Raw genomic sequence first — 67,112 nt, forward strand, 5'->3', positions numbered from 1 at the left:
CTATAAACACACCTGATCCTGCCCCCCCACTCCCCTCCCCCTCCTTTCTTCCACCCACTTCCCTCTCTTCCTCTGCCTCCTATGATGACTTCATTCTCCCTTCTAAGTGAGATTCAAGCACCCTCATTTGATCCTCCTTCTTGTTTAACTTCTTTGGGTCAGAGGGTATATCCTGGGTATCCTGTTCTTTATGGTTAATATCCAGTTATCAGTGAGTACATCTTTTGGATCTAGGTTAACTCATTCAGGATGACATTTTTCTAGTTTCATCCATTCTTTAAGTGCTTCTTGGCCATTTGAGATTCCTTTGTTGAGAATTCTTTTTAGCTCTGTACACAATTTTTTACTTGTATTATTTGGTTTGTTGATGTTTTTAGTTCTATCTTTTGGATATATTTTTTATATTTTTGGCCCTCTGTCAAATGTACAGTTAGTGAAGATGGTTTGGTTTTTTTGTCAAAAATCAAGTGTCCATAGGTGTATGGGTTAATTTCTTGGTCCTTAATTTGATTCCATTGATTAATCTGTTTGTTTCTGTACCAATGTCATGCAGTTTTATCACTATTGCTCTGTAGTACAGCTTGAAGTCAAGGATACTGATTCCCTCTTTTTTGTTAAGGATTGTCTTGGTTATCTTGGGTTTTTTATTTTTTCGTATGAAGTTGAGAATTGCTCTTTTACAGTTTGTAAAATATTCTGTTGGGATGTTGATGGGGATTGCATTGAATCTGTACATTGCTTTTGGTGAGATGGCCATTTTCACAATGTTAATTCTACCAATCCAAGAGCATGGGTGTTCTTTCCATTTTCTGCTATCTTTTTTCATTTTTTTTGTCTTTAGGGACTTCAACTTCTTATCATACAGATCTTTTACTTGCTTGGTTAGAGTGACATCAAGATATTTTATATTATTTGTGGCTATAGTGAAGGATGTTGTTTCCCTAATTGCTTTCTCTGCTCCTTTATCACTTGTATAAAAAAAGGCTGCTGATTTCTTTGAGTTAATTTTGTAGCCAGCAACTTTAGTAAAGGTATTTATCTGCTCTAGAGGTTCCCTGGTAGACTTTTGGGAGTTATTTATGTATACCATCATATTAACAATGACTTATTCTTTTCCAATTTGTATCCACTTGATCTCCTTTGTTGTCTTATTCCTCTGGCTGGACCTTCAAGTATTATAATGAATGGATAGGGAGAGAATGGGCAGCCTTGTTTTGTCCTTGATTTTAGTCGGATTGCTTCAAGTTTCTTTCCACTTAATTTCATACTGACTATTGGCTTTCTGTATATTATTGCTTTTATTATGTTTAGGTATGTGCCTTGCAACCCTGATCTCTCTAAGACTTTTAACACGAATTGATATTATTAGATTTGATCAAAGTCATTTTCAGCATCTAATGAAATGATCATGTGATTTTTTTTCTCCTTTCAGTTTGTTTATGTGGTGAATTATGTTGATGGTTTTTCATATACTGAACCATCCCTGCATCCCTGGGATGAAGCCTACTTGAGCATGGAGACTGATTTTTTTTCGAACTGTTCCTGGGTTTGGCTTGCCACAATTTTATTGAGTTTTATTGTGTCAGTGTTTATAAGCAAAATTGATCTGAAATTCTCTTTCTCTGTTGAGTCTTTGTGCAGTTTAGGCATTAGAATCACTGTGGCTTCACAGAATGAATTTTGCAATATTTCTGTTTCTATTTATGGAATATCTGGAGGAGTATTGGTATTATCTCATCTTTCAAAGTCTGTTAAATTTCTACACTAAAATCATCTGGCTATGGGCTGGTTTTGGTTGAGAGGCTTTTAATGACTGCTTCCATTTCCTTAAGGGTTATGGGTCTGTTTATATAGTTTACCTGATCTTAATTTAACTTTGGTACATGGTATCTCTCTAGAAAATTATCCACTTTATTTACATTTTCCAATTTTGTACAATACAGACTTTTGAAGTATGACCTAATGAATTTTTTAATTTTTTCAGTTTCTGCTGTGATGCCTCCTTTTTTTAGTTCTGATTTCATTAATTTGGATACTGTCTCTGTGTCTTTTAGTTAGTTTAGGTCAGGGTTTGTCTACCTTATTGATTTTTCTCAAAGAATCAACTCTTCATTTTGCTGATTCTTTGTATTTTCTTTGTTTCTAGTTGATGGTTTTCAGCCTGAGTTTGATTATTTCCTGCTGTGTACTCCTCTTGGGTTTGTTTGCTTCTTTTCGTTCAGGTGTGCTGTTACGTTTCTAGTATGAGATCTCTTCAATTTCTTTATAAAGAGACATAGTGGTATGAAGTTTCCCTCTTAGTGTTGCTTTCATCATGTCCAATAAGTTTTAGTATGTTCTGCCTTCATTTTCATTGTATTCTAGAAAGTCTTTAATTTCTTTATTTTTTTCCCCTGACTAATTAATCGTTGAGTAAAGAGTTATTCATTTTCTATGACTATGTGGGCTTTCTGTTGTTTCTGTTGTTGAAGTCCAGCCTTAAACCTTGGTGATCTGATAGAATGCATGGGGTTATTTCAGTGTTCTTGAATCTGTTGAGGCTTGATTGTATGGTCATTAGAGAGTATTCTGTGATATGCTGAGAAGAAGGCACATTCTTTTGTTTTGGGAGGAAGGATTCTGTCTATATTTGTTAAATCGATGTGGTTCATAACAAGATTCTTTCTGTTTAGTTTCTGTTTTGATGACCTGTTCATTGGTGAAAATGGGGTGTTGAAGTCCTCCACTATTATTATGTGTGGTTCACTATGTGGTCTGAGCTTTAATAATAATTCTTTACGAATATGGGTGTTCTTGCATTTGTGTCATGGATGTTCAGAATTAAGATATCATCTTGGTGGATTTTTCCTTTCATGAGTATGAAGTGTCCTTCCCCATTTCTTTTGAAAACTTTTGGTTGAAGGTCTATTAGATATTAGAATAGCTATTCCAGCTTGATTCCTGGGTCTGTTTGCTTGGAAGAACCTTTCTCCAGCTCTTTACACTGAAGTAGTGTCTAACTTGTTGCTCAAGTGTGTCTTGCATGCAACAGAATGATGGATCCTGTTTATGAATCCAGTCTGTTAGCCTGTGTCTTTTTATTGAGGAATTTAGTACATTGATATTGAGATATTAATAACCAATGTTTGTTAGTTCCTATTATTTTGATATTGGTGATGGTATGTAAGTTTGCGTGTGATCTCTTCATTTGGTTTTGCTGTTAGATGATTATTTTCTTGTATTTTATTGGATATAGTTACCCTCCTTGTGTTGGTGTTCTCCTTCTTGTATCCTCTGTAGGGCTGGATTAGTAGAAAGATATTGTTTAAATTTGGTTTTGTCAGAGAATATCTTTTTTCTCCATCTATTGAGATTGAAAGTTTTGATGGTTATAGTAGGCTTGCATCTGTGGTATCTTAGGGTGCGAGACATCCCTCCAGGATTTCATGGCTTTTAGAGTCTTTGTTTAGAAGTCATGTATAATTATGATTGGTCTGCCTTTGTGTGTTACTTGGTCTTTGTCCCTTGCAGCTTTTAATATTCAGTCTTTGCTCTGTACATTAAGTGTTTTAATTATTATGTGGTGGAAGGATTTTCTTTTCTAGTCTAATCTATTTGGTGTTCTGTAAACTTCTCTTTAAGTCAGGCATCTCTTTAGGTTAGGGAAGTTTTCTTCTATGATCTTGTTGAAGATGTTTTCTGGCCCATTGTACTGGGAATCCTCGCCCTCTTCTATTCCTATTATTCTTAGGCTTAGTCTTTTCATAGTGTCCCAAATTTCCTAGATGTTTTGAGTTAGGAATTTTTTACACTTGGCATTTATTGTAACTGATGCATCAATTTCTTCTATGGTATCTTCTATGCATGAGATTCTCTCTTCCATGTCTTGTATTCTTTTGATGATGGTTGCATCTGTAGTTCCTGTATTCTTTCCTAGGTTTCCCATCTCCAGGATTGCCTCAATTTACATTTTGTTTATTGCTTACATTTTCACTTTTAGGTCCTAGACCATTTTATTCATATCCTTTGCCCGTTTGGTTATATTTCTTTGTATATAACAGAATTTATCTGTTTCCTCTTTAAGTGCTTCTACCTGTTTGATTATGTTTTCCTGCATTACTTTAAAGGAATTGTTTATTTTCTTTAAAGGCCTCTATCATCTTCATGAGATGGGGTTTAAAGTCATAGTCTTGCTCTTCACGTGTGTTAGGGTGCTCAGGGCTTGCTGTAATAGAAAGCTGGGTTCTGTTGGTGCCATATTACATTGGTTTCTTTTAATTATGTACTTGTGCTTGCTTTTAGCAATCTGGTTTTCACTTGTGTTGACTGGCCTGGTTATCTGGGTTGGAGCAAGCCTCCTGGGAGGCAGGCAGAGCCATACAGTGGGGTGCAGTGCAGTGCACCTATCCTCACTTCAGGTCTAGGTACAGACCAGAAGGAGGATGGAGCTCCCATAGGGCAGGGAAGAGCCCATGACTAGTGGGCTTGCTAGGGTTCCAGCAGGTGGAGATTGGGGGATGTCCTATGTGTGTGTCTCAGGTTAGAGGTGTGCCTCTTAGGAGGCAGGTGGTATTGTGAGATGGGTCACAGTGCACCAATCCACGACTGCTGAGTCATTGCACAGACAATGCTGGGATCCAAATCAATGAGATACACCTGCTTCTGCCTCCTCAGTGTTGGAATTAAAGTCATGAGTCATGAGTCAATACACCCAGATTACCCATCATTTATGTAATTAGTATTTGTTCATACAATTTCCCTAATGTGTACCTAGTACTGTTGATCTGTTTGCTTCTCTCTCTCTCTCTCTCTCTCTCTCTCTCTCTCTCTCTCTCTCTCTCTCTCTCTGTGTGTGTGTGTGTGTGTGTGTGTGTGTGTGTGTGTGTGTGCGTGTGTGTATTAACTGGCATTTCTTTTGCAACGCTATATCCTACTCAAAGAACAAGGAAATGACAGAGATGAACATCATTTAGTTTTCTTCTAAAATGACCTGGCAATTACATAAGACTTCTGCTTAGGAAATAAGTGGTGGATACATCAGAAGTAAATTGACTATATTGTTATTGAAGTATACATTTATTGTGTTGGCAGTATTATGCTTTCTCTTGTACACTTGGATGGGATATTTTAGAATGCAGTGACGTATGAGGATGTGCGTGTGAACTTCACTCAGGAAGAGTGGGCTTTGCTGGATCCTTTTCAGAAGAGTCTCTACAAAGATGTGATGTTGCAGACCTACAGGAACCTCACTGCTATAGGTATGACAGTGAATTTTCTTTCACTCTTTAAAATAAGGGCACTACTGTTTCTTTGGTATTGATGTTTTTCTGTAATATCAATTGAGAATGAAGAATAAAGTGAATAAGTTAGACATTGTTCTAAGATTCACTGAAGATACTAACTTAAATTTTGCCTAATTTCCAATAATATATCCTACATTTTTCTGGTACTGTATTTTAGGTTACAATTGGGAAGACCATACTACTGAAGAACATTGTCAATGTTCCGGAAGACATGGAAGGTAATTTTCATGTGCAACTTGATATGAATATGCCTCTGAAGAAATTTTAATGCGTTCTGGAAGTTTAAAAGAAAAGCAACAGTGTAAAAAAGTACTGCTTTAAGTATATCAGTGATTATTAAATTCACACAAAACCATGTACCTCAATATCAGGTATCTGATTTTCATTTGCAAGGCATTCTTTTAAGAAAGAAACAGTTTCTTAACAGATGTCACCTTGTGTATCATAGTCCCTTTAGAGCTATGCTGAAGAACTGCCAATCTGTTTAGTCTCATACCACTCATATGGCAAAAGGTTAGTCACACTGAGTAGGTGATAAATATATGTCTAAATCTTATACTATCTGAACGGTCCATGGTAAACCTAGGGTTCCTCATATACTTGTAGTAACATTGCTAAGTTTAGTGATAGGGGCAGTTTATGAGTATCAAGAATGTTGATGTCGAGAAAACTTAATCCCTATACCACATGTGTATGAGGAACATAGTCTGAATGCAATGTGTTTTCCCAATTTGTATTTTATTTGTTATTCCTCTTTTTAAAACAGATATATCTTATGTCACAATGGATTCAAGCTGTATGAGTATAGGGATATTGAAAGAAACAAAGTACCTCTCTTTCCCTCCTAGAAAAATTAGAAGATATATAGTAGCCCCTACATTTAGTAGACTTTCTGAGTATGATTCAAGTTTACAATTGGTTAGTTTTCCAACTTAATTGGGAATTCACCCATAAATTCACACTGCGAAAAATCCCTGTGGGTACTAGGAATCTGGAAATTATTCTATTTGCACTGGTCCACTTTCCAAATGTAGTATGGTTCATATTAAAGGAAAATTTATGAATTCAATTAGTGTGGCAAAACTTTGAGTTATTCCTTTTGCAAATATGTGATAAACTTAATAGAAAAAGGATGCTATAAATGTAAGCTATGTAATAAATGCTTTTTTTTTTTTGGTTCTTTTTTTCGGAGCTGGGGACCGAACCCAGGGCCTTGTGCTTCCTAGGTAAGCGCTCTACCACTGAGCTAAATCCCCAGCCCCGTAATAAATGCTTTTACCATCACAGGTATCTTCAAAGACACAAAACAACCCAAAAGGCGGACCCATGAATGCAAAAAAGTGATAAAACATTAAGATCTGATTCCTCTTTACCATTAAACCAAATTGTAAATTAATTCATACAGATAAAAAGATTCATCAGTGTAATGAATGTGGTAAAGCTTTCACATGTGTCAATTATCTTTGCAGGCATAAAAGAAGTCATACTGGAGAGAAAACCTTTGAATATACTCCATGTCATAAAGACTTTGCATATCAGAGTCACCCTCAAAGGAATGAAAAAATTTCATACTGCAGAGAAACCCTATAAATGTAATCAATGTGGTCAAACCTTTGCACATTGCAGTCATCTCCGAATACATAAAAGAACACAAACTGGAGAGAAACTCTATGAATGCAACCAACGTGGTAAAGCCTATGCACGATACAGTCATCTTCAAATACATAAAAGAACACATACCGAGGTGAAACCCTTTGAATATAGCCAGTGTGGTAAAGCCTTTAAGTCACAATCATCTCCCAATACATAAAAGAACGCATACTGGAGAGAAACCTTATGAATGTGGTCAATGTGATAAAGCCTTTTCATATTACAATAGTCTCCAAGTACATAAGAGAACACATACTGGAGAGAAACATTATGAATATAATCAATGTGTTAAAGCCTTTGTATGTTACAGTCATCTCCAAATACATAAAAGATCACATACTGGAGAGAAACCTTACAAATGTAATCAATGTGATAAAGCCTTCTCATATCACAATAGTCTCCAAATGCATAAAAGGACACATACAGGAGAGAAACCCTAGGGTTGTAATCAATGTGGTAAAGCCTTTGCATGCCATAGTCATCTCCAAATACATAAAAGAACACATACTGGAGAGAAACTTTATGAATGTAACCAATGTGACAAGCCTTCCTACGACATATTAGTTTCCAAGTAAATAAAAGGGCACACACTGGAGAGAATCGCTATGAATGTCACCAATGTGGTACAGCCTTTGGACATCAAAGTCATCTTCAAAGGCATGAAAAAATTCATAATGAAGAGAAACCTCATGAATGTATTTAATATGGTGAAGCCAGTGCACATTTATATAGTCTTCATGATCATAAAAGTGTCCATACTGGAGAGATCCTATGCATATAAGCAATGTGGTAGAACCTCTGTGTTATGAGTCTACTTAGGACCACTACAACTCCAATACCTAGTTAATGCAGATGACAAGAACTTATGTAATCAATCTGATCAATCAGGATTGTGGAATATACTCAGGAGCTCACCTGCAACCCATTTTATAAATCTTTTAATTTCGAAAACCACAAACATATGTTACAAGTTATAGATACTTTTTTCCACCACTCAGCATTTAGGGATAGGGGCTTTCTTTAAGTGATTGCACAATATCAATGGATATAGAATATAGGTTTTACCATCTAACCAATCATATCCATTTGTTCTTTTGCCATTAGGAATAGTCATGTTTTGTGAAAGAAAAGATGAATGACAGAAGCTGTTCAGCTATTGGTAATTCTCCAGCTCCCCTAGAACCTAGGAACTTTAACATAGTTTCATTCCATGATTAAATAGAGTCCAACAACAAAAACGCAGTACTTAAAACACATTTCTTTTGCTTGTTCCCAAAATTTGTATATCATAGTTCTCTACAAATACATGAAAGAACACATCCTGGAGAGAAACCCTATGAATATAAGCAGTGTGATAAAGCCTTTTCTGGCAGTGGCCATGCAGGGACCAGAGTATGCGTGTGTTTCACTGATAGGATTCTCCTGTGGCAAGGCCCATAGAAATCTCTTCCCACTTAACAAACACCTGGGGTGAATTCAGTAGCCTCTGTGCTTATAATCTAGATCATGTGTGCTACAAGCTCTCCTTGCTTTTACTATGCTATTAATACTCAAAAATGTTTGTTTTCACCTTTCAATCATGGGCGAGGCTGGGTTCATGTAGGCTGAAAGCTCTATGAATGATTCTGTGTTTTTCTCAATACTCTTTCAAGGAGTAAAGGCCTCCTCTCTTCTCTTTGTCTCTGTTGATCCTCCAGATGCGACCATTAATCCTGAGTATTTGGGGACACATAATCATGTCCCTAGAAAAATAGCTACAGTCACACTGAGTAAGCCTGTGGCAGTTGTAGAGAGCAGTGGGTCCTGCTTGCATAAGTGTTCTGAGGACGCTATGGCCAGTAAACAGAGACTTAAAATTTGGAAGTTATGGCTGATCAATAGAAACTTAAAAATGGTTCTTACAAAGATGGTATCCAATTGATAGGTGCTTATTAGGAAACATTGCTTGGTACAATGAGCACATCTCTATGTGCAATTAAGAAAGTATTATGACAAAGGGATGCTATTTGATGAATGGACTTATACTCACAACTGTTTAATCTGTCTCACCTTGCTTAACTCAATAACCAGCTGCCAGCTGGGTATGTGCTCATGTCCACAGGATATTTCTGGCTGGATATTTATTTTTGGCTTGCTTTAATTGTGCTTTGTAGTGAAAATGAGTTTAGGGACTAATTGACCTAGCAGGAGATGGGAAGGGGGAAGAAAAACTACTGGGATGGGGTTTTTATGATGCTGATGTTATGATTTCATTTAAGCAGAACAACCAATGATATCACTGCTCATGGGAACAGGCTTGTGAGTGTAAAAAGAAAAGTGGGTCGAGCTATTCAGTGCCACTTGGTTGAAAGTCAACAGGCAGTCAAGAGTCTTCACTTTTGCCAAGACTATACATCTATCCTCAGGTTCCAGAACCCCACCAGAGATGGACTCCAGCACTTCTCACAGCACAATTATCTACAAATACATAAACTAATACATCCAGAGAGACAATAAATAAATGTCAACAATGTAGTAAAGCCTTTGCATGTAGCAGTAGTCTTACAAAATAGGAGAAAAATCAAACTGCAGAGAAATCCCATAAACACAGTCAATGTGGTAACGTTTCCTAGGATCTTCATACAGGCGTAAAACCTTTAGTGTATGATCAGTCTGTTAAAGCCTTTGTATATCAAAGTAGTCTTTGAAGTCCTGAAAGAACTCATACAGAGGGGAATCTATGACTATAAAATATTTGGTAAGATCTTTTAAATCACTGCACACACTATTAAAAGATTAAGAGAAATCTCTTTAATGACAGCATACATTCAGCTCTGGCTAATACTCAAATAAGAGCTGGCTGAGAGTAGATTTTATTTTCCACCTATGCTGTCACCCTTAAGTCTCTTTTAAGTTCAGGCTCCAGGTTAAGTTTTGAACAATTTAAATATGGACTAGGGACCACAAGTGTAGCCACTTAGACAAACATTTACACAGGAAATACTTTATTTCTTAAGTACACCAGTGCCTTGAAAAGATTTCCTTGGTCAAAAGCAATACCGTGTGGAATACCATGCCACTAAATAAGCCATTCTATAAGTCCATGGATGCTGGTTTTGGCAGAAGCATTATGTGCAGGAAAGGCAAATTCATAACCAGAATAAGTATCTACTCCAGTAGGAAGAAAACATTGTCCTTTCCATGGAGGAAGTGGTCCAATGTATTCAACCAGCCACCAGGTTCATGGCTGGTCATCTCGAGGAATGGTGTCATATCTGGGGCTCAGTGTTGGTCTCTGCTGTTGGCAGAAATGGCATTCAGCAGCAGCTGCATCCAGGTCAGTCTTGGTGAGTGGAAGTCCGTGTTGTTGAGTCCAAGCATAACCTCCATCTTGGCCACCATGTCCACTTGGTTCCTGTCCCCATTGACCAATGGTAGGATTGGCGGGTAAAAGAGTCTGACTGTCCACAGAACATGTCATCTTATCTACTTGATTATTGAATTCCTCCTCAGCTGAAATCACCCTTTGGCGAGCATTTACATGGCACACAAATATCTTTGCCCATTTGGAGAGATCCATCCACATACTTCCCCAGATGTCTTTCTCACCAATTTTCCAAATGTGATCTTTCCAAGTCCCTGACCATCCAGCCAAACCATTGGCTACAGCCCATGTGTCAGTGAACAATCATGTACATTTGGCCATTTCTTTTTTGGCACAAACTGTAATACCAGGTGTACTGCCCGAAGTTCTGCCCACTGTGAAGATCTTACTTCACTTGTATCTTTCAGGGTTGTCCCGGAAAGAGGTTGTAATGCTGCAGTTGTCTACTTCGGGGTGGTGCTGAAATATCCCCGAAGGGACACCCTTACTCAAGTCTCGGGAAATCTCGGACCCCACACACAGACCATTTTGGATGTAATATGCAAAGGAGAGGTTTATTACAGAGATCTATTAAGGAGATCTCCAGGCCAACACATATCCCATGAAGGAGACAGAGGTGTCCACCCTGAGATACTGGGAGAAAGGGTATTTAAAGGGAGAAACCACAACCCTAGGGGGCAGGGGTGGTATCATTCGAAAATCAGAAGAAGCTTCCCCTCTCTCAAGATTGCTTAACTTTATGGTCCGCTAGTTCCTAGGAGAAGCTTCCTGCTTCTCAAGGTTGTTCTCTAAGATTTTAATCTAACTTTATGGTCAGCTAGTTTCTGGGAGAAGCTTCCTCTTATGTTTACTAGGTCGAGATCACCTATTTAAGGACCTTATTTTAAATTCTTTTATCTGGATCCTGGGAGAGCAGGCTCAAGAAATGTGACCCTTTACTGACAGGTAGAGTGCAAAGTCTGGAATTTGAGGTATTTAGGGCTTCTTAGGGGTGGGACAGCAGTCCTAAACTTCTGACTTTTTGGCTGTATTTTTTATTCTTTCAGTGCCTGCATAACATGCAGAGGCAGCAGTAAACCAGGTCCTAGTCTTCTTCAGTCAGCCGATCCCATGGAACACCCCCATAAGGCTATAGGCACATGCTTAGCAGCAGATGGTATTGTAACAAGAGTAGAAACCATAGGCATTTGGGCAACTTCTTCATGTAATTTGCTTGTGCCTTAAAGACCTGCTCAGGCCCAATCACATATACACCACTTCTATTTGATAACAGACTGCTGCTGTCCATGTCCTACTTTCTCACTTGGAGAGTCTGATAACACCCAACTCATGATGGGCAGTTCAGGTCACATGGTAACTCGGTGTCCCATTTCCAAATGTTCAGTTCCTACTAGTGCCTAATAGCAGGCCGACTGCTGTTTTTCAAAGGGAAAACAGTTGTCCGCAGATGATGGTATAGCTTTGCTCCAAAATACCAAAGGTATCGTCTGTGATCCATCTACAGAGGCCAGCCAGAGGTTCCAAACGGCAACTCTATCTACCACAAAAACCTCGAGTACCATAGGGTTTGCTGGATCATATGGTCCAAGTAGTAGGGCAGCCTGCACAGCAGCCTGGACCTGTTGAAAAGCATTCTGTTCCAGGCCCCACAAAAGGCCAGTGGCTTTCCTAGTCACTTGGTAAATGTGCCTGAGTAACACACCCAAGTGAGGAATGTGCTGTGTCCAGAATCTAAATAGACCCACTAAATGTGCTTCTCCTCCTATTGATGCCAGACAATGCAATCCTCTGCTACATATGTGGCTGGAGTCAAAGGTCCCTCCATTTGCATTCTTTGATTGGTGGTTTAGTGCCTGAGAACTCTGAGGTCTGGTTTGTCAATATTGTTGTCCTTCCTATGGGGTTACAAACCCCTTCAGCTCCTTCAGTCTTTTCTCTCACTCCTCCATTGGGGTCCCCATGCTCAGTCCAATGGTTAGCTGCAGGCATCCTTATATGTATCAGTAGGGCTTTAGCAGAGCCTCTCAGAGACACCCATACCAGGTTCTTGTCAGCAAGCACTTCTTGGAACAACAATAGTGACTGGGTTTGATGTCTTCATATGGGATGGATCCCCAGGTGGGGCAGTCTCTGTTAGTCCCTGCTCCACTCTTTATTCCTGAGTTTCCTCCTGTGAGTATTTTGTTCCCCTTTTTAAGAAGGACTGAAGCATCCACATTTCGGTCTTCCTTCTTGACCTTCATATGGTCTGTGACTGTGAATGCCAATTTCTAATTATATCTATCGCAATTATACATTCTGGAACTGGAGATATGACCACAGGATGTGTTCAGGCACCTACTGGACCTACTGTGAGTCAGGCATCAGTCAAAACTCCATTAAACCTCTGTCCTCCATAAGCCCCTACCTTACCTGGAGGGCCACAGCATTTCTTGGGATCTCCTGAGATCAGAACCAGTATCTGATAGACCCTGGAATGCCTGATTATTTCCTTTCCCCAGTGTACAGTTACCCTTGTAAAGGGCTGTAGGTCTCTCTGGGGAAGAACTGGAAAGAGGCTAATAGCAAAATTTTTAGGTGTCTTATCAAGATCCTTCCTCTGGGGAACCTGGCCACCCCTTCATTCAAGGGGTCCTGGGTCTGCAAACCTACTCAAGTCTGGAAATTGATTTACTGGCCAAGATTGCCTTTTGCTAGGATCCAATGTAGCCTCTCTTTGATTTGTTTGAGAATTTGTCTGCTTATAGAGATAAAACAGATATGCAGTAAGCTTCTTTTTTTTCTTTTTTCTTTTGGTTCTTTTTTTCGAGCTGGGGACCGAACCCAGGGCCTTGCACTTCCTAGGCAAGCGCTCTACCACTGAGCTAAATCCCCAACCCCTGCAGTAAGCTTCTTATCCTTTTCCTGCCTGGAAACACCATGTCTGATTAGGCACTACCAAAGATCCGAATGAATCATGCCATTGTAAATTTCACCTCTCCTGTGCTGATATTAAAGGCTATGTCATTATAAACGTTGTTTTGTCTACTCTGACTAGTATAATAACTACGTTTGCCTTGTCTCTTGCCATTCAATGCTGCCACCTGGCCCATGGCAGCATTGAATTCAATTCATCTAATTGAGCAACATCTCCAACCCTAAGGTATGGCACACAGAAAAGGGCAAGAACAACACTTTTCAAATGTGTGGTGCCTCTCTCACCAGTTTGCGTCTTATAGGAGTCGTGAAGGACATATCTTGTGGGCCTTCCCATTGTGGAGGATTAGGTTTTACACAACCTATCTACCTAGCATTGCAATTTCCCTGAGCCTTGTGACTTCATCTGGGTTCAGGTAAACTGCAGCTACTTCTCACCTGGTAGGTCTGAGACAAGCCTGGGAGAAAAGCAGGAAACAGAGGACAAACACCGTGGATAACAGTTGTTAGCTGGGACATCTTCCTCAGTGGAAAGGTGGAAAAACAAAACAAAAACCACGCATGCACACACGGCTATATTACTAAAGATTCTATAAATGAACAGAACTGATAGAATGAATCTCTGTATGCATGTTGAAAGCGGATTTACTAGAATGTCTCACTAACAGTGACTGTCTACCAAAGGAAAGTTGAAGAATCCAGTGTGCTTCAGTCTATGTGGCTGGATGTCTGTCTATCTTCAGTATATACCAGAGTTTCAAAGAAGTAGGCTTTTTAATGCCAGAAAAAGAAAAGGAAAGAAGAGAGGTTGGGGATTTAGCTCAGTGGTAGAGCGCTTGCCTAGGAAGCACAAGGCCCTGGGTTCGGTCCCCAGCTCCGAAAAAAAGAAAAAAGAAAAAAAAAAAAAAGAAAAGGAAAGAAGAAAGAAAGAAAGAAGAAAAGGCAAGAAAGAACTTGCTAGCCAGAGGTAAGGTAAGGAGACAAAGAGAATGAGGTAACATCTTTCTCTATATATGTATGCTGTCACTAGAATCTGTGGGCTAGAGTAAAGGTGGATCTTAACAACTCAAAAAATCTAGATTAAAAAAGGGTTTTCACATTTCAAAGCTATGATTAAGAGAAATCCCCACACTGTACCCAATCTCTTTCAGTTTTAGTAAATTCTACATGTAGTCAGTTTGAATACAAGGAATAGCCAATATGTAAGACAAGACAGAAGAACTGAGAAAGACATCCCCCCGCCCCCTCCATTGCAAGCAAGGAGAGAACAGGAGTCATTTCCAAAGGAATGATTTCCTTCAAGAAAATAAGCCCTTGGATTTTACTGAAGGAGTCTGGCTATGTTCACGTATAGGTTTCCCTATCCCTGTGCATGCCACGTTAGCCATCGTTGGACTAACGATGTGAAAATTCTAATAAATCTGCTTTCAACATGCAGAGATTCATCCTATCAGGTCTGTTCATCTAGAGAACCTTTACTAAAACAGTTCTGTGTGTGAATGTGTGCTTATCTTCCCACTGAAGAGGATGTGCTGGCTAACAGTAGTGTTCCTCAAGGTTTGTCTCCCAGGGTTCCAGTACCTACCAGTGAAAACTAGCTGCAGTTTACCTAAGCCCAGCACGAAGGATTCAACGCATGCCAAATTAGAGTGTTTTCAGATTTATTGGGGGCAGTTCTCTAGTGGGCTCACTGATCCCAAGGATAAGAGTTCACTAGTCCCAAAGAGGTCAGAAAAGTCGATATGGGGAGTAAGGATAACGAAGGGTGGGGAGAAAGAAAGGTGAGCAAGGCAAGAAAGGAGAGAAAAATGAAGTAATGGGGGGGGGGCGGTAAGAGGGAAGGTGGAGTGAAGAGAGAGAAGGATGGAAAGGGGAGGGGGAGGGAGAGAGAGGCAGAGAAACAGAAAGACAAAGAGTACAAAATTTCTGGATTATATAGGAGGAGCTTCTGGGGAAGGGAAAACTGGACCCCTGCGCTGGAAAGTTCAAGGTACAAGGTGGGGTATGCCAGACAGGCCCTGTTACAGGTGGGGACTGAGGAGTGCTGGGAGAACCTGGAGGCCCAGACAGCTTTGGTGTGTTAAATATATGAAGGTCAGCTGATTGTCAGGTCTGAATCCCAACAGCCACAAAGAAAACTCTTGTTTTCTCAAATCTCCCTTTAAGTGTTAATATCTTGGGCACCCTTCCACTTGTGGGACAGATTAATAACACCACTGCAAGTTGAGTACCAGGGATTATGCAAGCTGTATACCTTGATTCCAGGAAGCGGAAGGGAAAGAGACTACTGAATGTTGTGAGCTGAGTGCAGGTTGAAGTGAGGACGGGGTGAGCACAGGGTCAACGTGCGGGGAAGGGAGGAGCAAGTGGCTGGGCAGTGGTAGTTGGCGAGGTGGGTCCTTCCTAGGGCTGGGCGGGGAGACAGATGAGAACGCTATTGGAGGACAGGCACAAGTGCTAGTGAAATGCAAATTCCTCTGGATCTGGAAAAGGTCTGGCCCTAGGCTAATTGCTTGGGTCTGGAACTGTGTATCCTCACTGTACCTTCAGCTCACTCTAACTCTTAAGGAAGTGCTCAAGTCACTCAAGACGACTGGCCAATCAGAGTCTTAACTGGACCTGCCAGTCAGAAGAGAAGGCGGGCTTTTCCGGGTGCCTTGGTGTAGTATTCGCGTAGTAGCTAAGCCTTCTTAAATGGTCCTGGCTGCTGTCCTCTGTGTCCTGTGTTTGGATTCTGTGAGGCATGTTCAGGCAAGCTCCGAAGTTGCGACATGGTGAGCACAGGGTCACTGCACACAAAGGGGCAGGAGGGTGGGGGGCGGGCGGGTGGGCGGGCAGAAGGCAGGGGATGAGCAGTGGGAGCTGGTGTGGTGGGTCTTTCCCGGGGCTGAGTGGGAATCCGCAGCTACTGGTGAGGTCTTAGCCACTCACTAGACCCAGAGGCAGTTTCTGAATAACTTCCCTGTAGGGGCTGCAATTGTGCAGAGCATTTCGCTTGTGTATGGAAAGATCCTTGGCGTGATTCCAAACTCAGAAGCCTGGTTTGTACAGTTCTGTTCTTAGCTTTTAACATTAAGGTGTAAGATCCATTTGGAGTTATTTTGTGGGGGTTGTGGAAGGCATCTCATGTGCTGGGTAGCAATCCAATATCAAGCTGTAATGTAAGAGTAGAATTGATGATGTAAACGATTTGCTAAAGTTTAGGAGATAGCAAGGCACACCAAGTAGAATTTAGCTGAGAGAGGACTGCCTGCAAAACACCCCACGTGTAAGTAGTAAGCTAACCAGGCCTGTTAGAGATTAGGATGCTAGGATACAGAAGTTTGTTCACCAGGATTGTCCAGAAATATGGCACCAGGCCCTGATTAGCAACCAGCCACTAGGCCCATCCCCATATCAAAGAGCAGGCCTCTAACAAGCTGATCAGTGGGGCATTACAGGATCACAGTCAACAGTGAGGCCTGGTGTGCCATAAAGGTTTAGTTTTCTTCTTGAGAAAAGCATAGTTCGCCACATGGGCAAGATGACATCCGGTGACAACCATTAGAAAAGGTAAAACAACAAAACACTGTTTTATTGAGTGCTGTCCTGATCAAGCTACGCTTTCCCTCCTTTTCCTGAGGTCCCGGAGTTTGAGCTCCTTCTGAGACTCAGGGACATGTTTGGCAGAACCAGTAACCATCTAGGACCTAGTCCTTGGGAGCTTTCCCTGGGTCCCTGGATATGGAGATCAAACAGCTCCCCTAAAACCAGGAATATGCTTGGGGCCAGGGCATTTGGGAGGGGTTGCTTAAGATTCTGAGAAAACCACTCTCGCCTGTTGTGGTTTTCCCTGAAGTTATCTGTGTTTTGATGCTAATTCCATTGCCCCAAGGACTGCTGCCTAGTCACCTACTCAGAACTCAGGTGACTTCACCGCAACCACCTCCCCATTGAATCTGTAAAGTACAGGGGAGGGGCAGGTATGGGATAGAAGGAGGCCTGTCTTTGGAGGAGAAGGAAGGATGGGTGGGAGAGAAGTTTGAAAGAAGAGGAGGAGACCAGGACAGAGAGGAGGAGAGAGGAAAGCTGGAGAAGCCATGGCAGGTGATGTTAAGATTCTGCTGTGTATTTACAGGTTTTTATCAATGTTCCTAAGGGATGGTTGGTACCGGGCTGTGTATGGTTAAGTCGGCAATTATACCTTACCAATTGGATCTAAGATTTTTGTGTTGTGTGTTCTTTATGTGGGGGTTTGAGTGTAGGAAAGTGTGCGGCTGGGATGTGTTTTTCCCTAGATACCTAGCGGGATAAAAGACCAACAATACCCTCTTTATTTTTATATTTTTACAACAACACTTCCCACCTTATGGGGCTATGGGTGCCAAGGCCAAAATAGGCTTGGTAAGGAATATTTTTGAAATACGCTGAGTTCCTTGTGCAGCACTGTTTGATTAGACTTTTCCTGAGTGTGTCCCCTTATATGATGTTTCTGCTAACTTCATAGTTTAATCTTTCTGCTGACTTCATAGATGTCTCCCGTTTCTTTCCATTTCCCTCACGTAAACCATATACAAGGTGACATTCTTCTTAATGTCTTAGCTTAAGACCCTCGCCCCCCACCCCCACCCCAGCTTTTATACTTTCTAGCTTCTCCTTTTCCTATGTTTTTCTTCATCTGAGACCTTCCACTTAGGACACTGTCACTAACCTACTGTTTTAGGGCACTGGTGTCCTTAAGAAACATCCCGGAAATGTTTGCTGTGTAAATGGCCTATCTAAGTGGCCAGACTTGTAGCCTCCAGTTTATATTTAAATTGTTCAAAACTTAACCTGGAAAAAAAATGGTCTGGGGAGATGGCTCAGCAGTTGAGAGCACTGACTGCTCTTCCAGAGATCCTATTCTCAGCAACCACTTGGTGGCTCACAACCATCTGTAATGGGATGCTCTCTTCTGAAGTGTCTGAAGGGAACCATGGCGGTGTACTAACATATAAATAAAATAAATAAATCTTAAGAAAAAAAAAACTTGGGGGTTGGGGATTTAGCTCAGTGGTAGAGCGCTTGCTTAGCAAGCACAAGGCTCTGGGTTCTGTCCCCAGCTCCGGAAAAAAACAAACAAACAAACAAACAAACAAACAAACAAAAAAAAAACCTGGAACCTGAACCTAAAACAAACTTAAGGGTGACAGCATACATGGACTGTAAAATCTACCTAGGCTAGATCCTCTTTTAGCATTTTAGACCCAGCTAACAGGATCTTTGCTGGTCTTTGCTACTTTGTGGTTTCTTTTTCTCCACTTTTAATCCCCCTCCTCAGCCTCCCTCCCCCCCACCCTCGTTTCACCCCCTAACACCAGATAGGAGAAAAACAAGGATGGAGGAGAAAAAGATCCTTGAATCTAGTTCCTTGTACTCAACCCAGCAGCGTGAGTCGAACAGTCTCTGCTGGGGGTAGTGTAGATGAAAAGCCAAGAGTTAGATTTGGGGGGACTGCTGGTTAATACAGCTGCCACGAGTTTGTTTTTCATAATTTTTATGCCTCACAGTGCCATAGAAAACAAAGCTACAAGTTAACAAACAATTTTCCAAAATATGCACAGAATATAGGGATGAGGTTATGAGAATCATCCTTTGGCAATACTTGGTTAAAATCCTTTTACCTTTCCACTATCAGCAGTCACAGTGAATGGAGTGATTCAGGGAAATTCAGTTCCAGAGTCCAAAAGGAGTTTCTGAGATGCAGAGGTTTCTCAGGTGTGCAGGGTGGGGTGTAGGTGGGCAGGGCAGATTCTACATCATTACTAAAATCCACATGGCATCATGTGGAAGCAGACATTAAGTTATTCTTCAACCTTCGTTTGTGTGTGGGTTCAGGGGGCTGGGTTTGTGTGAGATCACACGGGGGCATTGGGAGCCGCAGAGCCATAACCCTCCTTTCTTACCACCTTCACACAGAGAGCTCTAGAGCGTGGGGTCAGTAGTGGCCGGAGAGTCAGAAATATAGCAGTTTAGGGGTCAGTTTGAGTTATTCTTGTGGGAGTTGGGACGTCTGTGTTTTTTCGATTTGAATACACATGCAATCATAGGTAATATTGGTCAAGTTCACATTTTTCCTGGCTGAGTTTCCTTAGGTCTTTTGATTAAAACTTGACTATAATTTGGGGCTTATGTTCTTGCCTTTTTTTCTCTACATCTCCTTTTTTCACAAATGTGCTAAAACTTTTGATCGTTGTAGCTCTTTGATAAGTACAGATGGAATCTCCATTGTGCCAAAATGTGTACTATTTCTTCGTAATCCTGTTGATGGTTCTGAGGTTTTTTCACATGGCAAATAGCTTTGAAATCAGCTGTCCTGTTATATATTATTAGACGTTTTCTTTAAATTTTGAATTTTGCTGCAAATTGAACATACCCATCATTCCTTTTTTAACATCACTATAATGGTGTTGTTTACAGTTATATAACTTGGTAAAAGATATTCTCCATAATAATTCATTTAGCAAGCTATATAGTATGTGTGCGAAACTGAAACTGATATGAAATAATGTCCAAAGCCATAGAAAGAGGACTTTAGTGTAGACTTTAGTGACACAGAATTCATCCTTAGGGTCACGTAGACAAGGTCTTTATAAGTATGACTTAATTGAGAAAACAAAAGAGTGAAAATAAAGCATGGTCCAGAATTGGACAATAAATCTGGATGTGACACAGGATTGTGTCTTAGCACTAAAGTCTGATAGCAGTACGTTGGAATTTTCCATAGATACCTACTAAAACTAATTAAGACTGTGTTTCTATAGTTGATATAAAATTGTGCATGTTTAACATATGTATTCTGATACATGTGTACATAATACCTACACCCAAGCAATCCCCATCCTATGGAGTGTTGTATAGGAATCGAGGCTCGTGCCCAGACAGACCACACCTGGCCAGTACGGTTCCACGTGAGAGACTTTCATTGGTGCTGGGGATGGGGGATGCACAAAGGAGGGGAGGAGACAAAGGAGGAAAAGAGAAAGAAGGGGCGAAGGTCAGGAAGGGTTGGCTTTTTATTTGGGTAGGAACATAACCTCTTGCAGGTGAGGGTGGGAGATGGACTAGGAGGACACTGGAAATATATGACAACAGATGCACAGGTCCCTTTTCACCTCTGGGTGACGTCACTTCTATCGCTGGGTTTGGAGACAACCTGCAACCATAAAGCCGATTCCTCATACCAACACTTACTTCTCATGAAAATGACAGAATTGCCATGGATCCCAGCAGTCTTCTCAGTATAGTTTCCATGCACTTGAAATTGGTTTTAAAAAGTACCAGAATGCTCATGTTTCTTGCAGTTGTATTCATACTTGCCTAAATATGAAAATAACATCAATGCTCATTTGTTGAGGACCAGCTAGGTGCCTCTAGGCGACCTAGGATGCCTTGGGTTAAAGGAGTGGATAAAGGATTATGCACTTGTAAAGACTCTCACAGTCAGTGCTTTATTGGTCATAAAACAGCATGTAATTATAGCTTAAGCATTATCAACCCATTTCTTTCTCTCGTATAATTTTAACCTTTAATGCACTCATTATCAGATGGATATGGGAGCTTGAACCATGTTGTCAACATTGTAGGTAGCACTTGAAAATGAAGGGTGACCAAGCGAGCTCACTCAGTCAACAGGGTCTCAAGGGAGGGAGTGAGGATTGAAAGGAAAAAGAAAATTAGACAATATATAGCATGATTCTAGCCAGTGCTGAGGCTGAAGCGGGTCTATTTTTCCCAGTCTGCTTTTCTACCATTTTTAGTACAAGCAAATAATAAGGTCAATTCTAGGTCAAGGAACAAACAAGGCACAAAGTCCTGTGATCATTGTTTCTAGGGGGTCATTAGTTTAACAAGAGAAAAGGGCTGGTACTAGTCCAAATGAAAATATTCTTACCTGAACCTATTTCCTAAGTCCTAGTCCATGGTCAAATTCCCGCCAAATTCCTATAGATGGGCAGAAAGCAGAGAATTCAGCTGAAAAAATCTACTTCTAAGGTTTTTTTTTTCCTAATGTTTATTTAGAACATTATGTGGAGAAGAGAAATGAAATATCAAGCTTTCTGTAGCAAGAGTTGTTATAGATGAGAAGCAAATGTGCTATTGTAGTATGCTATAAAAATGCAGAAAGTGGCTTTATTTGGATGGCATGAGAGCCCTCTGCCAATGAGTCATACTGCATGAAGAAGTAAAAACGAGGTTAAGAAACAGATTGAAGGTGTTGGAGATTTAGCTCAGTGGTAGAGTGCTTGCCTAGCAAGCGCAAGGCCCTGGGTTTGGTCCCCAGCTCTGAAAAAATGAAAAGAAAAAAAAAAAAAAGAAAAAAAGAACCACATTGACTGTTTTGGTTGAGTTTAAATACTAACGATAAATTAGAGTTGAACAAACATGTAAAAGTCTTAGATAACTGACTTGGCTCTTTGTTTTCTCTGCCTTCAGTAACTTTGATGGTAACACTTTCATTTTTGCTTTGGAGAAAGCGTTTAAACATTTAATATTTTTATACATTGGTTTATTTAGGCTTAATGCATAATATAGTTCATGTAGCAATTTTGTGCAGCATCTCATTTATTTCTGTTTGAATAGTTATTGAAACATTAGTTTTTCTTAAGAACAATTATGAGTATTCCTTTGGAATGAAATGAAAAGCATTATAATTCCACACTCTAAACTAGTGAAAGCTAACACAAGAAAGTGATTGCTTTTGTTTCCTGTGTGATATATATTTCACATTGCTGAGAACAAAACTTCTGATTTCACAGATATAGACTGGCCCCAAGATGAGCTTGTCATGAACTCCTGTGTTGCAGAGTATTTGATCATATTGTGAACCCAGAGACTGTCCAATTTGCTGGAGGCAGGGTTAGTGGGGGAGCTGTTTCTAACTGGTATGGCTCAGCCCTTAGTACACACCTTTGCTCTCAAACGATGAAGGTAAACATCGATTTTGAAGGAAGCGCTCATGTTCGTAAGTAATGTATAATTGAGTGGGTGAAAAAATGATGAATCAGGGAAAGATCTGACAGAATAGGATATGCCCAACTCTTAAGAGAAGAGGGAAAAGAGGCAATATAAGAGGAAGCAGCACAGAGGGTAAGAGGAGGAGGCAGTTTTACCTGGAGAATTTTACAGAGACAGGCAGGCTAAAGACAGAAAAAGAGAAAATGAGCAAGAGAATAAGAAGAGAGCAGTTTACTAGAGTTCATTTGAGGCCAAGCATAGCAATTCAGTTAGAAGTGAAAGAAGCAATTTGAATTGGTTAGAGTGAAGAGTAAGAGCTAGAAGAGCACAGTTGACCAGGCAGAGTTCAGAAAGAAGAAGAAAGGGTGATTATTTAACAGTTAAGTCTCTGATGGCGAAAACACTCAAGTGCCCAACTCTACTGAGCCCCCTCAGTGTTTGCCCAGTACTGAGCCTTGCTGATGCATGTGGAAGCTTTAGTTCCTAACAAAAGAACATCTTGATCTTTCTGTTTGGCACCTGGGCAGTAACACCCAATTCCTGATTTTTGTTCCTGTTTTTGTCCTGAGGGCATAACCTATTTTTCCACTGTGCTTCCTGGAATTCTCCACCCAGTGAACTTGGGGTGTATATTCTGTGAACCTCAGTAAAGCTTTGGCATTTTCTTAGCCCAAATGACCCTAGTCTGTGTCTTTTGTTAAATCGCCCATGCCTACGCCCCATCATTCTAGACCTAGATAAGATTGTACAGAAGCTATAAGCTTCCATGACTAGGCCTAGATTATCAGAAGGAGGAAGTAAGCCTTCCAGGTATTTTTACATTCCTATGTGATAGTCACTGTGGACAAAGATAGAGCAAGTACTGTATGTATCACAATCTTGCTGTCCCTATCTTTACGAATTTGCTTTTCTTTGTTCACTATAGCTTCCCTTCTTTGCCTTTCATTTAAACAATATTGAATTAAGTTTTTTTTCTTTTCTTTTTTTTTTTTTTTAGATTTATTTATTTATTATATATAAGTACACTGTAGCTGTCTTCAGATACACCAGAAGAGGGCATTGGAACTCTTTACAGATGGTTGTGAGCCACCATGTGGTTGCTGGGAATTGAACTCATAACCTCTGGAAGAGCAGTCGGGTGCTCTTAACCGCTGAGCCATCTCTCCAGCCCGAATTAAGTTTTTATATGAGGGTAGATTCTCATATAATATATCCTGACCACTGTTTCCCCAACCTGCACTCCCAACTACCCCTCATTTCTATCCTTTCCCCAAGGTCCACCCCCCCACCCATTTCCTCTTCAAAAAGGAGCAGACCTAACAGACAAAACAAGATAGAAAAAGACAAGGTGAAAGCCTTCATATTGGACAAGGCAACCTGATAGGAAAAATCTCAAGATCAAGCCAACGAATCAGAGTTACACCTGCTTCCACTGTTAGGAGTCCCTCAAAGACACCAAGCTAACAGCCATAACATATCAGCAGAGGACCTGGCATAGACCCATGCTGTCTCTATGCTTGCCATTTAAGTTTCTGTAAGATTCCTAGAAATCCAGTCAGTTTTAGTCATGGGTTCCCTCTCATATCAAGGGCCTCAAGTTAAACCAAACATTGGTTGGCCACTCAAACACGTTTGTTACCATCATGCCCCAGCACATTTTAGGAAGGACCAATTGTAGGTGTGTATGGGTGTTGGGGGCGGAGGGGGGTTTCCAGGTTTCTCTTTCTTCTTTTTAGCCTGTAGAGTACCTTCTCTCCTCAAAGAGACTAGAACACAGGGGTGAAGGCTCCAAGCTTGTACTCCCTTGACCTCTGCCTTCAGTGAAGTGTGTCGAATTTGTCCTTAATGATCAGTCCCTGCTGTCAGTTATCTGAGAGCAAAGTTTGTCCTTGCATCAGCAAGGATTGTTGAAGGAGCTCATGGGACCTCCTTGGCCAACAGCTCAACCAAATGTAACTTATTACCAACGTTGAAGCCCTGCCTGGTGTCAAAGGATGGTCCCTTCAGACTCCATATCCTCCATTACCAGTAGTTTTCATTAGGGTCACCCTGGTCATCCAGGAAGTTGTCATTGTACTGGATTTCTACACTAACTCCCAAATAACCCCTAATTCCAGCTGTTTCTACCTGCATTGTACTTTCCCCTGCATCCCCCTCAACTGATCCTCCCTAATCCTGTTCCCATCAAACTCTGGTCTACTCACAGAAATTATTCTATTTCCCCTCTAGAAAGAGATCTGTGCTTCCTCCCTAGAGCCCACCTCTTTAACTAGCCTCTCTGGGTTTATTACTATTTACCTAATAGGTAATATCCACTTGTAAGTAAATGCATGCCATGTTTGTCATTCTGGGTGTGATTTCTTTAGTTGCATTTACTTGCCTGTAAATTCATGATGTAATCTTTTTAATCAGATGGGTGATAAATGTACCACATTTTTTGTTTACCCCGTAAGGCTCAAAGTGAGTCTTAACTACCAGGAGATTCCCCAAGTGACCCAGGAGAGTGGAGTTTGATACAAAGGCAAGAGTTTCTTTTCGGGTGTGTCAGGGTCAAGCTTCAATCAGCCCCTCGTAGCAAGTGACTGGAAGGGGACCCCAATGGCTGTGACAAGCAGTTTTTATACTTTGAGAGGTACAGGTTATATTAGCAGGTTTACAGTTCAAACTTATATGGCATGCGTTTGAGCTCTTCATCTGGGACCAGAGGGTCAGGCTACTATCAGTACATTCTGCAGGATTTTCAAGAATGTCCATGCTCCTCCCAAGAACTGTGGGTGGAGAATGGAACTTGTCCTAGCCTTGACCTGAGGCAGTTGATGTAAAGCTGGCAAAAGCCCTTAGGATCCCCATAACCTACCTACTTTCCACCAGACCAAGCCTCCTGACAGCGCTTAGGCTTCAGTAAGAACCAGGGTCCTTCAACCCATTCTTCAGTTGAAGTACTTTTTAGGTTGTTTCTAGGTTCTGGCAAGTATGAATAAATGTGCTATGAACATAGTTGAGCAAATGTCCTTGTGGTAGGGTGGAGCACCTTTTAGATAGATGCCCAAGAGCTTTATAGCTGTGATTTGAGATAGATGGATTCTCAGGGTTCTGAGGCACCAGGACTCTGAGGAAATGCTCATTTCCATAGTGGCAGTATTAGTTTGCACCCTACTAACAATGGAGAGCTTTTACCCATTCTCTACATCCTTACCAGCATGACTTGTCACTTGTTGTCGGCGCCAGCACTGACACGGTACCGAGAATCGGGCGAAAGCCTGCGGGATGAAACACACACACCCACACACACACACACACACACACACACACACACACACACACACACCCCTGTAGCTTTATTCACCACTTATATTGTGTTTGAGTGTGTGTGTGTGTGTGTGTGTGTGGTTTGTTTGTTGGTTTTTGCTACTTAAATGATATTGTTAACACATTTGATTTGGGTTTTTTAAACTTTCTGATATATTATTGCCTATATTTGTCCTAGTTAGCTTCAGTTGTGAACATTTACAATCATCTGACGGGCTCTCACTTGAGGGCATGCCCTCATCAAAATGTCTGGATGCTGTATCAGTGAGAGATTGTGTTGTGATGATTGATGTGGGAAGGCTCTACACTGAGGATCCCTGAGGCAGGATCCCTAAGCAAGTGGGCCTGGGCTGGATAAGAGAGCTGGGGTAAGTCTGAGACAGTGACCAAGCAGGAAACAAGATTTGTTCATGGTTTTTGCCTTTTCTTGAAGTTTGAGTTTCTATCCTAAGCTCCCAACCTGATGGCTGTCATGTTATTGGACCAAACAAGTGAACTGGTTTATTTGCTGAGATGCTTTTGGTTAGAGAATTGAATCAAAGTAGGAGAGTAGCAAGTTAGAAGAAAAAAAAAAAAGGTTATTTTGTTGCTGACAGAAATTAGAGAAACTAGAAATGTTCTCCCTTGGAGGAACCTGGTAAATATCAAGGCTTGAGATGGCAATCAGCATAGAAAGCTGTATTCAGAGCTTAGTCGGCTGTTGGTGTACACCTGGAAGACTGGAGTCATGCAAGTAATGCAGTCAGAAGTTGAGGTCATCGGATTTCAGTGGAAAATAGATTCCGTGACAAATTTAGCTAGAGGTCATTTATGCTGTATTTTGACCCCAAATCTTTCTTATTCCGCCCATGCTCTGAGAAATTGAGTAAGGCAGAATTAAAAAACAATTAGCTATATTTCTCAGGTGAAATATTGAATCTGTTAGATGATTATTACTAGTAACTCATTCTGGACTACAGGAAAAAAACAACAAGTTGAGCAGAAATAAATGCAAAGTCTGTGGTTTGTAGAGAAAAGCAGCCCTGGGAAGTTACACATGGCAGCCAAATGCTGAGACAGAGGCATGAATTTTCAAAGAGATTATCACCATTAAAGAGAAGGGCTTTGCTCAGGATTGGAAGCCTGTCCCCCCCAGCGGGGACCCAGTTATTCAGGGTCCAGAAGAGGCTTTCTACCTGTGGGCCAAATGAGGGTGAAGAGAAGAAGGAGACCAATCAAGATTCTATTGTCAAGGTCTTGTTTATTGGGATGAATGTTACAGCTTTTAAGGCTTTCAGGTAGGGGGAGTGACCTTTGTGAAACATGAAGGAGGGGGAGATGAGGGTATAGGCAGTGATAGCTGGAGGCAAAGAGGTCAGGCGATGAGGTCAGGTGGGTGTTGACTGAGGAGATAACTGATTTTTTCTTAGGCTGAAGCATCCCATGAATGTTATCTTCCTGTGCCGTAAATTCATGGGAGAAGCTGTTAGAGGAGTATGTGTGGCCAGGAGTCACGTAGCCACTTTGAGCTCTACAAATGGCCAGGCCCAAATCCAATATGGCTCACTACAGAAGCCTAAGAAGGTGAATTAACAGAAAAAGTCCCTCCTGATAAGCCTTCAGTTAATGGAAGGGGGAGTTGGCAAAGTCATTCCTAGACCCAGGAAGGAACTTCATATAAAACCTGCTACTACTGGTCCAAGCGTGGCACCCAAGTTCTGGAAATAAGAAATATGGAAAAATAAGGTTATGGCTTCTTCCCCCGTGGTTTCAGGCAGCACTGTTCCAGCCATCTATGTTTGGCAGAGTCAGAGCCCCAGTGAGGGAGGACACTGTGAGAGTGCATGGGAAGAATCTGAGGATGAAGCCTGAGTTCCATTTGAGACCACAAGATCTAGAGATACCCAAGTTATGAGACACCTGTCATGGAGAGCTGCATATAGGGAGTTCAAGGATCTAAACTGAGAGATGTATGAGAAGTTGCAGGGATAGGGCAATCTAAGCCTTTTGAAACGGAGGCTCCTTGTGTCTGAGACAGAGATGCAAGGTTTGGTGTTTGTCCTACTGGGTTTCTTGCTTTGGTCCAATCTTTCCTCACTATGTACACATTCCTCTCTACTGGAATAGGAAGGGGCATTCTGTGCCTTTGTATGTTGGAAAGATATAACTTGCTTTCTGATTTTACAAGATGTGGCAATCAAGAGTGTCAGAAGTGATTTGGGGCATTTGAAGAGTGTATGGGCTGCTGCAGGCTATTAGGGTCATTGGAAGCTCCTGATTAGCTGCCTGTGAGGAATGGTTTTCCTAGAATTGACTTGTTTGGACTTTTCCAGTTCTGGGAAACAGAAACTTAGGCCTAGTTTCCCAACCTGTCAGTTTACAACCTGTCATGGAGGAGTCAGCCTGTCAGCCTTGCTCTGGCCAACTCAGTTCTCTAAATAGAACTGCTTTTGTAGGAGGAACCTTTCTAGATGATTAGTTATTGGGGATGACATTTGGGTGTCTATAGAGTCAACCCATTTGCTGCGTGGTGTGTGTGTGTGTGTGTGTGTGTGTGTGTGTGTGTGTGTGTTGTGTAGTGGTTGTACCTGATTAGTCAGCTTCCTTCTTTTTTTTTTTTTTTAAAGATTTATTCATTTATTATATATAAGTACACTGTAGCTGTCTTCAGATACACCAGAAGAGAGAATCGGATCTCTTTACAGATGGTTGTGAGCCACCATGTGGTTGCTGGGAATTGAGCTCATGACCTCTGGAAGAGCAGTTGGGTGCTCTTAACCGCTGAGCCATCTCTCCAGCCCGTCAGCTTCCTTCTTATGTTGTCTTGCCTTCAGCATTATACACTCTAACCCTAAATCACATAAGATGCACTTGAAGCAATTACTATTCAGTGCTAAGGTATTTTGCAAGCCTGTTTTTTTTTTATAATTTTAATTTTGTTTTGTTTTTTGAGGACAAAGTTTCTCTATGTAGACCTGGCTGTCCTGAAAGTAGGTATGTAGAACGTGCGGCCTCAAATGTAAATGGTCCACCTGCCTCTGGCTCCAGAGTGCCAGGATTCAATGTGGGCCAACATGCCCAGCTTTCTCTTTTTTTGTTTGTTTGTTTGTTTGTTTCTTTGTTCGTTTTTATATTATTGGCTGATGGTTTGGACAGTGGGTTTTGGCACATGTCAAGTATATGCTGCTGTGTTGATCTTTATCCCCATTATGAATTTTGAAATTTGACAGAGAGCATATTCTGTTTCTCAGGTGGCATGTATTCATGACATTCATACTGCCTGGCTATATTGCCTGAGCTTTCTGAGTCATTGGATTGCAGATATATGACATTTTTCCTACCTGTTGCGCTTGTGTTGATTTATTTTAATGAATATGTATATTTTGCCTGTATGAAGGAATATGCACATCATGTATGTCTAATCCCCATAGTAGTCAGAAAATGGCTTCAGAATTCCTGAACTTGGAGTAATCAGTAGTTGTAAAGCTCACTTCTAACTACTGGCAATTGAGGCCAATTATTTTTAAGACCAGCAAAAACTCCTCAGTGATGAGCCAGCTCCTGTCCTATGTTGCTTATTTAGGATCAACATTTACATTGCCAATATTTTTATCTGTTTAAACATTCATTCCCTTTTAGTAAGATCTCATTATTGTTACAGTTTAAACTGGGCCACCTAAAGATTCTGGAAGAATACAGAACTTCAGTGAATGTAATTCTTTGTAGGAACTCTAGTAAAAACCTCTGAGTCCTTTCTATCTTTCTTGTTTGTTTGATTGATTTTTTCATAGGGGAGACAGGGTCTTAATATGTACCTCTGGCTGTCCTGGATAGACCTCAGATATACCTGCCTCTGCCTCCTCAGTGCTTGGATTAAAGACATGAGCCTATATGCTCACTTGATGTTTTTTGCAGTTAGTAATTGTTCATACAATTTCTCTATATGCTCAGTACTGCACGCCTGCCTCTCTCTCTCTCTCTCTCTCTCTCTCTCTCTCTCTCTCTCTCCCTCTCTCTCTCTCTCTCTCTCTCTCTCTCTCTCTCTCTCTCTCTCTCCATTAATTAGCATTTCTCTTGCAAGGCTGTATCCCACTCAAAGAGGAAAGAAATGACAGAAGTGAACCTTATTACTCAGTTTTCTTCTAAGATGATTTGGTAATTAACATTAGAACATCTGGGTCAAGAAATAAGTGGGGGAAGCACCAGAAGCATACATTTACAGTGATATTGGTATCATGGTTTCTGTTGTACTCATGTATGGGATATTTCAGGATGCATTGACCTATGATGATGTACATGTGAACTTCACTCGAGAAGAATGGGCTTTGCTGGATCCTTCACAGAAGAGTCTCTACAAAGATGTGATGCAGGAGACCTACAGGAACCTCACTGCTATAGGTAAGACAGTGAATTTTCTTTCAGTTTTTAAAATAAGGAAACAACTGTTCCTTTTTTACTGTTGCTTTTCTGTGAAGTCAATTGAGAATAAAGAAGAATGAGGTGAAAATATCAGGTTCACTGAAGATAGTAACTTAAATGTTGCCTAATTTCCAATAATATATCATACATTTTCTGGTATTGTATTTTAGGTTACAATTGGGAAGACCATACTATTGAAGAACATTGTCAAAGTTTCAGAAGACATGGAAGGTAATTTTCATGTGCAAGTTGGTATGAATATGCCTCTGAAGAAATGTTAGTATGTCCTCGAACTTTTAAAGAAACGCAACAGTGTAAAAAAAAAATACTTTAAGTGTATTTATTATTAAATTCTCACAAATCCATGTACCTCAGTGTCAGGTGTCTGACTTGTTTTTTGCAAGGCATTCCTCTAAGAAAGAAGACAAAGAAACAATGCCTTAGCCTTACCATCGTAGCCACATTACAGCTACTCTGTATACCTGCCAATCTGTTTAGTCTCATAACACACACACACATACACACACCCACCCAGACACACACACAGAGTAGGTGATAAGTTTATGTTTCTAACAGGCAAATATATCATAGTAAAGCTGATTACTCATATAGTAACATTGTTAAGTTTAAGTGAGAGGGACAGTCTATGAGAGTCAAGAATGTTGTTCAAGAGAAACCTTAATTCTTTTTTTTTTTTTAACCTTAATTCTTATACCATATGACTATGATGAACAAAAAGTCAAACTGTGTGAATGCAATGTGGAAACATTTCATTTGTTATTTTAATAGCTATATCCTGTGTCACAATGGATACAAGCCGTGTGAGCACAAGGATATTGAAAGAAGCAATGTCCCCCCCACCCCCAGAACAATTAAGATATATGTAGTAGTCCACATTTGAGCAGACTTTCTCAGTGTGATACAAGTTTATAATTAGTTGGTTTCCCAACTTCATTGGGAATATATCCATAAACTCACCTAGCAGAAAATCCCTAGGGATACTAGGATTGTGGAAATCCCTTTCTGTTTGTCCTGGTTCACTTTGCTGATGAGGTATGCAAATGTAGTATATTTGACAATAAAGGAAACATATGAATGTACTCAATGTGGTAAAGCTCTGAGCTCTTCCATTTCCCTCCAAATATATGAGAAATCTCATAGAGATAGAAGATGGTACAAATGTGAGCCATGTAATAACACTTTTACCAACCCATAGTGAATGGGAAACCATGAGTGTAAACAAAGTGATACAACCGTAAGATGTGATTCTTCTTTACAATTAGACCAAATTATAGAATTAATTTCCATTTATTATATTCATTAGTTTAATGGTAAAGCTTTCACATGTGCCATCTATCCATCTTTGCAGGCATGAAAGATGTCATGCTGGAGAGAAACTGTCTGAAAATACTCATTGTGGTAAAGCCTTTTCACAAAACAGTCATCTCCAAACACATAAAAGCACACATACTAGAGAGCAACTCTATAAATGTAAGCAATGTGGTAAAGCCTTTACATGCCGTAATGAACTTCAAAGTCATAAAAGGATTCATACTGGAGAGAAATCCTATGAATGCAATCAGTGTGGTAAAGCCTTTAAATCTCATCGTTATCTCCAAGTACATAAAACAATACATACTGGAGAGAAGCCCTATGTGTGTGATCAGTGTGGCAAAGCCTTTGCACATCGTCGTACTCTTAGAAGGCATGAAATAATACATACTGGAAGAAAATCCTACAAATGCAATCAGTGTGGTAAAGCCTTTGCATATCATAGTTATCTCCAAGTACATAAAAGAATACATACTGGAGAGAAGCCCTATGAATGTGATTGGTGTGGTAAAGCCTTTGTACATTATAGTCATCTCCAAGTACATAAGAGAATACATACTGGAGAGAAGCCCTATGAATGTAATCGATGTGGTAAAGCCTTTGTACGTCAGAATGATCTTAAAAGGCATGAAAGAATTCATACTGGAGAGAAACCCTACAAATGTAATGAATGTGAGAAAGCCTTTGCACATCACCATAATTTTCGAATGCATAAAATGATGCATGCTGGAGAAAAACCCTACAAATGCAATCAATGTGGTAAAGCCTTTTCACAAAACAGTCATCTCCAAACACATAAAAGCACACATACTAGAGAGGAACTCTATAAATGTAAGCAATGTGGTAAAGCCTTTACATGCCGTAATGAACTTCAAAGTCATAAAAGGATTCATATTGGAGAGAAATCCTATGAATGCAATCAGTGTGGTAAAGCCTTCAAATCTCATCGTTATCTCCAAGTGCATAAAACAATACATACTGGAGAGAAGCCCTATGTGTGTGATCAATGTGGTAAAGCCTTTGCACATGTTCGTAACCTTAGAATGCATAAAATAATACATAATGGAAGAAAATCCTACAAATGCAGTCAGTGTGGTAAAGCCTTTGCACAACTCAGTCATCTCAAAACGCATGGAATAACACATACTGGAGAGAAACCTTACAAATGTGATCAGTGTGGTAAAGCCTTTGCATCTCATAGTTATCTCCAAGTACATAAAACAATACATACTGGAGAGAAGCCCTATGAATGTGATTGGTGTGGTAAAGCCTTTATATATTGTAGTCATCTCCAAGTACATAAGAGAATACATACTGGAGAGAAGCCCTATGAATGTAATCGATGTGGTAAAGCCTTTGTACGTCAGAATGATCTTAAAAGGCATGAAAGAATTCATACTGGAGAGAAACCCTACAAATGTAATGAATGTGAGAAAGCCTTTGCACGTCACCATAATTTTCAAATGCATAAAATGATGCATGCTGGAGAAAAACCCTACAAATGCAATCAATGTGGTAAAGCCTTTTCACAAAACAGTCATCTCCAAACACATAAAAGCACACATACTAGAGAGGAACTCTATAAATGTAAGCAATGTGGTAAAGCCTTTACATGCCGTAATGAACTTCAAAGTCATAAAAGGATTCATACTTGAGAGAAATCCTATAAATGCAATCAGTGTGGTAAAGCCTTCAAATCTCATCGTTATGTTCAAGTACATAAAACAATACATACTGGAGAGAAGCCCTATGTGTGTCATCAATGTGGCAAAGCCTTTGCACATCATCGTACTCTTAGAAGGCATGAAATAATACATACTAGGAAAAAAACCTACAAATGCAATCAGTGTGGTAAAGCCTTTGCCCGACAGAGTCATCTCGAAACGCATGGAATAACACATACTGGAGAGAAACCTTACGAATGTGATCAATGTGGTAAAGCCTTTGCACATCCTCGTTATCTCCAAGTACATAAAAGAATACATACTGGAGTGAAACCTTACGAATGTAAGCAATGTGGTAAAGCCTTTGTAGGTCAGAATGTCCTTAAAAGGCATGAAAGAATTCATACTGGAGAGAAACCTTACGAATGTAATGAATGTGGTAAAGCCTTTTCACAATCAAGCCAACTCCAACTACATAAAAGAACACATACATACTAAAGAGTAACCCTATGAATGTAACCAATGTAGTAAACCCTTTACTGTGATCTTCAAAGGTATGGTGGTTTAAATATACTTGGCCCATGGCAAGTGGCAGTGTTAGGAGGTATGGCCTTTTTGGAGTAGATGTGGCCTTTGAGGAAGTATGTCACTGGGGCAGGGGCTTTGAGACCCCGTGCTTAAACTCTGCCCAGGGCAGAAGAGTCTTCTGGCTGCCTTCTGATCAAGATGTAGAACTGTCCTCCAGCACCATGTCTGCTTGGACACGGACATTTCTTCCACCTTGATAATAGACTGAACCTCTAAATCTGTATACCTCCCCTCCCCACAATTAAATGTCCTTTCTAAGAGTTGCCTTGGTCATGGTATCTTTTCACAGCATTAAAACCCAAATTAACACAAACAGCATAAAAGATACCACACTAGAGAGAAACTATGAATGTACTAAATATGGTGAAGCCTTTGCACATTTCTATATCTCCTTATAACAAAAGTATTCCTGAAACCCTGTGAATGCAGAAAATAACATTCTTGAGAAAAGCCTTATAAATGGGCTCAGTGCGGTAAAGTCTTTGTGAAATCTGCATAAATACCTAACAATTCAAAAACATGGTCAAAGTAAATGCCAGGAGTCTATTGGAAACGAGCTGAGTTAGAAGGGTAGGGATTATGAATAGTGTGGTTGGGTGTGCAGTTAGTGCTAGAAAGTTAGGGATTAGGGTTAAAGTGTTGGGTGGGCGGTGTGGGTTAAGGTTAGAGACTGGACAGGTAGGGTTAGGTTGGGGGCATTTAGGGTTAGAGAGTTAGGAAAAAGTGTGAATTTGGGGAAGGAAATGGGAGGAGGTTGGCTGTGGTACAGGGAGGGATGAAAATGATATATAGTATTCATAAAATCCTCAAATACAGAAACAATCAAGTTGAAAAGCTTCAACTTAAATAGATTGAGGGGTAAGGACACTTGTTACTACATTAATGAAATTCAGAAAAATCATTAGGTCTTATCTTAGAAATCATTTATTCCAATAAATAGAAAACTCTAAAATAAAGTACATAGATTTCTGGATGTATATAACCTACCAAAAGTAAATCGTGAAGATCTTAAAAGAAAAAAAAAATTGAGCAGCTTTGTAGAAAGCAGTACAAGTGAAGTTGTGGTCAAATATTTACCAAATAAAATTACCAGACATTCAATGAAATACTAACACAAATCCTTCTCAAACTATGCTATTAAATAGCAAAGGAAGGTTACATTACCAAACTCTTTTTTTTTTTTTTTTTTTTGGTTCTTTTTTTTCGGAGCTGGGGACCGAACCCAGGGCCTTGCGCTTCCTAGGTAAGCGCTCTACCACTGAGCTAAATCCCCAGCCCCCCAAACTCTTTATGAAGTTAGTATTAGCCTAATACTGAAACCAGATAAACACAGACCAATCTCCAACATAAATATATGCAAATTTTTAAAAAAAATACCTGCAGGGGTTGGGGATTTAGCTCAGTGGTGGAGCGCTTGCCTAGGAAGCGCAAGGCCCCGGGTTCAGTCCCCAGTTCCGAAAAAAAAAAAACCAAAAAAAAAAAAAAAAAAGAAATCCTGCAAACTATTCAAAAATAAATCAAAAAATTACCATGGTCAAACTGGTTTATTCCAGACATGTAGTGCTAGCTCAATATGTCAATAAACTTTATAAATTTCTCTAATCTCTTGTTTTTTGATAGAATAGAAATCATAACATTTCAATCATGTCAAATATCCCATAGAAACTCAGAATATAAGAAACACATCTCACCATAATAATATATATGTCAAGCAGTAGCCTTATCAACCAGTAAAAATATATTGAGAAAGAAATCTGGGAAATAATCCCATTCAAAACAATGTAAAAATCCGAGCTCCCCACCCCCGAAATCTCTTGAATTAAACCTGACCAAGGATGTGAAAGACCTCTATAATAAAAACTTTACAGATACTGAATAAAATTAAAAGAGGACACTAGATGATGGAAAGACCTTGCATGCTCATGGGATGGCCATACTTCCAAAATCAATCTACTGATTCAATGCAATCCCAAGAGATATTAAGGGGTAATATTGTCAAAATATATTACATAATGCATGAAAACCCTATAATCCCATTATTCTGTATAATAAGTATGAAGGAATTTTTGAAAGCTTTAGATCCAAGCTGGTTTTAGGAAAACACACAGTCACACATATGCACATGACAAAACTGCAAAATACCAGTCAGGCATATGATGTTCTGTCAGTAAACCCAGCTCTGGTGAGGTGATGCCTGGGATTCATTGTCAAGACAGCTTAGCCTAAATTATTGATCTCAAGTGAGAGACCCATCTTCAAAAACAAGGTAGATATTACCTGAGGTCAACAATTGTTCAAGAAATGCATGCAAACATATATGAACACACTATATACAAATGGAACATAATTCAGACTAAAAGCTGTGGCACATGCCAGAACATAGATGCCCCAAGGAATTTACACAAAAAGAAATAACCCAGTTAGGAAGAGACAAATACTATATGATGTTATTTGTGCAAGGAGCCTAGAGACAACAAATTGGAAGCAATGGAAAGCAGCATGGTGGTTGCCAAGGGCTTTGAGAGGGAGAAGTGAAGAGCTGGTATTTATTGAATATAGAATTTCAGTTTGAAATGGTAAAAGAATTGTGATGCATGGGAATCATAATCCCACAATCCAGTGAATGTACTTCATGCCAATCAACTATCAACTTAGATAAAAATGATACATTCATATTATGTATATTTTACAAGAATAATAGAAGTCCTCCATCGCCATAAAGTGATAAGGAGGTTGGGCCCTGTATAGCTGCAACTCAGTAACAGCAATGTTAATCAACGTTGGTGAGTTTCTTAATGGTCTCAGTGCATTTAGATACCTGTATCTTGAAAATAAAGTAACGTTAAAATGTCTACCAAGGTCTTTTCTGAGGTATCTTGAAATCTCAAAGGAAACTCCTTTTAATGACTTGGTGTAATGGAGGCAGCTGTTGGCTGTGAGGTGCTGAGAAGAAGGCAGAATCAGAGAAGCCTGAGTGCTCTGCACAGCACTAACTCCCAGGCAGTACTTAGTTTACTTTCCTTTATAAAACTTTACAGAATGAAATTTTAAGTCTATCTGGTTGATTAACCACATGTACTTTCATAAGAAGTCAGCATTAGATGCTTCCTTTGTCCTCAAATGTCTTTTTTTTTTTTTTAGGTATGTCACTGAGGCTAGGGTACATGTTACATGAACATCCCACCCCACCCAATACCCCCGGCTGCAGTGGTGGCAGCCTGCAACATGCAAGGATTTTTTTTTCTTCACTAAATATTTGTGTCAATTTTGGCTGTCGAGAGATGTTTAAATTCATGCTGGCATAAGCTCAATGCCTCTTTAGATATTTACACTAAAGTTTTGGGTAACAAATACCAGTTTATTACCCCTAGAATGGCGAGCCACCTCGAGACAGAATAAGCAGTAAACAACACAACACTTAGCATTCAATATTGAGGGACACAGATTCCAGCTCTGAGTCCCACACCAATGGAGTGCTAGACAGCATCTTAGAACCTTCAATTGTAAAACTGACAAAATATTCAGGATTACTGTAAAACTAGGGGTGAAATGTGTAAGACTGTGCAGGCCCTGTCACCTAATGGACACCAAATAAACATTAGTTAGTATTTCTGTCACTGGTGTTAGTGTTATTAGAGAGCCTATGCAGGATAGGGGACAACAGTAAGTGTGCACTGGTAAACACGATCCCTACCCCCCCACACACACACACACAACGTTTTTATCTGTTTTTAAAAACAAAAATACATAAAATGGACTATTAAGGCAAGCTGACACCTGCTTTTCCTGTTCTTTTTTAAAAGATTTATTCATTTTATTATATATAAGTACACTGTAGCCGTCTTCAGATAAACCAGAAGAGGGCATCAGAACTCTTTACAGATGGCTGTGAGCCACATTGTGGTTGCTGGGAATTGGACTCAGGATCTCTGGAAGAGTAGTCCGGTGCTCTTAACCGCTGAGCTATCTCTCCAGCCCGCTTTTTCTTTTTTTTAATATTTATTTTTAGTATGTGTGGGAGTGTGAGGCACCCTCAGAGACTAGAAGCATATGGTCCCCTGGAGCTGGAGTTAGAAGCAGCTGTGAACCTTCCAATCTGGATGCTGGGAACCAGGCCTTGGTCCTCTTCAATGGTAGTCTGTGCTCTTAACCACTGAGCCATCTCTCCAGCCCCAAAAATGCTTCTCTTGAAGAAAGGAACACATGTTTTAAAATTGTATCACATTACCTGGTAAGGACTATCACAAACAACAGATGCTGTTTAAAAAAAAAAATACAGGTTGTGATTTAGAAATTAAAAGGTAGAAGACAGGCACAGTGTCCCTCTAGCTGACCTCAGCCTCTGTCAGATTTGTATCAGATTTAGTGATGGAGCCTCAGGTGGGAGGTTCTCAAAGATTGGACACAATATTTATTACCCACCAAGTTTGCAGAGCAAAATACATGTTATCCCATACTATTGTATACTTTTCAAGCCTGCAACTTTCCCTAAATGATTTTTACTATTTGTTCTAAAAAACAAAAAAGCTCAACAACAACAAGAGAAACCGCCAGCATGCTGTTTCCTGACATTTTCTGTATTTCATTTCCCCTAGAACAAGTAGGGCCAAAGCTTCTGAACCATGTTGGGCTGTGCTTAAGGACAATAATGCATTAACACACTTTTCTCACATTTAATTTATTTTAATCATTTTATTCCAGCAAACCTTCAGAGGGCAGAGGGGAAATTCCATTCACCCCATCATATTCTGCACTGCCCTGCTGCACATCAGCTCAGTGGCTTACGAATGGCTAAGTTTTTTTTTTTTTTTTTTTTGGTTCTTTTTTTCGGAGCTGGGGATCGAACCCAGGGCCTTGAGCTTCCTAGGTAAGCGCTCTACCACTGAGCTAAATCCCCAGCCCCACCAATGGCTAAGTTTTAATGCAGGTTTGTTTTTGTCTTGTTTTGTTTTGTTTTTTTCTTTAAGATCAGGGGTACAGTGTTTCTAAACAGAAAGAACTGCACTAAGTCCATTAGTAGACACCAAATAGCTTTGAGAATAGGTCTTTCTGGAAACACCTTCAATAATGTCAGTTTAGGGTGCTAACAGAAGCAGTCCACTTCAGAAATCATTTTAAACCAAAACAAGGAAATCCACTTAAGAAAGGGTTAATAAGTAGGTATAAGGAACATACGTTGGAACTGTTGAAAGTCAGTGCACACCGACTTTAAACATCAATTAAGAAAGTGGTAATTGTTCAAATTTTGAAGGTTATGATAGGATCAATGAAGAAATGTATTTCTTAGTCAATCATAAGGGAGAAATTTATGATTTGACTCATTTCCCAGTCAATGGAAGCTTGTGGTTTGAACTTGTTTTCTAGTTGGTATGGTCACAGCCTTCAATAGTTCAGAACCAAAAGCCATGTACTTTAGAATGCTTGTAAGGGGCTCAACATTGACAGTAGAAATTATAAAAATATGTATAGCCAATAGTCACATGAAAAGCTAATACAAAACTGGAAACCGAAGTAGAATAATTAAATCTTACTGAATGAATACAGTATTACATGTGTTTTTGATACAGTGTAGAAATCAATGAATATATTTATTAATATTATTGAGTTAAATATTGCAAAATAAAATAACTTTAAAATATTTATTGACTCGTGTGGGTGCATGTACCTACTTGCACACATGTGAGTGCCACAGTGCACATGTAGAGACAAGAGGACAACGTTCAGAAGTTAGTTATCTCCTTCCTCCATATCTATTCTGGGTCTAAAACTCAGATCATCAACCCACTGAGACATCTCACTGGCCCTAAATAAATTCTTTAAATCTCTATTTACATCCCTTAAATTTTCTATACTCAAGTTGACAAGAAAACAAAACAAAAGATCCTACTATCTTAGTTCACTTTCTGACCAAAGCCTGGTCAATTTTTTTAAAAAGAAAATAGATTTGTTGGGCTCTTGACTGTGGAGACTGGGGGTTTAAAGAACACAGCAACAGTGTCTGATTAGGGCCTTCTTGCTACATCATAACATGATGAGGGCATCACTAGTGAGACAGGGCAGATGTGATAGTGAGGTTTCTCTACTTGTCCTTATACAGCCACTGTGCCATCATGGGGATTCTATTCGTGGTCGTATCTAAACTCAAGTTAATGAAGACAGTGAGGAAAAGTTCTGCTTCTAAGCACACAGCAAAAAATGTTTTATTGCTTTGAAAAGAAGAAATCTTGCTTCATCAAACCAGAAATAGGCTGGCCCATGACAAACTGAGAAGTGGATCCCACCTTTCTCCCTGTGTCTTCCTTTGAAAAGTACTATTGTGCCTGTGAGTAATGGGCACTTGCTGTGCACAGAAGGGGGGGGATCAGTCAGGTTTATGGTAGATGGTGTTTAATGTACTTCCTCTAGGTGGCCTCCCTACAGATATCTTCAGAGAGAAGTGAAAAAGCAGAGAGCTGGGTTGGGGATTTAGCTCAGTGGTAGAGCACTTGCCTAGCAAACGAAAGGCCCTGGGTTCGGTTCCCAGCTCTGAAAAAAAAAAAAAAGCAGAGAGCAATCAAGGTTATTATTCTGGATTCTGCCTCCTTTTTCTCTCTGGACAATTCTTGTCATAGAGCAGGCTACTGAAGAGACAAGACGGGAAGGCTCTTGGTGATCACTGTTTGACTCCGTGCCATCTCCCTCACACTGACCCTGTCTAACCACACATGGCCCAGACTCGTCTGTAGTAATGACTCTCCCCTTAGATTCTGATTATCACCTCAACAATTTCCATAAGGTGTCGTTACAGTCAGCATACAGTCAGTTCTCTGTATACTTGGGATTTGTTCAAGGTCATCTCATCAATACTACATCGAGGAAGGGCCAGTTCTCTTATGTAAAATTGTGTAGTAATAGCATAAGACCCAGACACCCCCTCCTTACACCATAAATCAATTTAGATATTTTACAATATTCAATACAATGTTGCTTCTAAGAAAACATCTTGAATTATTAGAAAATTGTGACAGGCAGATAGACTCTGCGTGTTTGGTACAGAAATAACATCTTTTAAATAGTCTCTTCTTCCTTCTCCTCTCTCCTTTCATTTTGTCTCATTTATATCCTTCTATATCTACTTTTCTTTTCAATTTCTTTATTCCCCATGAGGACAGTGATGTATTAAGATAGAATCTCATATGTAGCTCAGGGTTGTCTTGAATTGAAAATCCTCTTACATCTACTTCTTGAAGGCTGAGTTATAGGTGTGTATGTCGTGCATACGTTTTTCAAGCAGAAATCCATGTATGTGGAACTCTGAGCTACAAATTAACTGTCTAATCTTTGGGAAATTGCTAAGGAGATGACAATATTGAGGAATATACTCAGAGAATACAGCCATGCCTCCACTTCTGTTAGCTCCTGGAAGCACATTACTGTAGGGATATAGAATAATCCTAGGAATTAGTTCTAAAGCAGTCTATTTCACTTGAGACAATAAGAAGCACCAAAATGACCAAGAGGGACTAGAGCTTAAAGCACCATAAAGGCCCTCTCAAGCCAGACAAGGACACCAGGAAATGCTCTAACAGATTCAATGATTCTTGGTCAGAGAGGAAAAGCTGTAAAAGAGGGTTCCAAGGTGCTTCCTTCTGTCTTCTCACAGTGTTTATTTTATTTAAACACTAGTATTTATTTAAACGCAGACATGTATTGGACAGGGTAGAGATGAGTATCTTTATGATTCACATGGCAGTCTTTCCAGACCAACCTCCATGTCCACCTCCTTGCCATTCAACAGAACATCAGAACATGGGATGTGCTGCTGACACATTGAAGCAGTTCCAGAGGGATCCCTGTTATGTGACTATTAGTTTTCAAAATGTTTAATTCCAAGGTATTCAGAATTTGAAAGGTTCATAGGAAGAATACACAAGTGCCTTTGGCTCTGTTAGTGATGGGCAGGGAAAGAAAAGTCCTACAGGTTTCCCTTAAAGCTTTCCCTCCTGTGTTCTTTTACATCATGTGAAGCATGAACTGTGCTTGGTCTCTGACGTCTCACGCCGCTTCTCTCTGGTAATGTTGTATGATGAACCGGTAACAAATTCTGGTTCTTGATGTGCATGCAGAGATCATTTCCTAGTAATTCAATGTGTTCTCATCAATCAACATTTTATTGAGTATTGTAAAACATCTAAGCTGATTTACAGTGTAAGAAAGATGTATCTGGGTTCTATGCTGTTTCTAAACAATTTTATATGCATTGAGCATAGATTAAGTCAACTGTGTTGTTGTGACTGCTCAGTATTGCTTCTTGACCATTTAACTCACAGGAAGCACATTATACTGTCATTTCATGAAATTTGCACTAGCAAACATTACATTAAAAAGTGGCATTTCTCAGGGCTGGAGAGGTGGCTCAGTGGTTAAGAGCACTGACTGCTCTTCCTGAGGTTCTGAGTTCAAATCCCAGCAACCACATGGTGGTTCACAACCATGTTTAGTGAGATCTGATGCCCTCTTCTGGTGTGTCTGAAAATAGCTATTGTGTACTTAGATACATGACATGAATCTTTTTTTTTTAAAGTGTCATTTCTCTGGAGTATGCTCAGCAATTAATTTTGTATCAGCAAATTAGGAGAGAGGCTTTCAGATGCACACATTCACAGTTAACAGAGTCTGCTTTTGAAAACTGTTATGAAGTGTGATGCATATTCTCCCATCTACTCATCTTGATCTACTATAAATTTGTTCATTATCGGAAAATTAAATTTAAGGACATTAATTAAATTATGGATATAGTGATACTGGGAAATTGTATTAAGAATAAAAATACAAAACCCTTGCTAAAAAAGGGAGAAGAATTTTTGTCTCCCCTCCTTAAGAAGGTAGGAGAAATGTATTTGAGATGAGAAAGGGCTCCATGGCCTATTTGAAGAAGAGGGTGTGTTAACTAGATGCTTTAATTAGCACCTAGACTACAGATCAGAATATTCCCTATTGTGTAGGAGGACAGTCATGTAAAATGCATGTAGTTAAGCAATTTTGCACATCCTGTCCTCCAGCTAGAGTCCTGATCACACTGGGAGCAGGCTACTGAAGTGTGCTTCAAAGATTCACTCACCCAGAAACAATTTTTCTTTTAAAACTAAAAATCATGAAAACATTTAAATTTAATTTTTACTTTAAATCTTTTATTTTTAATGTATTTATTTAGAATATATAAATAATTATTTATGAAACCTGTCATAAATTTTTCTAATAAAATAAGCATCACACATGAACATTTATGTAAAGGAAATTCACTGTACACAGTATAGCACCTTCCTCAGACTTTTATCAACTCATTATGTGAGATTGGTACAGTAGAAGCCACCAGGGGGCACCCTCAGCACTGTCTTCCAGTTGTGTCCTACTTATGGTGTCCTGGACACTAGGTGACACTAGAAAATTGAAGTCTCTAGGAGTGCTGCACCCTATTAGACTAGTTCAACAGGTAAAACATGAACTTCAACAAAGGAAATGACAGTGCGGATGATTTGTTCAGTGCTGTGGAAGAAAAATAGAAATAGAGATCCTGATGGAAACAAGAGACTGTGATTCTCATGACCACTACCTACCAACAGTCCCTTCTCCACATCCACAATCTGTAACTCCCCTATACCTATGTGCAGAGTGACGCCATGACATGTCACTGATACACGGCTGCTGGTGTATGTCTTATGTGTGAAAATCTCCTTCAGTCATAAGGAAGAGTTTTCTTTAAAATATCATCCTCAGAAGCAACAGAAATAACCAAGTCCCACAACTCCTGTCGTCAGTAACATGCCTGTTCTCCACTGGCAGCCACCATGGCCCTTCCACCTTCCTGCCTGTGCCTTTGTGATATCAGATAATCAAATGCATAAGTCTTTTCTCAGAAGATGCGATTAAAGGTTGTGGTTGAAAGAATAAGAGAAAAAGAATACGCTAGAGAAGCATCTATCACAAGTCCAGCACAGCAGTATGGGGACTTTAATTTCTCTAGAATCTTGAGTAAATGTCAACTGTGCATTCTAAAAGGTAGGGACAAAGGAATAGACGTGTGGACATTTGAGCAAACTATTTACTTAAGAAAGTATTTCTAGTCTTGAAGTCATGCTTCCCAGAAACATTCATTCTGCACATTCTCCACACCGTGCCTCCCTCCACCTCCCCTACCTAGACAGTAGCTAATGATCACATACACATTTTAAAGGTGTGCAGTTTCTTTCTACCTGTGACAGTCCGATTGAAAATGGCCCTCATAGGCTCTTAAGGAATGGCACTATTAGGAGGTGTGGCCTTCTCGGAGGAAGTTTGTCACTGTGGGGTGGGCTTAGAGATTTCAGATGCTCAAGTCAGGCCTAGTTGATCCCTTTCTCGATTTCTGCAAATCCAGATGTAGAAGTCTCAGGTACCTCTCCAGTACCATGCCTGCCTGCATGCCACCGTGCTTCCCACCATGATGATAATGGACTAAACCTGTGAACTGTAAGCCAGCCCTAACTAAATGTATTCTTTTATAAGAGTTGCTATGGCCATGGTGTCTCTTCACAACAGAAGAAACCCCAACTAAGACACTACCTATTTGATTTGGGGGACCTTCTTAGTTAGGTTTTCCTGGGATCCCAACTGAGGGCTTAGGAAATTTCTCAGGGCAGGTGGGCCTCTTACCTTTTCCTTTATTTTATTTTTTGAGACACAGTATCACTATGTACCTCAGGCTAGCCTCAAGCTTGCAGTCCTCCTGCCTCAGCCTCTTGATTGCTGTTATTGTAGGTATGTTGCATCGAACCAGAATAGACTCACAGACTCCACTCTGGAAACTTCAGTGTTTCTGAACAATCAGGAAATGGGTTCAGGTAGGTTAGATAGACCAGTCCTTGTTTGTATGGATTTACAATATTTAATGTCTCAGCTCAATGTCTCAGCTCAAAGATGTTTATTGGTAGGAATCTTTGAGAAATAGTCAGTGCGGGCACTCTGACAGCCATGAGAACTGACAGCTTGATAGAGTTAGTGGTAGCTGGCTGACTGCCAGTCCCACCATTAGCCAGACCTCACATTGGAGCTGTGCAGGAACCAACAACCCCAGAATTCCTGGTAACTTCCAAGCTGTCCTTGTGCTCGTAGCCTCATTAAGTATTTAATATTTATTAGGATGCCCTTGGGCCATCAAGAGGAGTAAGTATACTCTGTTCATTCTGAATCCTAAGGCAAGCACTTACATAATACACTTAATTAACATTAAAAATTACTAACACTTACTGAACGCTGTGTGCCAGGACTCATGTTCCTTGCTTTATTGGGATTATCTCATTGTAGAAATATTCCCATATAAAACAACTTTAACCAAAAATATTTAGGTACTTAAACTTTAGTTGGCTGAAAATTGTACATATGTGGAAAACACATTTACTAAGAAGGCTTTGGTTAAATGATGGCTTCCATAGTCTCCTTTTGGACTGTGTGTTTGCATTAATCCTGGAAAGTGCATTCAGTATGTATTTATGTACTGTTCTCTGTCCTTCAGTAGTAGTAGTAGTCCCTTAACCATGGCAAATGCATGGCAAGACTCCAGTGGAATAAGATCGAGCCTTATGCATGCTGTTTTTCTGTACATGAATGTTGTTGATAAACTTTATCCTATAAATTAAACACAATAACAGGTTAGCAGCCATGTTTAACTGTATGCTACAGTAAAAGTAACACAAACCAGCTGTTTTGCCCTTAAAATATTTTGTGTACTGTTCTTCCTGTGATTACGAGAGATGGCAATGCCACTCCATAGTAAGATAAAGGTGGTGAGAAAACACAGGCACTGTGGTAGCAATGGGCTTCTATGGAAGGGTTATCTGAACACAGTAGATTTGAGACAGAGATGGTGATGGAGCAACACATGAGTGCGAGATATATACAGACTGTATACAGACAAAGAAATGGTTTACATCTTAGGTGTGAAACCGAGAAAGACAGAACAAAACTCTGCTGAGGGCTTTTCTGTTCCTAAGCTAGTCATGGCACAGAACTCATACAGCTTTTCAGGGGACACCTGCACTGATCATGTTGCTTTCCACCTCCACCTTGGTCCCTCCTCTCTGAGCTTCTGCAGCCCTCACTTCCAGTGCATTGGGTGCCAACTAACTCTTCTACTCATCTCTCATGTTGATAACCCCCTCTTCTCTGGACCACAAGCAGGTGGAACTCAGGCTCTTCTGTCGGCTCCTCGGATGCTGGCATGTCACTCCTCCATTGTCTTCTGAGAGCATCACTTTTCTCATACGAACAACAGGGATTATATTACTCACATCATTTTGGCCAATATGTACATTACTCTAAAGAACATGCAAAGCAATTGCCACACTAATATTTGTTATCTGTAGTGCAATTTGTATAAGATCCCATGTACTAAAATATGGTATTCATATCACATTTATTTTTAATGTTTTTGACAAAATTATTAATTTGTATTGTGTGTATAGTGTATGATGAATGTGTGTGCACATACATATTATGGCATATGTTTGAAGATCAAGAAAATTTTGTGGAATTGGATCTTTTTACCTTTGTATGAGCTCAGGGACTTGGACTCAGGTCTTTAGGTTTATGTGCTAAGTGCTTTTGTGTGTGTGTGTGTGTGTGTGTGTGTGTGTGTGTGTGTGTGTGTCTGTGTGTGTGTCTGAGCCATGTTGCCAGCCCTCACATAGCTTTCTAGAAGTATAGTTTTAGGAATAAACATGGAACAATCTGCCCAGCCTAAGGCTTGACCAGGGACCCATCTGCTGCTTCTACATTGTCATCATTAGCCCCTAAGCCAACCTTCTCCAAAGACCTAGACACTCAGATTTCTTTCACAATGATTGAGCCACTGAAATACTAGATAATCTGTGCTGTAGAGTGAATGTTTACGTCCTCCTGAAATATGTGTGTGGTAACGGGGACCACATGGTGATGTGATTATGAACCTTTGGCAGATTACCAAGTCACAGGTATGTTTCCCTCATGGAGTACTCATGAGTGCGGTTCTGTCCTCAGAAAAGAGACCGGAGAGCTCCGCTGTTCCTTCTGCCGTGGGAACACAGCAAGAAGATTGTAGTCTGGGAATGGACATCTGTGGACCTCAGCAAACACCTAACCTGGCACCCTGACTTAGTATTTCCAGTGTTTGTGTGCTGGAAATTTATGTGACTGTTTTTTATAATGACAGACAATCTATGTTGGGTTCCTGAGGTGGAAACATGCATGTGCCATGCACCATCTGCACAGCAGTCTGCAATGATGTGTAGACGCCAGCTTTATGAGAGCAAAGAACAATGCCCACATGGTCTTGTAGAAGTGGGGCAATACCCTTTGTCTCCAATTTCTTATTTCTAGTTCTATTCCTTCTAGTAGCTTTCCTGATAAAGTGGAAGACGCTATTTCTCTGTAATTATATTTTTCTTACTGCTATCTTCTGTCAGCTATTTTTCATTTAAATTAAAGAGCATTCTATCTTCAACCATATATTCTGAACTTAAAAGAAAAATAAATTTAAAAAACTAGCATGAGACAAATACCTTTTCATTACAAAGAACACCTTCCCCAATAAGGAACTAATAGAACACTCAAATTATGTGTTCCCTAGAATTATGTTATGAGTCAGAAGCATTAAAGAGAAGCATTTTGTTTTCCAAAGCTTATTCTGTATTTTACAAGCACTAGTTAGTGGCACTTATTTTTTTTTTTTTTTTGGTTCTTTTTTTTTTTTTTTTTCGGAGCTGGGGACCGAACCCAGGGCCTTGCGCTTCCTAGGCAAGGGCTCTACCACTGAGCTAAATCCCCAACCCCTAGTGGCACTTATAAAATACAACCGACCCAGCCTGTTACAAGAAGTTCATGATGTCAAAGAGAAGCCAAATCACTTTTTTTAAATGTTCAAATCCACAGTCTTTATTTAGCATTCATGTTCTTTCCATTTCTGTAGACTTCGGCACTGTTCACAATTAATTTCAATCATTAATTTATAAGTGCTACTGAGAGATAGAGTTTTAAACTAGCTCAAAACTCAGCAACAGGATCTGACTCAGGAAGACAGATGGTTAAAAGTGCAGGAGGGCTGGTGCAGACTCACTGACCCTCCGGATGTCACTGGAATTGAGTAAATGTGTAATGGGTTCTGTTCTGCCCCTGTGATGTTTGTTGAAGCCCCCATTGTGTCCTGCAGATAGTATTCCAGGAAACCAGGGCCGAAGTCTAGCCAGATGTGTATCAGATGCAGATGCTTCGTCAACTCCGACAAACATTTACCCTAAAGGACAGGAATCAAGATCTGTTCTCAGGAGAATGAGGGCTTGATCTTTCCCCTGATTTAAACCCTAGAGTCTTAAGAACAATCCTGTGACTTTGAGAGTTTCCCCTTGTGACATTTTTGGTATTTCCTTTTGACGTCCCCTCATCTCCTGGGGCTTGTGACTTCTTCCTTTAAATAGCCCTTCTCCCAGCCACTCAGGGTCAACGCCTCTGTCTCCTGCGTGGGATAAATGTAGACTGGGAGCTCCATATTAAAACTCGCCTCTGCTTATTGCATCAAGATTGGTCTCTTGTGTGTCTGGGTTCTGTGACTTCTGGAGACTTGAGTGGGGGTCTCCTTTCCAGGATGTTTCATTTGGGGGTTCATCCGGTGTCTTCTCGACCACCCTAGATCCCAAAGACCCCTTGGAGGTGAGTTGGATGTTTATCTGAGTGTTTCTGAGTGAGCAGCGCCTCATCTGTCAGTCTGTCTGTTCCTTACTTTCGTTTTCAGTCGTCTCCTGGCAGGAGGGATGCGGATCTGCTTTTAGGGCAGCTGTCCAGGAGGGCCATGAGGACCCTGCAACTGCAGGGGACAGACGTGTCCGGCACTGCAGGCTGCAAACCTGGGGGATGCCTCGAGGGTGGAGGGGGCCCAAAAGGAATTGGTTGCCTGGTTTCAGGTTCACAGTGAGGAGTTTAGACTCCTGGAGGTAGAGTCACGGAGGACTTTGCCTAGTGATCTTGCTTTTAGTTTCTTGTGAAAGAGTTGCACAGGGCAAGTAGTTTTAGACATCCTTGTCTCTCTTGTCATTTTGTTGGTCTTCTATTTTGTTATTTGTCCTACTTTGTAGACAGAATGGGACAGACTGTCATGAGCCCCTTTTCCCTAACTCTCGATCACTGGACTGTTGAAGTGAAGTAAAAAGAAATTGCAGACTTTCTGTTCCGCTGAGTGGCCGACGTTGGATGGCCGCCAATAGGGACTTTTAATTTAGATGTTATTTGTGCCCTTAAAGACATTATTTTTTCCGAGAGAACCGGGGTCCCATCCAGACCAGCAGCTGTACATCACTGTCTGGCAGGACGTGGCTCAGGAACCTCCTCCTTGGGTCCAACCCTGGATTCCACCGAAGTCAGGCCCCAGAGCCCTGACTCTGCAAAAATCTAAAACAGAGTAAAAGCTGCTGAAGTCGCAGCCTGAAGCACATTCCTTGAAACTGCCCTCCCGTCCTCAGATCTATCCCAAGATTGACGAACCCCCAGAGTGGCAAGCTCCCGTCAGGAGCCAGTTCCTGCCCCTGTGCTCTAAATGCCCCCGGTTGGGGGGCAGGTAAGTCCCTAAAATAGTTCAAAAGAATCAACAACAAACTGTGAAGAACTTTGTTTTGCCACTCAAAATTTAGAATTCAGGCTGTGGCTGTGGATAAGGTCAGGATTAATGTTTTCTTTTCCATGGCCCTTAAACCCATTGAGACAGCTTGGTGAAGGGCTGCTACTGAGGTCCTGAAAGTCCCAGGTGAACCGGTTACAATTCTTACCTCAGCCACTTGGTTTCTAGCACCCAGGTCCTAACCATCTCTTCATCCTTTTGTTATTAGTTCTTACTAGAAGCCTAGTTTCATTTAGAGGTTGGTTCTCTTGAGAGGGAAAGCCAACAAGCTGACACTAAAGAGAGATACTCATTAAGAAAAAAATCTATTCCAGAGAGACAGTCGTTAACAGATCAGCTGACTCTCTGCTCACCTTTCTGTTTCACAGGCACAAAGCTTGGGCTTATTTTTACAATGGCCTCTTTGTCCCAAAAAGGCCTCCTGGTTTAGCTGTGTGACTAAATGCTATTTGTCCTCTTCAGTGGACTCTATTTTCTGGACTCTCTTCTTGTTTTCTCACCATCCCACTTGAGAGGATTGTTAGTAGCTGTTACCGGTCCTCTTTACTACTGAGGAAATACAGAATCCTACTAGAGGCCAGAAAACATGTTCCACACATGGATGGAAGGCCCTCACTTCTGCCTGTTGACTTCAATATGCCTGAAGGTAGGGAGTGCCAGGTCTACCGCCAGACACCAATGGTGGGTCTCTGAGGGGCTGGAAAAGGCCACACCAATTTGGCTAAGGTAAGAAAAATTTACAGAAAGTTGAGGTGCTAAGGTAAGTTGCTGAGAGAGTTAGTGTAAGTTGCAGAAAAAGTAAGGTTATATAACAGAGAGCCTGAGGAAGAGAAAGAAAAAAGAAGATAAAAAGAGCAGGAAGCTAGGGAAGAAAAGAGACAAAAAGAAGAGGAAGCTAGAGAGCTAAAAGAGATAAAAGACAAGAGAGAAACATATACTAGCCACAGTAGTTAGGGAACCTAGGAAGAAGTATCTGGCAACAGAAGAGAATTCCTGGCTAAAGGTCAGAGTGCCTATTGTAAGAAAAATGACACTGGGTCAGGGACTGCCCCAGGATAGGGGGGAAGCCTGCCCAGTTGTTTTGTGAATAGGGGGAGCCCAACACTCTGTGTTCCTACTCCCAAATGGGCTAGTGTCCAGCAAAAACCTTGAGTACAGGGGGCTACTGGCAAAAAACAACACTTATGGACTGCCTGAAGAACAGTGGACCTTGGCGTGGGCCGGGTAACCCACCAGTTCATGGTCATCCCTGACTGCCCCTATTCCTTTCTCATGAGAAATTTGCTCTCCAAAATGGCTTGCGTGGGCTGAAATGGCTGGGTAAGGCCATGTGTATACATATCTATAGACTGTGTATGTGGTGCTTAAGACCTGTCTCAGTGCACCAGTACCTGATGCTGGGAGATGTGTGGCTTAGTGCTGTTCTGCCTGGAACATACCATTCCTGCCAGCCAGGCACTAACAATTATCACCCAATCCAGGACATAATACTCTGGTAGAGTGGCTGATGTTTTTCCTTTTGAATGGAATTATCCCAGAGTATGGGACCACTGGTCAGCTGACATGGACTAGATTCTCCACCTGTTGGGGGCAATGTGGTCACCTTGCCGCCCAATCCTGACCTGGAGTCACTGCAGCATGAGTGTCAAGCCCTGAGAGAAGCCCATGGGTGGAGGAACAACCTCTGCGACTGGCAAATTGACCCCTGCTGAAAGCCGAGGCTACCTTGTCTACAGACAGGAACAGTTCTCTTCGTCAAGGTCAGAGATGAGTGGGTGCTGCCATGGTGGACAAACAAATGTCATCTGGGATGGACAAACCTATACCCCCCAGCACATCAGCGCCACAGATGCCTTTGCTATCTCTTGGATGCCCTGATGAAGCCAGCAACTGTGAGTATTATTCATTGCCCAGGACATCAGGAGGGAAGAGATTCAGTGGCATGGGGCAATAACAAAGTAGATTGAGTGGCTCGAAAAATGGCTATGCAGGAGCCTATCCTGGTTACAGGCCTGCAAGAGACTGGGAACTGGGATCGGACTAAAGGATGGCCTCACTTAGAATGTACAACAGAAGAAAAGTCCCAAATTGCTTAAAAGAAAAAGCACAATGGCACACTTGAGGGGAAAGGTATACTCCCCAGAGAACAAACAAAAGACTCTCTTTGCCAAATACACAAATGGACTCAATTATGAGATAAGAAGCTTGTCCAAGTAGTTAAGGCATATGTAATAGACTTTAAGATTTTAGGCAGAGAGGCAGTAAAAAAGTATAAGGTATGCCAGTAAGTAAATGCTTAACAAGCAAACAGGGCAAAGAGAACTAGAGAGTTTAGTGAAAATTTAAAGTGAACGTCACTGAGATAAAACCAGAAAAATATGGTTACAAGTACTTCCTAGTGCTTGCAGATACCTTTTTAGGAATAGATAGAAGCTTTCCTCACCAAGCAAGAGACGGCCTCGGTAGTCATCAAGGAGATACTGGAAGAAATCTTCCCCCGATCTGGAGTGCCCAAGGTAATCTGGTCAGACAATGACCCTACTTTCTTTTTTATTTATTTATTTATTTATTTATTTATTTATTTATTTATTTTTATTAACTTAAGTATTTCTTATATACATTTCGAGTGTTATTCCCTTTCCCGGTATCCGGGCAAACATCCCCCTCCCCCTCCCCTTCCTTATGGGTGTTCCCCTCCCAACCCTCCCCCCATTGCTGCCCTCCCCCCACCAGTCTAGTTCACTGGGGGTTCAGTCTTAGCAGGACCCAGGGCTTCCCCTTCCACTGGTGCTCTTACTAGGATATTCATTGCTACCTATGAGGTCAGAGTCCAGGGTCAGTCCAAACATTTCATTTTTAATTTTTGTAAAGATGTTTTTTTAAGCTGGTTACTTTTTTTTTTTTTGGTTCTTTTTTTCGGAGCTGGGGGGACCGAACCCAGCGCCTTGCGCTTCCTAGGCAAGCGCTCTACCACTGAGCTAAATCCCCAACCCCAATGACCCTACTTTCATTGCCAAGGTAAGCCAGGGTGTGGCCAAGTATTTAGAGGTCGATTGGAAATTACATTGTATCTAAAGACCTCAAAGTTCAAGACAGGTAGAGAAAACAAATAAAACTCTAAAGAGACCCTGACCAAATTGACCATGGAGACTGGCGCAGACTGGGTGGCACTCCTTCCCTCTTGCACTCTTCAGAGCAAGAAATATCCCTTCCAGATTCAGCCTAACCCCCTGTGAGATCTTATATGGGGCCTCGGCTCCTCTGACTGCATTAGATGATGTTACTGAACCAACATATCATAGTAATAATGATTTGTATGCCAGGCTAAAAATCCTACAGGTGATACATTAAAAAATCTGGTCACAGCTGGCAGCAGCCTATGTCCCAGAGACCCCTGAGACATCTCATCAGTTCCAGGTGGGAAACGCAGCTACATATGATGACACCGAGCCCAGACACTTGAGCATTGCTGGAAAGGACCCTACTTGGTGCTGCTGACAACCCTGACAGCCGTCAATTCTCAGTCCTCACCAGCCGCGTACTAGCTGTTGGGGCTGAGAGCTGGGACCTAGAGGGACACTCAGATCTTCAAAAAGCTCCCTAGACTTGCACATCGGATAAGTAGATACATCAGAGACGTGACTGAGAGGTTGCTATAATGCACACTTAAAGAGTGTGCTTTAGAAACAAGAAATTCATGTTTGCCCTGGGTTCCATCAAAATAGGTCCCCCAATCGTAGGTGTGGGGGTAGGACATATGTTAGTGCCCCTAACACTTCTTGGGACTGTGCCACAGGGATCACAATCTGTATAAGTTTAAAAGTTCTAAAAGACAGTCATGACCTTGGTGTGTAGGTCTAGATAGTGTCCAGATTGACAGGTACAAGGACATCTATCGGGACTCTGTTTGGAAACACCAGCAGCCTCCCATAAGCATTTGTGTAACCAAACAGTAATTAGTTCTAGGACAGCTGCCACTCATTACTCTCTGCTCTAGCTGGGCTGTTACTGATAATTTGCTTGGTTTTAGTTTTTGGCCCATGCGTGGCAAATAGGCTAATTGTTTTGTTAAACTTCAGGTGAGTGCTGTTCAGTTGATGGTTCTGAGACAACAGTACCAATCAGTTAGGACAACTGGTGAAGTCGAATATGAGACTTGATACCAAAATTCTAAGATTAGAATTACTTAGTAGAAGAAGAGGGGAATGAGAGAGTTTTAAACCAGCTCAAAACTCAGCAACAGGATCTGACTCAGGAAGACAGATGGTTGAAAATGCAGGAGGACTGGTGCAGACTCACTTACCCTCTGGATGTCACCGGACATGAGTAAATGAGTAACGGGTTCTGTTCTGCCCCTGTGATGTTTGTTCAAGCCCCCATTTGCTCTACAGATAATGTTCCAGCCATAGTGTCCTGCAGATAGTATTCCAGGAAACCAAGGCCGAAGCCTAACCAGATGTGTATCAGATGCAGATGCTTCATCAACTCTGACAAACATTTACTCTAAAGGACAGGAATCAAGATCTGTTTTCAGGAGAATGAGGGCTTGACCTTTCCCCTGATTTAAACCCTAGAGTCTTAAGAACAATCCTATGACTTTGAGTGTTTCCCCATGTGACATTTTTGGTATTTCATTTTGATGTCCTCTCATCTCCTGGGGCTTGTGATTTCTTCCTTTAAAGAGTCCTTCTCCCAGCCACTCAGGTTCAATTCCTCTGTCTCCTGCGTGGGATACATGTCGACCGGGAGCTCCGGAAGTAATAAACTTCCCCTCTGCTAATTGCATCAAAATTGGTCTCTCGTGTGTCGGGGTCCGAGACTTCCTGAGACTAGAGTGAGGGTCTCCCTTCGGGGATCTTTCAACATACATGAATGAAATGAAATGCCACTCTTAAAAAGACTTTAGGAAATAACCTGTGGTGGTTTGTTACCACCCCATAGGTGCTGAAAGACCATAAGGCACAGAATAAAGATTTGGGGAAAAAAGAGCTCTTTTTCTCCTCTCCTCTCTCAGTGCCCCTTCCTCTCTCCTACTCACCCCCTTTTCCCATGGCAATTTCCCTGGCCTTGGTCCTTGGGGCCAGTAAACTTGCCCACCAGAAAGCATCTTCCAATAAACTGTCTTTGATATAAAAAAAGAAATATTTGAAGAAGCAATTGCTGATAAATTTTAGAAATTGATTGATACCAGCAACATAACTGAAAAATTCATAAAATATTAAAAAGATAAATAGGTCTGGAAATTAAAAATATAAAGCCTTATACATCATACCTCCAACCAGGTACATCTATACCCAAAACAATAAGCCTGTCAAAAACCTATACACATCATTGTGTCACACTTGAATTCCTGAGAAGAAAAGATTTTGAAGGCAACCAGAGAAATAATAGCAACATTAATGCAGAAAGTGAAGACAAAAATTATAGTCATTGTCATACCAGAACTTGTAGTAGCTTGAAGGTATCTTTAACATGGCCTATGGGAAGAAAGAAACTACTAATCCACAATTGGAATTAAAAAGTAAACTAAACAGAATAAAGACTTGTGCAGGCAAACAAATGTTGAGTACACATCATCTGTGTACTCAATTCAATCAGTGGATCAATTTCATGATAAAATGTTTTTCAGGCAGGAAAGAGTATGACATCAGAGAGAAACCGGGATCTATACTGTGCAGAAAACATACTAAGAATCAAATAAATAACTTCTATTTTAACATTCTCTAAAAGAATGTTGGCAGTGGTAAAAATAGTATAAATAGTCTATTTGTTTACAGAACAAACAGAGGTAAAATATGTGGTAATGCTGATAACAGCACCACAAAGTTAGGAAGGAAAATTGAGAATTTATTATGCTATGTTCTTCATAGTGCACATAATTTGAATGTAGACTCTGATTCATTAAAAGCATACACTGTAAACACCGGAATAACTACAAGTATTAAACATAATTGTGATGCTCTTTTATGTGAATACAACGTGCCCTCCAGATCAAGGAAGACCTGAGATTTTAGAACTATGAGGTCCTTTACTGCAGTGACAGCACTGGAGCCTCCTGGGAAGTCAGAGTAGAGCTGCCTTGGGACGAAGGTTTGGACTTGTTGGAGGACATGTATCACTGTAAAGCTGAGCTGTGACGTCTTATTTAAGCTCCACCCAGGGTGGAAGATGGACCTTCCTAGCTGCCTTTGGATCAAGGACTCTCAGCTCTTTCTCCAGCACCGTGTCTGCCTGCAGCTGCCATGTTTTCTGCTAATATGATGATGGACTGAACATTAACTGAAACTGAAGGCAGCCCCAGTTAAATGGTCACCTTTGTAAGAACTGGCTTGGTCATGGATCGCTTCACAGCAATGAAACCATAAGACAATGGTTCTTGGAGGCTTGAAGTCTAATGCAGGGAAATTCATTAAATGTTACCAAAATGCTTTTCAAAGAGAATAACAAGGAATGAGTAATAATTCAACCGTAATGATGAAGTGAATAATAAAAATGTCCAATTTATAACTAGAAATGCCACAGATTTTAACATTCAACACATAAAAATACATTAATCATGAATTGTTTAAACACACCAATTAAAAGACAGTGAGTATTCAACTGGTTAAAAAGCAGTAATTAACTTTGTACTGTCTACAAGAATGTTTATGGTGGATACCTTAACTAATAGAATTCTGAAGTCGCCATACTAATGTTGGACCAAGTTGAATTCAGAAGATAAAATTATGAAGAATGTTGTTGCTTGGGAGGAAAAGGCTAATTACTAAGAATATATAGCAATGCAAAAAGTATGTGCATGGAATGTGAGAGTTTCTAAGGAGGTGGAGTAAAGCCTCGAAAAGAGTCGAGGTGGTAGTGGCTTATGCCTTTAATCCTAGCACTTGGGAGGCAGCGGGAAGAGGATCTCTGTGAATTCTAGGCAAGCCTGGTCTACAGAGAGAGTTCCAGGACAGCCAGGACTACAGAATGAAACCATGTCTCAACAAACAAACAAACAAACAAACAGACAGACAAGCTTAAAACAAAAAACAGAAGAAAACATGGAAACACACAAATGTAAATTCAGGAATCCAGTTTTGAGCTGTGTATGGTGGTTTTCATGTCTGTAATCCCAGCATTCATGAGTCAGAGGCAAGATGGTTAGATGTTTGACCCCAGGCTACCCTCATTCCCAACTGTACAGCACCAGGCTTATATGCAGCTGAGCCTTCCGGTTCCAGCTAAGACTAGAAAATGGACACTTTGGGGTCGAAACCTTGATTGCCAGGTTACATTTATCCAATTGGGTTTGTCTCAGACTTTGCATGGACAGCTACGCCCAGGCTGTTAGGAGGAATGGTTTAAACAACACATGGCTGGTTGCCATCTTGACTATGGGGTAAAGAAGGAGGAGTCATAGCTTCACCACTGACTTAAGGCAGCCGCATGGCTGGCAGCCATCCCTGTTCTGGGTCGGAAAAAAAGAAAGGAACGCTTGGTGGCCCTGACAGCCAAACCTTGTCCTGTAATAGTAACCCACTTGGTATTGTGAAGGAGTTACATTGTTTTCTCTTGTTAAAACTTAGTTTTTGTCTTCCAAAAATGATGGTTATGCTCTGTCTGTACTCTTTAAAAGGTATTTATTTTAACATACAGGGACAGTTTAGAGCAGGTAACTAAAAACAGACAAAGGTGGTTTAGCTCAGACAGGCGTGATAGGTAGCAGCCCTCAAAGCTGTTGGAGAACCTGCTGAGAATGGCATTTGAGATGTTTTAACTCACCATGACAGAGGCTCCCTAATCCTAGCAGTGACCCCTTCAAGGCCTCCAAGAGGATGTGGGCATCGTGACCAAGGACTCCACCTGGATTGGGGTGCACTGATGACTGGGCATTACTGCCCCAATGCCTCATCCACTGCCAGGACCCTGCCCAAACCGTGGACAAATGGGGCACAGGACAGGCCTTCTGTTGGTTAAGATAGAGTCAAGTTGGTCTCCTGAATTTCTCCAGGAAGAGCAGGGTTGCCAGACCTGGCAGTCAAGGCTGACCTTGTGGTGGGACCTTGGTCCCCAGTGAAGCCATCGTCACCACAGCATCCCAGTCGGGCGGGCATCCGGGTAACCGGTCAATCTCTTCCATTAATTGATATGTAGGCCTGTGAATTATCCTCCCGTTCAATCAGGTAAAACCCACTCTTCTCAGGTTTGAAGGGTTTGATGACAGACGAGTGAAAGAAGCAACTTTCCTCTCTTCCTTTACCTAAAGAAACTCACTTTTCCGTAACAGATCCCGGTTATCGACCACCCGCATCTCACGGTGAACAGCCGGATAGGAGGAAAGGGTAAAGTTTAAATTTCATGCACTGTCTGAGGATATGAAAGCTGTGAGGAAGTTTTTTGGCTCTAAGGTGTTTTAAGGTTGGTAAACGCAGGTTACGAGTGTTAGAGGATGGAATAAAAAAGTGTGGAAAAGACTGAAAAACCCTACCCGTTCCTTCCCCGCACTGTGGTCCGGGTGCAGTGAAGCTCTCTGTGTTCGCTCCAGTGCAGCCCCTCAGACTCCAGTGCAGCCCCTCAGGCTCCAGTGCAGGCCCTCAGATCCAATGCAGTCCCTCAGATCCAGTGCAGCCCGTCAGATCCAGTGCAGCCCCTCAGATTCCAGTGCAGCCCCTCAGATCCAGTGCAGCGGCTCAGGCTCCACTACAGCTCCTGTTCCACATCAGGGCCAGAACTTTCCTCGTTGAGGTTAAGTAGGAGGATCGCAGATGGAGGAAGGCACTGTCTCTGGCGGATCCGGTCCTGCTTTTCTCTGTTTCTAAGGACATTTCACAGACTTTCATACACTGCCTTCCAGGGCACTGCATTCAGTTTGTCAAAAACCTAAAACCCTGACAGCCCGACCTTTCCTACTAACAAAGGGTTGACTGCAAATCACCGAATGTAAATTATTGTTCTTCATGGACATCAGCATGGGACCCACACAAAGAAACGACCTCGTAACTGTACCGTGGCTACACCACCCCTGAGTCTATTATAGACCCAAAGGCTAAGTCGGGGCACCACAGAGACGTTTGCACATCTGTGTTTATTTCCACAATAGTCAGGAAGTGGAATCAGCCCAGATGCTCGACAGATGCACAGATAAAAAAACTATGCTTCATATGTAATGGAAGTTTTTTCAGCCATAAAAAGAGCGAAATTGTGAAAGATCCATGCAGGAAAATGGTGCCAAATTGAGATCATGTTAAATAAAGTAAGTCAGACTCAGAAATACAAATATTGCATTTTTCTTTTCTATGCATAATCTACATTTCACCTGAAAGACATGGAAGAGGAAGGGCCGTTGTGGGGAGGAAGGCTGGACAGGTGGTAGGTGGGCAATTACTGTTAGTGTATGTAATGGCTATTCCTGGATGTCAACTTGACTATATCTGAATTAACGACAATCTAGACTTGCAGGGCTCACCTGTGATCCAGACCTTGTGGCTTGAAAACACACCTTTAATCAGGTTATACCTTCTCCTGGAGAGAGACACAGGATATTGGGAGAAGAAAGATTCCCTTTTCACCTGCTTGAACATTATAACAGCACATCCGCTCCTTCTACTGAATACCCTGGAAACAACGAGCCTCCTGGGACTGAGACAAGTACAAGATTCTTGGATTTCCAACTCACAGCTGACCAACATTTAGAGCTGGGCAACAGACTGTAAGTCATCATGTCAAATTCCTTAGGGTCAGGGTCGGGGTGGGGGTTGGGGGTGACGGTTGGGGGTCAAAGGGTGAGGGTTAGGGTTTGGGGGGTCATGGTTTGGGGGTCAGGGTTTAGGGTTAGGGGGTCAGGGGTAGAGGGTTAGGGTCAGGGTCAGGGTCAGGCTCAGGGTTAGGGTTAGGCGGGGTTAGGTTCAGGGTCCGGGTTAGGCACGGGGTCGTGGTCAGGGCCATGGTTAGGGTTAGGGGGATTTAGGGATAGGGTCAAGGTTATGGTTATGGTCAGGGTCGGGGTCGGGGTCAGGGACAGAGTCAGGGTTTAGGGATAGGGGTTAGGGATTAGGGTTAGGGTTAAGGCTTAGGGTTAAGGGTTAGGGTTAGGGTTAGGGTTAGGGTTTAGGGTTCAGGGTTTAGGGATAGGGGTTAGGGTTAGGGTTTAGGATTAGGGCTTAAGGTTAGGGGTTAGGGTTATTGCTTAGGTTTACGGTTTAGGGTTTAGCGTTAGGGGTTAGGGGTTAGTGGTTACTGTTCGGGGGTTAGGGTTAGGGGTTAGACGTTAGGGGTTAGGGTTAGGTTAGGGGTTAAGGTTAGGGATAGGGGTTAGGGGTTAGGGTTAGTGCTAGGGTTAGGGTTAGGGTTAGGGGTTAGGGTTAAGCTTAAGGGTTAGGTTTAGGGTAGGGTCAGGATCAGGGTCAGGTTCAGGGTCAGGGTCAGTTTCTGTTTCTGATAACTTCATAGAAGCCTCCCGTTCCTTTCCATTTTGTCCTTGTAACTAATATTCTTAAGAGGTTTACTTAGCATAAGACACAGCTTCTACAAGGCCTCCTCACTCCAACATTTATACTTTCTACCTTTTACTTTTCCTGTCTTTCATTCTCTGGGACCTTCTACTTAGTAACCTGTCACTGATGTTTCAAGGCACTGGTGTACTTAAGAAATAATTCTGGGAATATCTTTGCTGTGTAAATGTCTAAGTGGCTAGACTTGCACTATACTTGCAGTCCATATTTAAACTGTTTAAAACTTAACCTGGGACTTAAGGGTGACAGCATAGGTGGAAAATAAAATCTATTCTCAGCCAGCTCTTCTTTGAGCACTAGCCAGAGTTGAATGTATGCTGTCATTAAAGAGATTTTCTCAAGTAGTCTTTTGTGTGTGCAGTGCTTTCTCCCTGGCAAGGCATATTCATTCTAGGAGAGCTGCATCTTTGGCCTTTTATAAAAATGTTTCTGAGAAAAGCTGTTTACTCAGGCACCTTGTCCCCAGTCTGTTGTTCCCCAAGGCAGTTACCATGCTTTCTTCCTGATTAAACATCTTAAATTCTTTAGTTAAAGACTGTATCACAACAGAGTTTTAAAATTACTCATTTGTGTGTGAACTGTTCATTTCAGTAACAGAAAAAAGATTTGCATGTGAAGCATGGCTTCTGCCTTCAGACTAGAATGGGAGGAACAGTTTACTGTGTAGCCTGTATAGTGAAAGAGGATAGGCAATAACTAGACCACAGACTAAATGTAAGGGAGTCATCTGCAGAGCCACCACTATGAAGAAAGACCTGATTCAAGCAGGGTGAGTAATTTTGTAATTTCCCAGCATGTATTAATTCATGTATGTGAAGGAAAACAGACTAGACTGGGGAGGGGTGTATAATTTGGGTAGATTAGGTAAGTCAGTGACTATTGACTTACCAATGAGGAGACTGTCCTATGCAGAGATATGCAATCTTTGTTGACATAGTTAAGTCAGCTCAGAAATGTGAGAGACACACCATTGACTATAGCTGTATTTGTCAGATTACATATATTAGAAGCTAAAATTGCATACAGGGACAAGGTCGAACACTATCTTATTAATACCATCCCCTCTACCAGGGAGTGGTGTACTCTTTTTCAAAGTCAGTATACCTATGTGTTTTTTAATTTTGTTTATCTTTCTAAAAAGTCAATTGCTGCTATTACTTTTAAAAAAAGATTTAATATATATACTGTAGCTGTCTCCAGACACCAGAAGAGGGCATCAGATCTTATTACAGATGGTTGTGAGCCACCAAGTGGTTGCTTGGATTTGAACTCAGGACCTCTTGGAGAGCAGTCAGTGCTCTTAACCACTGAGCCATCTCTTCAGACCCCTGGTATTACTTTTTAAACTTCATTTTCTTTATGTACCACTGCTCTAATCTCTTGTTTCTACTCTCCAGTGTTTCCCGGTCATTAAGAATTCCATTCCTTTTGCTCAAGTGCTTTCATATTTGTTTCTGATCAGAGCAACATCTCCTGTAGCTCAGCCGTTCTGGGAAGGGCAAGGTGGGGGAAGGAAGGGCCTGTAAAAAGCTCCTCCTTGGCAGTGGAAAGCTGTGGTGCTTATCACTCTCCAGTGTGCACACACAGGTATTGGCTTTGGAGTACAGTAGGAAGACAGATTAGAAAACTAAAAGTTTGGTTTCTAGAAATTCTGAACCTTAATTCCATATTCAGGGGTTTTTTTATGAGAAATTTTATAAATAGTTTTGGAAGTGGAAGAAAGGAGGTGATGGGATCATCCTTCAGCTGTGTTTGATTAGTTGAATCATTAATTCATTCTCATAGCAATACTTGAAAAAGATAAATGACTATTAATGCGAATGCCAAGGACACTGCCCAGTGAGGGGATGGAAACCTCCTTAGAGTTGTCATATAACTCATAGATTAGGAGGGATGTGATAACTGAAAAGACAACAAGCAGAACAAAACTTCGTAAGTACATGAAATCCTTAAGATGCAATCCTATGCATCATGTGTCTCTCTAAGGCACACCCATATGGTTGTGCTAACCAATGGGCCATACTCCTTGAGTTCTAAAGCTGTTTGCTATTCCTCTCACATGGGCTTTGACAGAAGATAGCCTCAGAACTCCTGAACTTGGAATGATGGGTAGTTGTGAGCCCCATGTAAGTAACTAAAAGACCAGCAAGTGCTCTTCACTGCTGAGCCATCTCTCCTGCCCTGTGTTGCCTATTCACGATCAACATCCACATTGCTAATATCTTCATCTGTCCATTTGTAACTGTTTAGACATGCATTCCCTTTTAGTAAGATCTTATTAATATTATAGTTTAACCTGGGGTACTTCAGGTTTCTGCAAGAAGATACAGAACTAAAGTGAATGTATAATTCTTTATATAACTGAGACCTTTTCCCTACCTTCCCTTCTCTGAGAGGGTAGGGACCTACCTGAGTATCTCCCTACCCTGGCTCATCAAGGCTCCACCAGAATAGGCACATCCTCTCCCACAAAGCAGCCTGTTGTAGAACTGAGAGCCTCTGCTTCAGTTGTTGGGGTGCCACATGGAGACTGAGCTTCACCTGTGCTATACATGTGCCGGGGGCCTTGTTCCAGCCTGTGTGGGTTCTGTGGTTGGTGGCTCAGTCTCTGTGAGTTTCCCGAGGTCCAAGTTAGGTGACTCTGTTGGTCCTCCTGTGGGGTTCCCATCTGCATCCAGGCCCTTCAATCCTAGCCCCCAACTCTTTCCTAAGACTCCTCTACCTCCACCCAATGTTTAGCTGTGGATATCTGCATCTGTTTCAGTCAGCTGCTGAGTAGAGCAATTATCTTAAGGTTCTGCCCCAAGCATAGCAGAATACCATTAATAAGGTCAGGGATCGGTGTTTGCCCATGGGATGGGTTTCAACTTAGGCTGGTTATTGGTGGGTCATTTTTTCAGTCTCTGCTCCTCTTTTGTCCCTGCATTTCTTGTAGACAGGGCATGTTTTGGGGTTAAAAGTTTTGTAGGTGGGTTGGTGTCCTTATCCCTCAGGAGTCCTGCCTGGCTATAGGAGGTGGCCCTTTAGATTCCCTTTCCCCACTATTAAGACATTTCAGCCACCTGCATTGGCTCCTGGGATTCTCCCCAATCTCAGGTCTGTGGGGCTTCCTAAAGATTCCCCCAACTCTCCCACTCCCTGCAGCTGCAGATTTCTATTCATTCTCCTGGCCCTCTGTGCCTCTTTCCTTCTATAAACACACCTGATCCTGCCCCCCATTCCCCTCCCCCTCCTTTCTTCCACCCACTTCCCTCTCTTCCTCTGCCTCCTATGATGACTTCATTCTCCCTTCTAAGTGAGATTCAAGCATCCTCATTTTGACCCTCCTTTTTTAACTTCTTTGGGTCAGAGGGTATATCCTGGGTATCCTGTACTTTATGGCTAATATCCACTTATCAGTGAGTACATCTGTTGGATCTAGGTTAACTCATTCAGGATGATATTTTCTAGTTTAATCCATTCTTTAAGTGGTTCTTGGCCATTTGAGATTCCTTTGTTGAGAATTCTGTTTAGCTCTGTACACAATTTTTTAATTGTATTATTTGGTTTGTTGATGTTTTTAGTTCTTACTATCTTTTGGATATATTTTTTATATTTTTGACCCTCTGTCAAATGTACAGTTAGTGAAGATGGTTTGGTTTTTTGTCAAAAATCAAGTGTCCATAGGTGTATGGTTTAATTTCTTGGTCGTCAATTTGATTCCATTGAACAATCTCTTTGTTTCTGTACCAATGTCATGCAGTTTTTATCACTATTGCTCTGTAGTACAACTTGAAGTCAGGGATGCTGATTCCCTCTTTTTTGTTTAGGTTTGTCTTGGTTATCTTGGGTTTTTTATTTTTCCGTATGAAGTTGAGAATTGCTATTTAAAGGTCTGTAAAATATTCTGTTGGGATGTTGATGGGATTGCATTGAATCTGTACGTTGCTTTTGGTGAGATGGCCATTTTCACAATGTTAATTCTACCAATCCAAGAGCATGGGTGATCTTTCCATTTTCTGCTATCTTTTTTCATTTTTTTTGTCTTTAGGGACGTCAAGGTCTTATCAGAGAGATTTTTTACTTGCTTGGTTAGAGTTACATCAAGATATTTTATATTATTTGTGGCTATAGTGAAGGATGTTGTTTCCCTAATTTCTTTCTCTGCTCCTTTATCATTTGTATAAAAAAAGGCTGCTAATTTCTTTGAGTTAATTTTGTAGCCAGCAACTTTAGTAAAGGTATTTATCTGCTCTAGAGGTTCCCTGGTAGACTTTTGGGAGTTATTTATGTATACCATCATATTAACCATGACTTATTCCTTTCCAATTTGTATCCACTTGATCTCCTTTGTTGTCTTATCCCTCTGGCTGGACCTTCAAGTATTATAATGAATGGATAGGGAGAGAATGGGCAGCCTTGTTTTGTCCTTGATTTTAGTCGGATTGCTTCAAGTTTCTTTCCCCTTAATTTCATACTGACTATTGGCTTTCTGTATATTATTGCTTTTATTATGTTTAGGTATGTGCCTTGCAACCCTGATCTCTCTAAGAATTTTAACACGAAAGGGTATTATTAGATTTGATCAAAGTCATTTTCAGCATCTAATGAAATGATCATGTGATTTTTTTTCTCCTTTCAGTTTGTTTATGTGATGAATTATGTTGATGGTGTTTCATATACTGAACCATCCCTGCATCCCTGGGATGAAGCCTACTTGAACATGGAGAAAGATTTTTTTCGACCTGTTTCTGGGTTTGGCTTGCCACAATTTTATTGAGTATTATTGTGTCAATGTTTATAAGCAAAATTGATCTGAAATTCTTTCTCTGTGAGTCTTTGTGCAGTTTAGGCATTAGAATCACTGTGGCTTCACAGAATGAATTTTGCAATATTTCTTTTTCTATTTATGGAATATCTGGAGGAGTATTGGTATTATCTCATCTTTCAAAGTCTGTTAGAAATCTCCACTAAAATCATCTGGCTCTGGGCTGGTTTTGGTTGGGAGGCTTTTAATGACTGCTTCCATTTCCTTAAGGGTTATGGGTCTGTTTATATAGTTTACCTGATCTTGATTTAACTTTGGTACATGGTATCACTCTAGAAAATCATCCACTTTATTTACATTTTCCAGTTTTGTACAATACACACTTTTGAAGTATGACCTAATGAATTTTTTAATTTCTTCAGTTTCTGCTGTGATGCCTCCTTTTTTAGTTTTGATTTCATTAATTTGAATACTGTCTCTGTGTCTTTTAGTTAGTTTAGGTCAGGGGTTTTCTACCTTATTGATTTTTCTCAAAGAATCAACTCTTCATTTTGCTGATTCTTTGTATTTTCTTTGTTTCTAGTTTATGGTTTGCAGCCTGAGTTTGATTATTTCCTGCTGTGTATTCCTCTTGGGTTTGTTTGCTTTTTTTCGTTCAGGTGTGCTGTTACGTTTCTAGTTTGAGATCCCTTCAATTTCTTTATAAAGAGACTTAGTGGTATGAGATTTTCCTCTTAGTGTTGCTTTCATCATGTCCAATAAGTTTTAGTATGTTCTGCCTTCATTTTCATTGTATTCTAGAAAGTCTTTAATTTCTTTATTTTTTTCCCTGACTAATTAATCATTGAGTAAAGAGTTATTCATTTTCTATGACTATGTGGGCTTTCTGTTGTTTCTGTTGTTGAAGTCCAGCCTTAAACCATGGTGATCTGATAGAATGCATGGGGTTATTTCAATGTTCTTGGATCTGTTGAGGCTTGATTGTATGGTCATTAGAGAGTATTCTGTGATATGCTGAGAAGAAGGCATATTCTTTTGTTTTGGGAGGAAAGATTCTGTCTATATTTGTTAAATCGATGTGGTTCATAACAAGATTCTTTCTGTTTAGTTTCTGTTTTGATGACCTGTTCATTGGTGAAAATGGGGTGGTGACATCCTCCACTATTATTGTGTGTGGTTCACTATGTGGTCCGAGCTTTAATAATTCTTTACGAATATGGGTGTTCCTGCATTTGTGTCATGGATGTTCAGAATTAAGATATCATCTTAGTGGATTTTTCCTTTCGTGAGTATGAAGTGTCCTTCCCCATTTCTTTTGAAAACTTTTGGTTGAAGGTCTATTAGATATTAGAATAGCTATTCCAGCTTGATTCCTGGGTCTGTTTGCTTGGAAGAACCTTTCTCCAGCTCTTTACACTGAAGTAGTGTCTAACTTATTGCTCAAGTGTGTTTCTTGCATGCAACAGAATGATGGATCCTGTTTATGAATCCAGTCTGTTAGCCTGTGTCTTTTTATTGAGGAATTGAGTACATTGATATTGAGATATTAATAACCAATGTTTGTTAGTTCCTATTATTTTGATATTGGAGGTGGTATGTAAGTTTGTGTGTGATCTCTTCGTTTGGTTTTGCTGTGAGATGATTATTTTCTTGTGTTTTGATGGATATAGTTACCCTCCTTGTGTTGGTGTTGTCCTTCTTGTATCCTCTGTAGGGCTGGATTAGTAGAAAGATATTGTTTAAATTTGGTTTTGTCAGAGAATATCTTTGTTTCTCCATCTATGGAGATTGAAAGTTTTGATGGTTATAGTATGCTTGCATCTGTGGTATTTTAGGGTCTGCGAGACATCTCTCCAGGATTTCCTGGCTTTTAGAGTCTTTATTGAGAAGTCAGGTATAATTATGATAGGTCTGCCTTCGTATGTTACTTGGTCTTTGTCCCTCGCAGCTTTTAATATTCATTCTTTGCTCTGTACATTAAGTGTTTTAATTATTATGTGGTGGAAGGATTTTCTTTTCTAGTCTAATCTATTTGGTGTCCTGTAAACTTCTCTTTAAGTCAGGCATCTCTTTAGGTTAGGGAAGTTTTCTTCTATGATCTTGTTGAAGATGTTTTCTGGCCCATTTTACTGGGAACCCTCGCCCTCTTCTATTCCTATTATTCTTAGGCTTAGTCTTTTCATAGTGTCCCAAATTTCCTAGATGTTTTGAGTTAGGAATTTTTTACATTTGGCATTTATTGTAACTGATGCATCAATTTCTTCTATGGTATCTTCTATGCATGAGATTCTCTCTTCCATGTCTTGTATTCTTTTGATGATGGTTGCATCTGTAGTTCCTGTATTCTTTCCTAGGTTTCCCATCTCCAGGATTGCCTCTATTTGCATTTTGTTTATTGCTTACATTTTCACTTTTAGGTCCTAGACCATTTTATTCATATCCTTTGCCTGTTTGGTTGTATTTTTTTGTATATAACAGTATTTATCTGTTTCCTCTTTAAGTGCTTCTACCTGTTTGATTATGTTTTCCTGCATTACTTTAAAGGAATTATTTATTTTCTTTAAAGGCCTCTATCATCTTCATGAGATGGGGTTTAAAGTCATAGTCTTGCTCTTCACGTGTGTTAGGGTGCTCAGGGTTTGCTGTAATAGAGAGCTGGGTTCTGATGGTGCCATATTACATTGGTTTCTCTTAATTATGTACTTGTGCTTGCTTTTAGCAATCTGGTTTTCACTGGT

At 40.7% G+C, this 67,112-nt stretch overlaps 1 protein-coding gene and 1 pseudogene across 3 annotated transcripts; both read left to right on the top strand.

Annotated features, from left to right (window-relative positions):
- Positions 1 to 6,647: 6,647 nt before the first annotated feature.
- On the top strand, positions 6,648 to 14,019 carry LOC134480275 (zinc finger protein 120-like; annotated as a pseudogene).
- A 1,615-nt stretch (positions 14,020 to 15,634) lies between these two features.
- Positions 15,635 to 57,458, top strand: LOC134480627 (zinc finger protein 431-like). Of its 3 annotated transcripts, none has more exons than XM_063268207.1 (4): positions 15,635 to 15,986; positions 29,748 to 29,874; positions 30,066 to 30,126; positions 31,265 to 33,739. In XM_063268207.1, exons 1-4 carry the CDS (start codon positions 15,984 to 15,986, stop codon positions 32,880 to 32,882), a joined length of 1,809 nt encoding a protein of 602 aa, XP_063124277.1. In that variant the 5' UTR covers positions 15,635 to 15,983; the 3' UTR covers positions 32,883 to 33,739. The 3 variants fall into 3 exon arrangements, with proteins under 3 accessions (XP_063124277.1, XP_063124278.1, XP_063124279.1); XM_063268208.1 differs by lacking the exon at positions 31,265 to 33,739 and adding an exon at positions 57,404 to 57,458 and having other exon boundaries at positions 15,664 to 15,986; XM_063268209.1 differs by having other exon boundaries at positions 15,700 to 15,986; positions 30,066 to 33,739.
- The last annotated feature ends 9,654 nt before the right edge of the window (positions 57,459 to 67,112 follow it).

This window comes from Rattus norvegicus, chromosome 9, assembly GCF_036323735.1.
Source record: "Rattus norvegicus strain BN/NHsdMcwi chromosome 9, GRCr8, whole genome shotgun sequence".
Classification (NCBI taxonomy): Eukaryota; Metazoa; Chordata; class Mammalia; order Rodentia; family Muridae; genus Rattus; species Rattus norvegicus.

Excerpts from the sequence above, each read along its gene's own strand:
- LOC134480627 (XM_063268207.1), top strand. Across the intron at positions 29,875-30,065 it reads CAGGAACCTCACTGCTATAG|GTTACAATTGGGAAGACCAT; the intron begins GTAAGACAGTGA and ends ATTGTATTTTAG. Across the intron at positions 30,127-31,264 it reads AGTTTCAGAAGACATGGAAG|GCATGAAAGATGTCATGCTG; the intron begins GTAATTTTCATG and ends CCATCTTTGCAG.